Source organism: Lactuca virosa, chromosome 3 (assembly GCF_052849685.1).
Source record: "Lactuca virosa cultivar CGN04683 chromosome 3, Lactuca_virosa_CGN04683_v6, whole genome shotgun sequence".
In the NCBI taxonomy this organism is placed as follows: Eukaryota; Viridiplantae; Streptophyta; class Magnoliopsida; order Asterales; family Asteraceae; genus Lactuca; species Lactuca virosa.
Window position 1 is genome coordinate 79,332,723 of NC_136428.1, and position 72,089 is coordinate 79,404,811.

The window sequence follows — 72,089 nt, forward strand, 5'->3', positions numbered from 1 at the left end:
CTCTAAAGTCTAAAACTATGTTTCAATACCACAAATCGATTTTGGTGAGGTGTGTTATTGTCGCTACTGTCGCAGAAGTGAGAAATAACCCGCCAAAAAGGATTTTGGTGATTTTGGCACCGATCGTACAATCTTAGTCGATTAGAGGGGAAGACACGAAATTGACTGCACGATTGCCCGCCTAAACCTATTCCGAGCTTAATTGCTACGTTTCTTACCGATTTATAAAAAAAAATTGTCGGACATCGCTACACACGCTATTGCCTCGCTACAGGCATCGTAGCAACCCATCACAGCTACGCTACGCTATTCGCTATAGCGAGTGTAGTGATCGCTATTAACAACCTTGGTTGTACTGCTGCTATGGAATTAATTATCGTGGTTACTATGCAATGGACTTTGTGACGGAAACCAATTTCATAGTTGATTTGCTATGGAAGTACCATTCGTAGGTATTGGCTAGGGAATTCTGCTATGGAAATTGATTTCGTTTGCTTGTTTTGCTATGGAACAATAAGCCAAGCTAATTTGTGACAACATTTGTTACGAAATTATATTCCATAGCAACATTGATAAGGAGTAGATCAATTTCATAGATATTTACCTACGAAATTATGCTACGGAATTTTATTTTCGTTGCTTGATTGCTATGGAAAAAAAGCCTAAGTTGTTAGGAATTTTATTTAATGAGAAATTAAATGTAAATTATACGTCGAATTACGTTGTCCGTTAATGATTATATTTCATAATCATTACTTTAAGGCAATTGACCACGATTAGTATTTTTCAATTTTTTTGAAAACTTTTCTCCAGATGAATGAAATTGAAATTGTAAAATAAAGACATTTAGATTTTTAATCAATTAAACCAATAATACAAAATTTGATGTTCATAATTAAATTAGAAAAAAAAAAAAAAAAAAACCTATTAGTTGAAATATGAGTCGTATTTTATAAGCACCACTTTGTTTAAATTGCTGTGATCCTTCTTTTCAATGCTTCTAATTCACAATTTCAAAAAAACTGTTAATATTAACACCATTTAAGAAAAAATTAATTGTACAAATTTGATTGAATTGAGTGATTAATGAAGAAAAAAATATTTAGAAATGTTATCAGATTTCATAATAGGTGTAATAGATGACCAACAGAAAGGTCCCTTGGATAAGCTTCAAGACCAATATTTATGAAAACTCCAAGGAAACTTCAATAATCTATAGGTGGAACTAATCCTTTTTAGGTCGAAGCATCAATCCTCTATAGGTGGAACTAATCAAAGGAATCTTTAATCCCCTTCTTGTCTAACGTAGTTATCAATATGATCACTTTCGATTTCCATGAGCATATGTTGACCAAAAATTTCATCATGAGTTGAAAAAATCATTGGTTGCCGGCATAGACACCGCCCAAAACAAATCCTGAAGATGCTTCAAGACAAAGGCCAAACAATTATCAATGACTCTACTTCACATATCATCTGATAAACAATGCAAAAGAAAGATTTTGATGGGTACAAAAACTCATAGGCCTTTTAACGAAAACACACAAATTCTAATTGATTCATGTGTTTTGTTTCAAATCACCTGTTACAACATTATGTATGTTTTTCATTGAAGAGTTTTATCAAACACTTGGTGTTCATAAAAAACAGAGACCACATATTAAACAATCAAACTCATATTAAAAACTCCTGAAACATGTTATAATATATAAAACTATTTAATGGTTTCCACTAGTAGAAAATTAGAAATCATCGTTAAATACGCACAAAATCAGAAAGCAAGTAAAGCAACTACCCTATTTTGGTTATGCAATTGAGAACACGAGCAAGTAGAAGTCGGAAGTTTGAGTTGTAAAGTAGAGAACCATATGTTCGTGTTTCACTTCACAGCTCCTCTTTTTCATCTTCATTGTCCCCCATCTTCAACAATCTGGGCTAAGGAGTAGCATATCTTCTTCAAAAAAAAATTGCATTTCTCGGACAAACTTGAGGGGTAGCACGGGCTACCCCTGGCTATTAATTGGTTCCGCCCCTGAATCGGCTACAACTGTAACTCTGTTAACTCCTCGTTTCCACATCCCCTTTTCACCATTTTAATTTCCCGTCTCCCATGTTCTTCGATTTCGAACTGCAGCGATGATTTAAGAAGCGTGTGAAAGTTGTTATCGATTCATAGAGATGTGTTTATCTTTTGAGGAGGACCGAAAATAGATTAAAGAAGGAGCGGGAAAAGAAAATGAAAATAAAAATGGTGTATATGCTGAAGGAAATCTTTTTAATTTTTATGAAGAGGGAATGGGGGGGAATACTTTTTATGAAGAGGGAACATATGGAGGGATCTCAATTTATAAATTTGTTTGAAATTAAAAAGGACACGCATGTTATCATTTGAATATATTTATATTTAATATATAATCGAGTTTTGGGGAGTGTGTATTTATATTTTATATATGTAAATGAAATGATAATTCATAAAACTTTGATATTTAATTTGGAGGGAAAAGAATTGCGAAATATTTTGAAGCTCCGCTAATGAAAAAATTCGAACTGTGCTAATTACCGCTAAATATTTAGTAATTCAAATTTATTAAAGTAGTTTCAGATTGATAGATAGGGTATATACATCTAACGTCAAAAAATAACATACACTAACGAAGTGTTCATAGTATAATTTTAATTTAAAATTATAAACAAGGATTAAACATTAATAAACTATATATCTTTATGATATTATGTTTAAACCAAAATTTATATATAAAAGACGTATGGGTAGTTGCCTTTGGTGTCATGGTATCACCCATGGATGACATATGGGTCATTGGTCAACATGGTAGTTGCTTATGGTGTCCATGGATGACATATGGGCCATTGGTAAACATGGTAGTTGTTTATGGTGTCATGGTATCACCCATGGATGACATATGGGTCATTGGTCAACATGGTAGTTGCTTATGGTGTCATGGTATCACCCATGGATGACATATGGGTCATTGGTCAACATGGTAGATGTTTATGGTGTCCATGGATGACATATGGATCATTGGTCAATATGATAGTTGCTTATGGTGTCATGGTATCACCCATGGATGACATATGGGTCATTGGTAAACATGGTAGTTGCTTATGGTGTCCATGGATGACATATGGGTCATTGGTCAACATGGTAGTTGCTTATGGTGTCCATGGATGACATATGGGTCACTGGTCAACATGGTAGTTGCTTATGGTGACATGGTATTAGGCCTGGCAATCGTGTTGTGTTCGGGTTGGCGTGTCGCGGGTTGGCGGGTCAAAATATTTCAAACCAAACACGACCCATTTAAATATACAGGTCACGGGTTGGCGGGTTTGGAACATAAACTCATATATGACCCGCCAACCCATTTATTTATACGGGTTCATAGGTTGGCGGGTTCGTGGGTCAGATTCCATAAATAAAATTGACAATTAAATATGAATAAATTCTTGATGGTTGATGCAAACATATCCGAATTTTAGACACTTAAGTCTTAAACATCCAAATGAAGATTTCAAACATTCATAGAAACATGTTCAAACTAAACATTAATACAAACATAGATATTTCAAGTGCTAAAGTGATTTATTATATAATACTTATTATATATTAATACTTGATACATAAATACATTTAAAAATAAAATATTTTTTTTTTATTAAAAATATAAACGGGTTGGCGGGTCAACCCGTTTATTTTTTGAGAAACCCATATATGACCCGTTTAATAAACGGGTTGGCGTGTTGGCGGGTTAGCGGGTTGAAAAACTAAACCCAAACCCATTTATTTCGTGTCGTGTCGCGGGTCGTGTCGAGAATTGCCAGCCCTACATGGTATGTCACAACTGGCATTTTAGCTAGGAAATTCTATTCATGTGTAACCATTCATCTATTGTAAAACATATACTCTTAGTAAATCTCACACAATGCTCATTTAGATTCACCATTCATGTTCATCAAAGAGTCTGAAGCCCTAAGATCCATGGTTTAAGTCCATATTGGACTAGGAGTTCCTTATTAGGCCTAATGGACCAATAAGTATCCAATTCAACTTTATTGGACTTATAAGCCCTAGTTGGATCCTAATTGGACCCAATTCATAAATCTAAAAAAATTTGGACCATTTGGGTCTAGAATGATTCATTATAACCCTAATGGGCCTTATTGGGCCATAACTAATCCAATTAACCTTAGTGAGCCATAAGCCCATTCTTTTATTCTAATTGGGCCGTGAATGCTTCCAAGAGCCCAATGGGCCGAAAATTTTTACGTTTATGATCCTAATATCCTAGCTAAAGTTAATGGGCCCAATCTACTCCACCTTTTCTTCTTGCCCCAAAAATCTCGGCCCATGTATAAACAAAAAAAAAGAGAAAAGAAGAGAAATAAAGGGGGTTGACTTGGAGATGTCACATCCATATTGCCCAACATGTATCAAGGTGAAGACTTCCCATACATCCATGCTTGTCACCTCATCTCTCTCTCTCCCCTCTCTTCTTCTACTCGGCCGAACACAACACACACACACACATTTCACCAAATTCTCTCCATTTCTCTCAAGAATCATCCATCTTCTTCCTCCAAAATTCTCAAGATTTTGCTTAGTTTTCAAGAGGATTTTCATAAGATAATCATCATTCTTGGTAAGCCTTTACACATGCAAGTTTTATAACTCCATCTTCATGATAGATCACTCTTTTAAACAAAGTTTTTGGTGATCATACTCCTAGAAATCTTCTTAAGTTCGAGATCTACTCAAGGGAGTTGCTAGGGCCGAAAATCACTTCATCTTTTCCACTTCTTCTTCAAAAACCGAAACATCAAGAAAAAGGCGAGTTCATACCCCCTTGTTTTCGGTTTTTCATATGATTTTTGGGGGAGAATGCAAGTAAAAAGTGTAAATCTATGTGTTATATGCATGTTTTGTGTTACTCTTAGTTTATTTGGTAAAAATGTGTTAGATCTTAGTGAATCTCGAAATTTTAAGTATTATGTAGCAAAGATCTAAGAACCACAACACTATATACATCATATTATCAAGCCAAAAGTGAACACATGTTTAAGATGCAAAAGAATTCAACAAAAACCTTGTTAAAGGTCAAAATTGTCAAGAAAACAAAAGATAAGGGTAAAAAGTGAAAATTCTATTTTTAAAAGGGCCAAACAGGTCCTACATGTATAAAAAGGTATTTTTATGCTAAACATACTTTTAAAAGGGCCAAAAATGCAAATTAAGCTTATTGGGCCAAAACTTTTGGGCCTCACGGCCTTTGGGCCCAATTTGCGAAAAAATGAAGTTTTAAGGTTTAAAAATGTTATTTGGCCAAAGTTTGAGTCACAAATGTAAATAAACCAAATTTAGAGGTGAAAATATCATTTATTTTCAAATTTGACCAAAAATGTAAAGTTTTTCAAAAATTGGGCCGAAAGTGTAAACTTTTACAAACAAGGGGCTGAAAATGTATTTTTTCTGCGAAACATGGTTCTAAATGTGAAAATATAACATTTTGGGTTAAAACCGTAAGTTTCTAGACATTTGGGACAAAATTACAAATTTTTATAGATTATGGACTAAAGTGTCATTTTTTACAAAACTTTGAGCCTTAATTAAAAATTGGAGGATTATTGGCCAAAAATGTCATTTTTACATAAGCAAGCTTCTTATCATCCATCTAGTAAACCTTGAGCTAAAACAAACAACGGAACAAAACAAACGAACGAAATACGTCGATAACTATTAATTGGGCCTAATATTCACATTACTTGGCCATTGGGTCCTAAGGGCCCAATTAAGTGTGTATTGAGCCCAATGTTTTTCCATGACATGTTTATTGGGTTTTGTGGCCCATTTACATGCCTATTGGGCCTAATTTACCCTTTTAAATGTGATTGGGCCTTTGTGGCCAAATTTCATACTAATAGGGCTTGGAATGGAAATTTCATGTGTTAGAAAGTCGTAACGATACCCTTATGTAATCATTAAACTTCGTAAACTCATTCATGTGTCTTTCGAATACAAAAACATCTCACATATACGTACACATTAAACATAGTACAAAAAGAGGTTGAGAATCTAATGAGACTTGTCGGTTGGCACCATTGAGTGTACAATCGTAGCATGTAGTTATAATCAGAGTTTCCTTGTAGGAAAGCGGGAGTTTGTGTATAGATCTATACGGGATGACCCCCCACGCCTTAGATGTTCGCTACAGCTAGACTAGGCCAGTCTAGGGCGACAACATCCTTAGCAAGACCGACATTTGGAAAAATACCAAAACGGGCGACCTAGTCATTATCGTGCATGGTTATAACGGCTCATATAGGGATTCAATACCAAAAGTAAACTTTCGAATATAAACTCTTCGATTGTGTCAATACAAAACAAGTTATTTAACGATACAAGAATCTAGACATCGTTATAAAACAGAAAATATCAGATTTTCTGAGAGAAATTATTCATATACATTTATCATTTATTCACAATACAATGAAACTAAACTACTCTTTTATAAGCTATAACTATGAAATTCACACATGCATTTATACAGTATAAATGCATGTGTGAATTTCATAGTTATAGCTTATAAAATAGCAAAAACAGCAATAGCAACAGCAAAAAAAACAGCAATAATAACAGCAACAACAAAACAACAACAGAAATCAGCAATAGCACAAATTAGCAACAGCAGCAGCAACACATAACAACAAAAACAACATCGAAAAACAGCAACAGCAACCTGAAAATACAAATCAACAGTTGCAGGAAACAACCTGAAAATTGAAATACTTCATCAAAATACAACTCATACATAAACTTTTTAGCCCTTATTTAATGATAAGAAGAAAATGTCCATAGTATTAGTACCCAAGGGTAACAAAGTCTTTTGCCAATGCAACATAATCCTTATTTACTAGATGAAGACAAGCTTGAATTCACCCATCATGCCAAAATCTATGTTACAACATCAAGTGACATAAAAAAATATAACATAAAACGACAACCTTTTATTTATACCAATGGGGTAAATAAGTAATTTTGAAGTACCTAAATATGCTAGTTTCCCATCATATGTATGAAGTAGGTTTCCAGGGTGTGGATCAGCATGACAAAATCCATATTCTAGAAGTTGATTAAATGAGCAATACACTCTTATCTGCACTAATGAGTTCTTCTTTCTCTTTTGGTGACAATGTGTTATTTGCTACAATAGCATCCTTGTTCAGACTGACACTGGAAAGCAAAATGCATATATATGGATTATAGATGGAAAGTAATTATAAATATATAGAAGCCAATACTGACCTAAGGTACAATAGCATCCTTGTTCGGATTGACACGAGCAAATACCAACCCAAAAACAACAACAACAACTTCTACTCCATATACATTCTTCTCTTCAACTTTCTTTTAGTCCAATACTGACCTAAGGTACAATGAAACCAAATATATCTGTTTAAAAGGGAAAAATTCAAATAAAATTGAAGCATGTTTGACCATTGTTATGTAGAATATCACACTTTGAGATAATGCAAGGTTTATGCTCATTCTCTTTGTGATATTGCAAGTTTTTGGTATTGAAGTACATTAATACCAAATTCTTCTGTTTTAGAGTCATGGAGAAGAAGCTTAAAAAGAGATGAAAGAAGAATCTTACATGTCGGCCTGTGATGTAGGGCATCAATATTGCCAGAGGTCCAAAAGGAAGCAAGACATTGATCTTTTCTTTGAATAAGACAACATACACGCTGTGGATTCGTCAATTTCTGCATATGATATTTGACGGAGCAAAATAAGAGATCTTGAAGCAAAAAAGAACAGATCTTATTATGGTTGAAGTAAGACAAAATCCAAACTTAAATTGCGAAGGATGATGTGCAAATCAATAAGAGACGAAGTGGGTTGAATGCAAGATGGGTGATTCACAGATCATGGGAAGTAAGTAACCATAAATTAAGAATGAAAATCGAAAACCCTAAAAACGAATTAGGTCTAAGGTAATCAGTATAAGTTTTTTTCCCTATTTTTTTAAAACAAAAATAATAAAATATAAAAATTTAATATATAGTTATTTTTAGAAAAAGGCGGGTACCCGTCGGTACCGGTTCCGGTTAACCGCCGTTTCCGGGTACCCGGTATTGGAACCGGAACCGGCAGGTATCCAGCGGGTATCGGTTTTGTAAAAATGAGAATTGAAACCGAAACCGCTTAAGGCGGTTCCTAGACTTTAGGAACCGGAACCGAAACCGCCTAAGGCGGTTCTGGTTCCAAAACCGGCAGTTCCGAGGCGGTTTCGGTTTCGAAAGCAGGTACCCGCTTCCGCTGCTCATCCCTATTTATACTTGATTTTCACAACATTTTCAGATATTTTACAGAAAATATCGGATTTTCTGGGTTTTTATGAAAGATACAAAGACTTTTACTCAAACATACTTATGAACTCACCAACATTATATATGTTGACCGTTTTCAAAATAACTTGTATTCTTAGGTAATCGTTAAGCTGGAAGATATGCAAGTGTGTATGGTTTTGTATTATGTAACAACACTTATCGTATTTTTAACAATTTGAACTTATGTATTTTAACAATGTACTTGATGTAAACAATGGCAGTTGTATTATGTAATGTTGGTGATGATCGTGTTATGATTCATGTATATTCATTGTGATGATCATTCAATTGTTAGTCACACGAGCCCTTGACGTTTCCGCCGTCTGGTTCGGGGGTGTGACATGGTATCACCCATGGATGACATATGGGTCATTGGTCAACATGGTAGTTGCTTATGGTGTCCATGGATGACATATGGGTCATTGGTCAACATGGTAGTTGCTTATGGTGTCATTGTATCACCCATGGATGACATATGGGTCATTGGTCAACATGGTAGTTGCTTATGGTGTCATGGTATCACCCATGGATGACATATGGATCATTGGTCAACATGGTAGTTGCTTATGGTGTCCATGGATGACATATGGGTCACTGGTCAAGATGGTAGTTGTTTATGGTGTCATGGTATCACCCATGGATGACATATGGGTCATTGGTAAACATGGTAGTTGCTTATGGTGTTCATGGATGACATATGGGTCATTGGTCAACATGGTAGTTGCTTATGGTTTCATTGTATCACCCATGGATGACATATGGGTCATTGGTCAACATGGTAGTTGCTTATGGTGTCCATGGATGACATATGGGTCATTGGTCAGCATGGTAGTTGCTTATGGTTTACGACTTGTGACATATGACATATGGTTTACGGACGTAGGGTATAGGGATTATGGCTTATGGAATATGGAAATATGGCGCATGCTTTACGGATACAATCATTATGACATAAGTAAAAATCTCTAAGCCTTAAGCCTGAAGGATTAACCCTTAAAGCCATAAGTAATAAACCATAAGTCCTATATCATAAGGCTTAAGCCCTATATGACTATACCGTAAGGCATAAAGCTTAAGGCATAAGATATATGTCTTATGGTTTATGAGGTATGGATTAGGGCTTAAGGCTTATAACATTTAACTTATGAATTAGGGTTTATAAGTTAGGGCTTGAGGGTTATAGATTTGGGTCTAGGGGTTTGGATTATGGATTAGGGCTTATAACTTATGGCTTATGGATTAGGGCTTATAACTTATGGCTTATGAATTATGAACTAAGGCTTTGAATGTAGGGCCTTAGGTTTATGCCCTATAATTATATGGTTTAAGGTTTATTTCATATGGCTTAGGGCCTATTACATATAACTTATGGTATATGTCTTAGGGCTTATGGCTTATGACTTATGGATTATGACTTAGGCTTTAAGGCATATGACTTTTGGCTTATGGCTTATGGATTAAGGCTTATGGATTATGATTTATGGATTAGTGTGTAAGCTTTAAGGCTTGTACCTTCTAATGTATGACTTATAATGTATGCCTTATGGCGTACTACTTAAGGCTTAAAACTTATAGAGTGTGGTTTTAGGCGTACAATTTATGGATTATGGATTATGTTACTCACCACTAGATTGTTCTTTATTTTATGTCAAATAAATCTTAATATACCGGTATATGTTTTATTATGATCAAACATGTTCCACTTTGTACAACTATAAATAACAATAATATAATAATAATAAACAAATAAAAGTGTAATAAAATGTTTATAATTTATAAACTAAAAATATTTTTATTAAACAAAATTACAATAAACAAAATTTTAAAATTTTAAAATACAAAATACAAATATAAAGTTTTATTTTCATAAAAAAAATAATGTTAACAAAATTAAATTATGATATTAAAAAAAACTTATAAAATATTGGAATTTCATCTTCGTTTTCCCTCTCCCTCTCCGTGTCCAAAATTTCAAAGATAATTGAAGCCCAAAATTTTGAATACAGTTTTCGTCGCCAAAATTTGACCTCAGTTTATTTCAGATGCTTCCCAAAATGATATGCGTTTCTGTTTCCCAAACCCTAATTTGATTAGAGAAGGAACCCGAGTTACTTCCTGCTCCTCCCATCTCGCCGTTGAGAAGCATCGATCGGTGAAGTGTGCGTTTTAATTTGACACGCTCCCATCGAGAACCATCAGTAGAAATTGATGCGCCGACTCCACCTCTGTTTTAAGATCTGGAAGTGGAAGGCGGTTGCTACAAGGTTAATCCATTCTAGGTTTTCTTTCTACATATTCTCTTGTTGTTGTCCCTCCTATGTGTCCTCCTTTATCACCGTTGATTGATGCGCCGAATCAACCTCTGCCATTGGAGAATGGCGACCTTCGTCCTTGCCTGCCGTCCCTCAACCCCAAACGCAGCCCTCCCCCTCCCCCCCCCCCCCCCCCCCCGGGGGGGGGGGGTGCTCGTGAACCCTAACATTGGTCATAATCGCATTCAGGCCGCAAAGTATAGTGGTAAGACGTGTATCATCTAGGTGTGCTGATCTAAAGTCTTGATTTTTGCACATGTCTTGTTTTTCATATACGTTGTTATTATCTACATATGACCGTATATTACTTCCACTGTCATTGTATAGTCGATAATATGCACAACTATGCAAGTGAGAGATCTGGCACTAGAAAACAAAGGAAATGTCATGCTTATACCTTCACTATGAAAGTGATATATGTACTTTCTTACTCCATTCGGAAGATGAGATGGCTTATGGGGTTTGTTTAAAATCATATTGATCTTACAAAATACAAACAACAAATTCCATTCTTTTGTTAAATTTCAATCTTTATAAGGAATTAATAAATGTGATTAGTTATTCGATATTTGTACGTAGCATGTATTTGTTAATTTTTGTACATAAAGCTCTCTTCACTTGCAAATCATACAGGCATACATATTCATGCGAGGATATTCCAGATGGAATTCAAGGCAAGCGCTACAAGTTGTGAAGCAAGTTTTCCCACAGGTAAATTCTTCCGTATAGTTGCCAAATTTAAGACCAAAATCATATTATTATTTTCCAATATATATTTTTTTTAAATAACATTCTTCTTTTGTTTTATTTTTATTATTTTTAGGATGATGCAGTAAAACCATCTCTGGTTATTGTTTATTTTGGAGGTAACGATTCAGTCCTTCCGGATCCAGATGGCCTAAGTTCTCAATTTCTCATGTACCACTTGATGAATTTGTTCGAAACATGTGGAACATTTCTACCCATCTACAGGTCAATTTTTACCATAATATATTTTGTTATTAATATATACTAATAACTAAACCATTATAATCTTTTACTAGTTTTAGTAGAATGGCACATAGTATACATCCTTAAGTTAATTGATTTTAATACAACCTACCTTTTCTTAATTACCAGAGCCTTTCGGAGACCACACGCCTAATATTTCTTACTGCTCCTCTAGTGAACGAGGAAAAAATGAAAGAAGTTATCGGGTCATTATTACCATTCTAAGTTTTATCTTACATTTTTAATTATCATATAATTAATATTCTATCTAATTGTCAATTACAACTGTTCTTCTATAAATTCAGTATTGAGAATCGTAAAAATGAACAATGCAGAATATACTCTGATGCTTGTCTAACATTGTACAAAGCAATGAATATAAAGGCTATTGATATTTTCACCTTAATTCATTGATGGCCTGACTGGACAACCAGCTTTATGTAAATATATATGCTTTATTTGTTCCTAAGTTCTAGTTTATTTTTGGCTCTTTCTAAAAAAAAAAGTTCTAGTTTATCTTTTCATTTATGAGTGTATATATGTTTAGACAAGTAAGTTACTACTTCTTTTTGTATCTGATGGACTTCATAGGGACATGGCGTAATAGATGGAAGTTGTAGGTAAAAAAGTTGCGGATGACCAAATATTTTATGATGTTGGTGGTCATGACAAGAAAAGAAGACTATGGATTTGCTCATATTCAAAGGCGATTCCCATGATTAACGGTACAACGGAAGTATCTAATTACAATTTGAATTTTTTTTTGAACAAGAAGAATTGAGGGAGCTTGTTCATCAGCAAAAAGAGCAAAATGAAGAACTTAAGGATATAATAAAGGCCAACCATAACCAACACAGCAAAAGAATCGAGCAATTTAATAAACAACTATAATCGACAGTGACTGTTGTTATTGCTTTTAAAGACCTACAAAACTAGTAGATCATAAAATGTTAATTTGTTTATTGCAAAGTATTTATTAGAGATTAGCCACTTTTCATTTTCGATGTAATAAATATTTATTGTTTTATTTTATGATATAAATGTTATTTGATTTTTTGTTATTTTTATTTTTATATATTAGTACAAAATAATTTGAATTTAATGATCCATTCGTAGCTATCTAGCTTTGCAACGAAAATATTCATACGTAATTTGCTATGGAATCTGTTGTAGAATATAGACAACAGATTTTGTTAGAGATTCATCATAACGATTTTATTTAGGGATTCATGATCACAAAAGTTGCTAGGAAGTAATCAAACGGAAGTTGCTAGAGATTCATCACGACGAAATTTGCCAGGGAATCACCACAACGGAATTTACTAGGGAATGACCACCACAAATTTTACTAGGGATTCACCACCACAGAATTTGCTATGGAATCATCACAACGGATTTTGCTAGGGATTAACTACAACGGAATTTGTGATGGAATAACTACCACGGATTTTGTGATAGAATCCTACTACGGAATACACGACCAAATACCATCTACCACGGATTTCATTCCGTTGTCACAATTGCGACGAAATGATTGTTTCCCTAGCAAACGCTCGCTACGAAGTTTTTTGGGACGGAACTCGGTCGTCGCAAATTCCGTCGCTATTCGTCATTTGCAACGGAATTTCATCTTTTCACAACGGAATCCTTCCCTAGCAAAATCGCGTTTTTCTTGTAGTGCGTGAGGAAGGGTTGCTTGCCGGCTTGACACGTGTCGCACGCCTCGTGGTGTCACGTGTCTGTTTCTTAGTTGTCCATTTCATCAATTTTGCTGCTAAATTTCAAATCTTCAAAAATCATATCTTTCGCATACGAGCTATGTTTTCGACGTTCTTTATATTCTCGTTTTCGTATTGACGAGTACTACAATTTCATTTAGACTTCGCTAACTAATTCACATTCTATTTTTAATTTTACAATCCGTGAAGGTTACACTGTAAAATACTCTGCGAAATTCATAACATTTTCATACGAACTCCATTCTCGACGTTCTCTATATCGATGGATTCATATTTACATAGACATCAACTTTCGTTTAGATTGTTTTGGCTAATGAGCAACCTATTTTCATTTCATATTTTATGACACATCGTTGTATTGGGTTGAAATAGAAACTTCGAAAATCATGATTTCTTCATATAAAGTCAGGTTTGGGGGCTTTTTATATTCACAGGTTCGTAATCACGACTACTACGATTTTCATTAAGACTATTTATCCTAAATAATCTTTCATTTAAAAATGTTACTTTATCGTTTAACGATAATAAAATTTTCTACAAATATTATATATCCATAATATTTGTACACATAACATATGTACAATGATATATAGTTTGTAACGCGTACGACGAACAATTATCCTATTTGAGAATTTTATTAGTCAATAAAATGGATAATCATATAATCATTATCACTTAAACATCTATTTGATTTGTTTACAGCCCTATGTTTCGCACAACTTTTACAATTTTGTGTATTTAAGTGATTGATTTGGCTTTAAATCGATCACTCATGATACCTTTTGGTTGAAGACGAATTTGTCGATAAAGTTTGAAGAAGAACAAAAATGGCTGAGGAACAAGAATCACACGAAGCAATTAATCACGTCCTACGACACTTAATCTCTGAAGACGAAATTGAAAAGTGGTGGTTTCAGGATGACTGTTTGGATCTCGATATCTTGTTCGTTGCCATTCTTCATCTTTTTTTGCGGCGTCTCAGATGGAGTTGAAGGAGGTTGAAGACGGAGCTGCACCCCAACAACTACCCAAAACCCTACCCATTGTTGGCTTTCCTCTCCACTTCCTCACTAGTACTCCTCATCATTCTTCTTTCTCCAGCAACACCAACTACTGCCCTAGCCACCATACACGTTGATCAAAATCCGACCTGACCTCCCCTATTGACAAACACACTCGCACCTTCCTCCTTCTCATGCTCTCTTTTCCGATCTCTGTTAACCCACCACCGATCTCCTCCCAGAAAACCCATCCAAAACCACCACCACTTATCTACAACATGCGTGTTTTATGTTTCTTGTTTTCTTGATCAATAACATAGTGAAAGGGGTTGGGAAGGTTCATTAGAGGGTAGAGACGGTGATGGTGGTCGGTGACTGACCAATGAGTTAAAAGTCTCCTTTTTCTCTCATCGGTCAGCATGTTTGTGTTTCTCTCTTTATGTGTATGGATTAGGGAAAATAAAGGGGAAGGGGCCTTTATTATTTATTTTTTAATTTAAATTGATAATAAAACCATTAAATTAATTGAAAAAAATACAATGGTATTATGATAATTTCAAATTGGCACGAACTATTTTATCTTTCAAGGATAAAGGATGCAAGGTTAAATCAAACAATAAATAATCTAAATTAATTTTTGAGAATAAAGACCGAATATGCTTTTTAACAACCACACAAAAAACAATTCGTATAATTTATTTTGTTATTTCAAAATTAAGAAACAAATATAATATTTATTCAATTTTAAAATAACTAATAAATAACTAAAAATAAAATTAATCATTATTTAAAAATAAAAAAAGTGATTAGTTAATCATTAGTGTTTTACTTTAATGTTATACCAAAAATAATGATTGAGAAAGTCAAGTTAAATATACTAAAAAATTCGGGGTCTAATTAGTTGCATGTTGGACACCATAACAATGAAAGTCCAATCGTATCAACTTCCTACCCTGTTAGTCGAATATATTTATTTCTAGTAATCTTAACTGTCCATATCAAGCTACATCATATCATTATATATTTATATAAATGATATATTTTTTATATCATTACAATTATTTGAAACTTGCATGTCTTTTCATATTTTATTTATAATAATGATTTCATAATATCTATTAAAACCTACATAACTTTTCACTAGCATCTAATTAACAACTACCACTCAGTAGTTTTTTAACTTATGATATTTAATGGTTCTTATGACAACAATTGATTAACAATGATATATATATATATATATATATATATATATATATACACACACACACACACACACACACACACACACACACACACATACATACTAGATGTGTGCCCGCGTAAAGCAGCGACGATAAATTACTTTTTTGGCGAATAGTTTTTTTATGAGAAAATAATTATTAGATTTTATTATAAATTATTATGTAATAATAAAAATTACCACTTTTAATTAAAATATTTGTGTTTAGAACTTATATTTATATTGTATATTTATACATATGATGTAAATTAATTATTATCGGTATCTAGTATAAGAAATATAAATTAACTTATATTGATGGATTTAATATTTTAAAATTGTTATTTTGCTCCAAATTAATTTTTAATAACCTTCCTTAATTTAAGTCTTCAAAATTTTGGCAAGTATTAATGGTTTTGTCATACATAATTGGTTTGTACAAAAAGCTTTGTATCTTCTACCTCTTAAAATTCAAGATATTAACTAATATGTTATATATATATATATATATATATATATATATATATATATATATATATATATATATATATATATATATATCACAATGATAGATTTGTATTAGAATAGTTTAAAGAGTTGTGTGAGTGGTTGAGAGGTAGATTAGAAACTTCATACAAAAAGATTGTCAATGGAAAACATAAATAATAATAAAGAGGAAGATGACGATGAGAAGGAAATATGAAAGTTTATGGTAAGAAATATTGTTTCATTTTCTTCTTTCTTATTATCCAAATTTATATTGTATAATTATAATTTTGGTTGGAATGAAAAATATTATATATGAAGATGCTCTAATCATTGCCTCTAAATTCACATGAGCAACAAAACTACTTCACAACAATACAAAACAAGAATGGATACAACTAACGTAGTGCATGCTTATTAATTTTAAAATTTTGGTGTTTCAGTTTATTTTAAAGTTTTGCATTTTCTTTTAATGAAAGTTATAATCATGTTCAGCAGAGTCCCAAAGGAAGCTATGCAACTAACCATTTGAAGTCTAAACCCAACGGTCCATGTCATATAAATTGTAATGGAGTTTGCAAGATGGTGCAGGTTAATGTTCATTCCACTTCAAATTGTATAACTAGACTTTTAAAAAAATTCATTGGGTGTAATTTCTAGGATGATGTAATAAAGTAGGGATGAACTTTAGAACCGAACCGGTTCGGAACCGGAACCGGTTTTCCTATATTATAAGAATCGGGAACCGGATCGCCGGCTCTAACGCCGGTTCCGGTTCTGGTCCTGATTTTTCGGTTATTTTTCAAACTAGAACCGGTTGAAATATTATACATAATATGTTATCTTCCGGAGCTTATAATGATTCAATATTTAACCAAATTGTGATTTTTTACATTCTAAATTGAAGTACAAACACTAAATTACATGATGAAAAATAAATCAAGTAATTCCGACTTCATATGAGTGAATTATGAACATTTTAAAAGCGGAACAGATTTAAAAAAAAATACTGAAACGGAAAATACGCAACATTGATATGTTGTCTTCCGAAGTCTATAACTGATTCAATATCTAACCAAAATATGTGTTTTTATAGTCTAAAATGAACTACAAACACCAAATTAGATGGTGGAAAAAAAATTAATAATTCCGATATTATATGAATGAGTTATGCTCATTTAAAGAAAATGTGACAGATTCAAAAAAACAAACAAAAAAAATTCTGAAATAGAAAAAACGCAGCATCGATATTCTTTCTTTCAGGGCATGTATCTGATTCAATATCTAACCAAAACATATGTTTGTACAGTCAAAAATGAATTACAAACTCTAAATTACATGTTGGAAAAAAAAAATCAAATAATTCTGACTTCATATGAATGGGTTATGCGTATTTTTAAAAACGAGAAAAATTTCAAACCGGTTCCGGTTTTTAGAACCAGGACCGGTTTTCATTAAAATGGAGAACCGGTAACCGGACCTTGTTACCAAGTCCGGTTCCGACGGTTCTAATGCTCATCCCTATAATAGAATACATGTCGACGTTTAATTACTAGAATGATGCAACAGAATGCATGTCGAAATAACATGTTTCAAGACCTGTTTCAATATTTTAAGGTCTTCGGTTCCAATTTTAATAGGCTTATATATAAAAAATTGACAAAAACCATGGATAAAATTATAAATTTCAACATATTCTAACCATAATACGCCTAGTTTATTTCAATAAAATCCGTGATTCCAACAAAATCCAAAATAATTGAAGTCTTAAATGCTATTCCACAACATTTTTTATTTGGTTGTCAAAACTCAAAACCAACCAAATTTCATTTGGAGAGATTTTCTTTATGGATTCCAACCAAAACCACATAAAATGATAAAAACCAAGCCATCCACATCCATGTCATGTGCAAAATTAAACCCACTATGTAGACATAGAAAAACCCCAACTCTGGACCACTTCCATTATTACAAAATTCAACAAAATCCATCACAACATCCATAAAAAAAAACCAAAACACAAACATTCTACATAACACATAAAACTAGAACCATACCTTGATATGAAATATATGAACCATATGCGGGCCCACCTTCACCTAGTTGCTTGCTTGTCGCAACTCGGGTCTAACAAAATCAGCATCAACAGGCACCGATATGTCAATTGTTGGTCTCAACTCAGCACACACCTTAACCGCTTCATGAACCGGGTCCTCAAAGAAGTTGCTAATCAGATCCTGGTTAAGTGGGCTCCCATTGTCAACAGCCACCAAAGCCTGTTGGGTCAAAATATAGTCAAACCGTGGGGCCCACTTCCTCGACCCCAACCTTGCAGTTGTCGAACAGTTGTCCACCATAAACGACACACCTCGTGCATGCATAAACGGGTTCAAAGAATCCACAGACTCGATCAAACTTTCATTGATAATCTCAGAGTACGAATGCCCCTTCTTCCTCAACACCTCAATCTGTTATTTTTTTAATCAAACATTACAATTTTTAATTTTATTTAAAAAGAGAACTTTTTTGTAGAATTTTATAAAGATTACCTGTGCCATCATTAGTGCTACATAAACACCTGCTGTGAAGGGATACAACGGACCCAAATCACCCGCGGGTCGGCTAGCACGGACCCGCTCACCGACCTTCCACATTCGGGTCTGGTCGATTTTCCCCATGGGGAAAGCTGGTAATCCCTCCTTTTCCTAAAAAAGAAAAAGAAAATTAAAAATCCAATAGTTTAGGGAAAAAGGAAAATGTAAAAGAAAGATCAAGAAAAATATAAAATTACATAAAATCGACGACCCGCTAACACAACACTTCTTATCTCACTGCCACTTGCTACATCTTCATAGCACTCGTATAAAATGTCCATGCAAGGGTAGTATGAGGCACTGTATGCTGTTAAGAATTCTTTTTTGCCTTCTTCTGTTAATGACTCATACACAGCTTTCATTCCCTGTTTAATAAAAAGAATTAAGAATTTGGGAAAGCTTAACTTAAGTGAAAAGAAACAGACTTTAATCTTTAAGAAAGGTCATGGGGTAAACCTGAGTTGAGATTGTCTTTGATATGTTTCCAGTGATGCATTCGACTGTATTTTTGTAAGCCAAATCTTCACTCATACCACCTTCTGTATACCTTCTAAACAAAGACTCCACAATACCATGCACAGCACCAAGTAAAATACCTAATATTTTTCAAGAAATTCAAATTGAAATTTATCATAAATGAATATGTTTTGCAAAATTTGAATTTTGAAATGAAGGGCTGACCTCTTTCCCCAAATATGTCACTCTTGTACTCCTGTTCAAGTGTAGTGGCGAATGTAAAAGGAGAACCAAGGGCAACAGACCATGCGAGTGCAACATCAGTGGCTCTTCCATCAACATCCTGATGAACTGCAAAACTGGCATTGATTCCAGCTCCATTGATCTCTTTTCCTTGAACATACAGTCTCCTTACTGATGGACCCATGCCCTTGGGGCAAACAGCAACCACGCTTATGTTCTTGGGGAAATCAAGTCCAGCTGATTGAAGGTGTCCAAGAAGGAATCCATGGGAAAGCCCAAGGATGCTGTTTGGTTTCATGTGCGAGAAAATTTTTTCATAGTTATCAGCCTGAGCTGAATCGGATATCAAGAGCAGAACCAGGTCACTGCCGGAGATGGTTTCATAAATGTCTCCGAGAGTTCCGTTTTCTTCAGAGAAACCAGCACCACGAGCTTCGTTGAATGAGCTTGAACCCTTTCGTAATCCAATCTGTTTAAAAAAGTGAAACCCTGGAATCGTAAGCACCCAGATTATGAAGTAACAATAGAAGAAGAAAACAAATTCGGGGAAATCACCTTCACTACGATGTCAGATTTTGCTTCGACAAGGGAATCCCTAAGATTCTGAGCTTGTGCAGGACCCTGCAGAAAGAAAAAAAAACAGCATCATTTTTAGGCCGTTGACTTTCTATCTGACAAAGAGGGCGGGATATTCTTCATGTCCATAAACCCTAGGGTACTTGGCGCTTTATAGCTTCAACAGGATTTAAGTTTTAATCCGTTCCAATTAATTTGGTACATGAAACTTTAATTGTTCGTGATATATTTATGCAAGAGTCGCTAATCGGAGCGTAACTTTTCATTCGCCAATCAAAGCCAGTCTAGTATCCAAAACAACGAATCTAATCAATCGAAGGAATAAGATGACAAACCTGAGAGCCCCAACCAATAACCCCAATCTGTTTGATACCTTTAAAGGCATCAGGCAACAAATGGAACAAATCTCTTCCTCCTCTCACGATATACTGCAAAAACATCAGATAAAGCGTTAAAATAAACCGAGGATGCGTAGAAATGGATACATACGCATATATATACAGCTAGAGGAAGAAACCTCGTCATAACCAGCAAGGTTAATCTTCTCCTTATTGAAAACAGAGGTTTCAAAATCAAGCAGCGTCGGAGGCTTAGTTATCGCTGGGGCAGAAACCATCCGAGCCCCGAGAGCAGATCCAGAACTGCCATTAGAGCGAGCTTTGAGGGATTTGGAGGAAGTTTTGGAAGACAGAAAGCCGACATTAAACCCTAGGGTTTGGGGGGCGAGCTTGAGAGAAGCCGATGCTGCCGACGACGAAGCGGTAGGTGCCAAGGTTGAGAAAGAGGTTGTTGCCGCCGCCGCCATTATCGTGTAATAGACGAGGAGAAACGGCTGAAGAGGTAAGCTGGAGATGTGCTGTAGCCCTACTTATATGCGATGAGGGCTAATATACGCCGCAACGTGCTGTGGGTGTTTGAAACTTTGAATGGGTTACTGCAAAGTAGGTGTGGAAAATATATTTTATTAAAATGCAAGTAGTGTTGAATATGTTTAGAATATGTTTAACATGTACTACCTCCGTCCCAAATTAATTGTCCATATTTGACTTTTAAGTCTTTATTCTTGACCTTAAATATTTTTCTTTTTGATAGATAATACTTGATGTAAAATATATGAATTGATTGTATTTAAAATATCTTTTCATTATTATAAGTTTCATCAAGTAATATATAACACAAATAAAAATATTTAAGGTAAAAGTTGAAGAAAAAAGACTTCAAAAATCAAAAGTGGACAATTAATTTGGGACGGAGGGAGTAATAAAATTTTCATTTGAAAAAAAAATCTATATTAGTTTTAATACGTGAAATGGTCTCCATTTTCTTTTTTTATCTAATTCTCAAACTTATCATTTTAAGGGTGTGTTCGGCAAAACTAGCTGGTAGCGGGTAGCTTGTAGCAGGTAGCGGGTAGCTTGTAGCTTGTAGCGTTTTGTTAAACGCTACATGAAGTAGCTTTTGGATTTGGAGCGTTTTGTTTAAACTAAACGCTAGAAGCTTGTAGTGCCAAACAGTAATTTGAATAAAGAAATAAAAATGCATTGCTATTTTGAGTAATAAAATGAAATTACATTGTTATGAATAACATATAAATCGAAGGTGTAATGTTGCAATTCAAATAAATGAAAAGTATGATGCCATAATACCAAAAAGACAACAGTATGTTGTTATTTCTTATATTCAGTTTATATTTATACTTACTCTTTCGTTCCAAGTCCATCCTGATTATGCTTGAGTTCTATCTCCTTGGTTTACGTAAACCGGATTCAGGTTCATACCAAACACTAGAATAGAATCATATTGAATTTCAATTCCCTGTCAGACCTAAGCAGCTTTCCAAATCAGTATTGTCCGATGTAAAGATTGGCGGTTTTCCTTTTCTGAAAAATTAACAGCTTCCGAACAAAGTTATCATTTCCAGATAACAATTATAGTACACATTTAAAAATAATATATAAAATTCCAAAACAAAAGCACAACCAACGATATCTTACTTGCCTAAGCACATGTCGCTATGAACATATACACAAAAATGATAAGATTTCAAATAATAGATGTCTTTAGTTTTATAACTGAATTTTTTTTCTAGATGACTGTATGTTCCCGATTTCCCAATAATACCACGAGAATAAAAAATATATATATAAATACAAGAATGTAGTAGTAAAAAAGGATGTTTTTATGGTTATTGATTATTCACTTGAAGATATTATTCACTTAGGTGCTGTTTGTTTTTTGGAAAAAACCTCTTCAGACATCTTATTGTTGCGCGGTGCAGCACACGCGCAACATTTTTCATCTCGCAACTGTTTGTTTTTTAGAAGTCTTCGGATTAAAAAATCTTTGCACATGTTCTTCTTGGCGTAACACTTGTTTTGCCTCTTCCTACCTCTTCCAGCCTCTTCCAGCCTCTTCTTCTTCTTTTTTTCTTGCTAAAATATTGATTATATATTGCTGAAATCTTATTTCACATTTTTTTTCGTTTTTTTTGTTTATTCTTGTTGATTTTTTTTTCTTTTTTTAATATTGAATAATAATAATAATTTGTTGATGAAATATCATTATTTTATTCAAAAATATATTTATTTTTTGTTAAAATATCATTATTTTTTGTTGAAATATCATAAATTTTTGTCGAAATGTCATACATTATTACATTTTCGGTATTAAAAAATAATTTTCGGATTATAAAATCAGTTAATATCTGCAGCAACATGCAGATGTTAAAAAAACAAGCACGCTTCTTATTACAGTCTGTAGCCGTTTGGTCCACCTCTTCTAATGCAGAGGGTTGCAGAGGTGGTCCGCAGACTTTATGATTTTTGCTTCAAAAAAACAAACAACACCTTAGTTATCCAACCAAACACATCATATATACACATTTTGCACCACAAAAATTTCTTTTTCACATTATATAAAACACTTGAAGGTCTCTTTAAGATCGTCAAACTAAGGAATCAAACCAACAAAAAATCTCTTCCTCTTGTGTGGTCATCAATTTCAATTCTTTCTAAAGGAACCAAGACAATCCTTTACTTATGATCGATGCTTACCTATTTACCTGATTAGCAATAACAGTACTTAGCAATAGTTGTACTTCAAGAGCCAGGAGTGTTATTATGTAATCGATTAATCCCCCTTCGGCCCTCGCTTGAACTTGAATGATAGTTGATATTCGCTTCTGTTATCTTCCTTCTGCCTTGCGTTTGTGTGTCAACTCATACGACTAATCGAATCGGCGGACTCTGGACGACTGGACTTCTTTCATTCCTTTATATTTGGCCGATTACTGATTGTTGAATATAGTAAAAAAAATTGGGCCTACTTGAAAAGTAGGCCCTGTGCACATGCCCCATTTTCCCCTGCTTAAAATCGAGCCTGACAATAGCTTCCAGTCCGCTTCTCTTAATCAAAGAAAGATTAAGAGAATCAATCCAAGTGACAATGTCTTCAATCTGTATAAATACAGACGAAGGGCAAGAAATGTCGCACCATTTACTAAGAAACTTCCAAAGATCAACTGCCACGTTACAATGTATAAAGAATTGGTTGTTGTCTTCCATATCAGCATAGTCTTGGTGAGGATATAGACAACTCTATTCCATAATTCTAGGTGTTAGGTGTTTGATGATGATACAATGTCATTTCCCCCACAAGTGTGTCACGTCAGCATTCCCCACTTCCACTTCGCTTTGCAATAGACTTTGTCATGGTTGAGGTGTGGAAAATGACAAGCAATAAGAGATGGAGAAGAAAGAGAGTAACAATAATAAGAAGAGAAGAGAAGATAGAGGTCTGGCATCTTCTTGTCGATGAAGGTGTCGACAAAATCCATGGGTTAGTGTTGTCGAGGCCACCTCCCAGCCTAGATGGAAAGAGTTTTGGGAGTATATTTTTTTAGGGAGGGGGTTCGGTAAGTTATCGTGTTTTTGCCCCATCATTACATAAAAAATACTAGCAAGAAATATGTCCAAAAAACAAAACTATTTAGAAAGTTATAGTTGGGTTGTAAGGCAAGCTAATCAATTAATCTATTATTTTCTTAATCTACTAAATACAAAAAAAAAATGCATTGTGATGTTATGAAAAATAATGTATCATATTTGTTTAGTAACGAAGATAATGTGGTTACCAAAACTCTATAACACCTAACGAACGCAATAATGGTTGCATTCATAGTCCATACATTGTTTTACTACCTTATTATCATGAACTTGATCTAAATCTTAAATCTCGTGTAAATCGGAGTTCAAGTTTCGGTTGTCAATTTTAATCTCTCTCATTTTTGTTTTATACATTTTTAGTTTATTTTTATCTATTAATTATAATTTAAATGCAATATTTAATATTTGTAATATCATGTTATATACTAATTTATATTAATTAATCGTAAATATAGAGTTTAATATTTATTTATCGAATCCATATAAAAAAAATAAATATATATTAAAGACTTAAACACGATAATATAATTTATAAAATATAGTAATCACATATGCTCGTGATCTTGATATAATTATTATAAATATAATCTTATTTATTTAATTATTATTTATAATAAAGTATCAATTAATTTATTATATACAAACATTTTATTTATGATAATATAATTTGTAATATTTTTGTAATGAAAAAATATTATATATATATATATATATATATATATATATATATATATATATATATATATATATTTGTTAAAAATTAGTTAATAGAGGGTGTATTTGACAATATATATAAGTTATAAAAATGGAATATTCTAGGAATATACTTTTGGGAATAAAAAATGGGATAGAAAATAGAGTGGAGTAGGGTTGGAGATGAAAATCTTAGCGTTATTTACAGTCTGAGCCTCCTCGAACCGAATCACGAAAAATAAAGTGAAAATTAGTCGAAGAAGTCTAAATGAAAGTTATAGTATTCGTTGTTAGCTATGCATGGATATAAAATCATCAAAAATGAAGCTCGTATACGAAAGGTGTAAATTTTAAAAATTATTAAAAATCGGCTAATCGGAAGCCGACATGTGGCACCACCAGAGGGTGACACGTGTCACCATCTTAAGTAGTCCATGCCCTCCACAGAAATGAACGAGGTTTCGACACGTACGCAGGACGCGGCGCGCCCTATAAAATTTTGTATAAATAGAGCTCGATTCTTGCATGTTTAGGTGCTTGATTCTTCCACAAACTCTCCCCAAATTATTCTGATTTCTCGAGGACCTATTCTAGTACTTTTTAGGCATTAGCAGAGAAGTTTTGGAGCATTGGAGGGTGTGAAGAAATAGAGTTTTTGATTTCAAAGTTCTGCCCGCGCATTGTCCGGTTTTCCGCTAAACAACCTGTAAGTTGAGTTATGCTTTCTATGCTTCAAGTATAACTTATATTTATGTTAAATCGTTATTATGAACTTATAAATAATATTTATCAGTAATACCAGTCGGTATACTGATCGGTCTACTTACGTGAATGGTGAGAAGGCAAGATCAGTGAGGTGTTTAAAGTGAATTTTCTAAACTGTATATATTTATATGCCAAACAGATCCTACATCCGTGACGATTTTACATGGTTGTTTCTTATCAACTATAACTAAGTGTTTCATTTGGGATTATTGATAAATCTGAGAAACTATAACTATTACCGCGAAACGTATTTTGAGCGCAGAATTAACTAAAATACTTACATCTTAAAACAAAATGAGTGCATAGTTAATTTCATCTTACACATAGATATAAAGTATTTAGATAATTACCTACTATATGTGTTTATTATTTGTGTTCAAGATATTTGTGTTAGATGAAATTAACATGATATGGTTTTACTTAAGTATCTTATTGTACTTTTACTATATTGGGTAGGAAAGGTTGAGAAAGGTGAAATAATAAAGGTGAGTTTGTGACTATTAAGGTACTTTTGTACCGAGGGTGACTAGTCATCTAAGAGAGTATAGATGACGACCACAAGCTATTCTAGACTGTCACACCCCCGGCCGATCGACGGAAACGCCATGTGGCACGACGGTAGGATGTTGGTTCATAGTTAAAGAATCCAAGTAATTTAACACATAACTAAATATCACTTCCATTTATCGGCTCTTTGTGTTACATGAGGATCTGATTTTTAAAACATAGTGGTTTATCTTGATAATTATACTTCTTGGTGGACTGCTAGTCACCTCTTTAGCTAGTGTTGTAAGATCTCATGTTCCCATTAGTGACCTAGGAATACATGTGGTTTGAAAGGTCAACATAATATTGGTGAGTTCATAGGTTATGTATAATTTAAAATACTTTTTGAGTTTGTTCAGTCAGTGTAACATTCCGTTTAAAATAAATAAATAAATAAATAAATAAATAATCCTAAAAACCTCGAGATGTATTTTATATTTTATTTTATTTTATCCATAAATCCATAATATTTTATCAGTGTTAGCCATAAGGAGTTAGATGATATAATTTCTAGAATTTGGGGTCTATATTGTAACATTGGGACTTGAATTTTAATGAATTTTGGAAGTCGGGGACTGTTTGATAATTAGTGGGCTTAGTTTGAAAGGAATTGTAGAGGCAGGGACCAATCTCGTTATAATGCATCCAAGTTTGGTAAAACATGGGGCTTGCATTCGTGTTCCTTACCCCTCACGTTTTAAGAATGCAACACCCAAACCCTAACCCTAAAAACCTTGCAACCGCCACCCTTGTTCCTCCACCCCTCCAGCCGCCACTACCTCCACCGTCGAGATCGTAACCACCAAGTCGATACCACTGCTGTTGTTGTCGACGTAAGCAGAGACCGACGAGTCAACATCGTGGCAGTAAGAAGTCAGAAGAGCAGAGCTCGTTGCCGCTGATGTCTCTCTCCGATAAAGGCACACTCCCCTTTCACCGTCTTCACCTCTTCTGTCGTCCTCTGCGTTGCAGTCGCTGCCATGCGACTGTTCCCTTTCACTGTTTCTCTCCGACCACCGCTTGCCACCACGAGGATGGTTGATTGGTGTGTTTCAGTGGGTGTTCGTGCCTATATGTGGGTGTGTGTGTCACTTCTGCAATTCAGAATGTGTATGTGTGTGTTGTTGGCCAGAAACCGAAGAGGCACCCACCATGGCAGCCAACCATGGTGGTTGTCGCCGATCCACCACCACTAGTCGCCACTTCGGGTGGTTGTGTGTGTGTGTATGTGTGTGTTATGATGAGATGTTGTATGGGTGTTCTCCGCCGGAGAAAAATCAAAGAAAAACCCATCACCACCACCGTGAGGTGGTGGATGCCACCTTTTGTCATCGTTCTACCACCACCAGCCGCCACTTCGGGTGGTTGTGTGCGTGTGTGGATGTTGGATTAACGTCATGTGTAAACCGAGAGGCTTTGGATGGTGTTTAGACCAAAAATTCAAAACTCCCGCCTTTGAAATGGTGGTTGTCGCCTCCTGCCGCCATGGACCGCCGCCGACCACCAGTGCCCGAGGTGGCAAGGGTGGTGCCCAAATTATTAAACATATATATTTAAATAATTAACTAATCATCTAGCTTAAGGAGTTAGAAAACTCTAATATCAAGAAACCCTAATATTGGAGTTGGTCGGGACCCGCATTAAAACTACTAATTAAACCTAAAATAATACTTTATAATTCTCTACAATTAACTTAACGCAATATTGGGCTTAATGGATTAAGTCCTTAAGGGGTTAGGTGTGGAACACTAACCCTAGTTATCATTTTATGTGAAAAACCCTAGAATTGGGGAGCTCTATTTGGGCGATGTTCGGGCGCGTATTTGGGCCATTGATTGGATTATTATTTCACCCGATAATGACTAAGGTGTTGTTTGTTTTTTGTCTGCAGATCTTCTTGGCCTCTTCCGTATGCGCCGCGCAGACCACACGCAGACATTAGGCTTCGCAGATTGTTTGTTTTTTTGAAGATTGCAAACCTAAAAAGGTATGCGCGTCCTCTTCTTGGCGCAGATGTGAATCAGAGTCTTCAAACTTCTTCAGACATCTTCTAGCCTAAAAAAACATATACCTTTGTTTTTTTTTTTTTTTTTTAAAAAAAAAAACTTAGATTTATTCCAACTTTATCTATGATAAATAATTTGGAAAAAAAATTACAATCCTTAAAGAAAAAAGGTTTGACGACACAATCATGACCTTTGTGACAGATTTATAAATAAAGATTTAATTACAATAATGGTTGTTGGAACTATCTATATAGATATGAAAAAAAATCTTAATATTGTCTTATATTTTTTGTGCCAAATTTTATAAAACATTATTTAATGCATTATCATTTATTTTTTAAGAAAAATATTTATGGCCATTTTTTAACTGATTTAATTGAAAAAGTAAAATGAAAATTTTAAAAATATTCATTTAAAATCAAAGTTTATTTTCATCCATTTTATATGTTAAATTCTTTTATCCGTAATTATAATGTTTAGGTATAACTTTGCAACCAAAATTTGTTGGTTTTTATCAAATGTATACATTAATTCTTACCACTTTATTTTCACTTTTTATATAATAATACATAAAAGTTGATCTACATATGTTAATTATCTATAATAAAGTAATAAACTTATTAAAAAACTATTTTAAGTTTTTTAAATAATCAGTTTAATTAGATTTTAGTCTATTTTAACAGCCTGCAGATGTTAAAAAACAAACAGTCTTCTTATTTTAGGCTGTAGACGTTTGGTCCACCTCTTCTACTGTAGATGTCTATAGATATGGTCCGCAGACTGCAAACATTTTGACTCAGAAAAAAAAACATCACCTAAGTCAAGCCTTAATCAGTCATACCCTTAAGTGATTAAGTCCTTAATGGGTTAAGTGTTCTTACTTAACCCTAATCGTCATTTTATGTGAAACCCTAATTGTCATTTTATGTGAAACCCTAATCGCTATTTCATGTGAAACCTTACTCGTTATTTCATGTGAGGCGGTCACTGTTGCAAGTGACTATGACCCGTGATCGGGTATTGACTCAAGTATCTTCATGTAGGTGTCTGGAAGTGAGTTGAAGCTGGTAGAATCCTTCATTGCTATAGTGTTAGCTACGTGCATATCGAGGTGAGTTTCGCCTCACTATACCCGTAGGTCGAAGGCACCAATGTCAACCTACTAGTTTTGGTTATTTGCTAGTATAGGGATGCCCTATGGATTGTATATAGTCATGTAGGATAGACTGAGGAGTATTGATCTAAGCTCTCTTACATGTTCCTTGTTTGGTTGTGGTTCTAGAGTAGGATCACATGTCCGGGTGACTATCTCACCTTTGAGTATATACGACCATGCATTCCTTAGATTGTTGATATTTAGTATGTTGCTATGTTGTAGTGATCTATTAGACCCGTGTTCTGGTATTGAGTATGCTACTATGTTGTATTAATCAGTTAGATATGTCTCCTGGTATTGAGTATGTTGCTTTGTGGTAATAACCTGTAGAGTTGTATGTTATATGTGCTTGTTGGTTATCATCTATGGAGTGCCCTTAGGGACTGTCGGTAGTCATGTAGGATAGCCTGAGAACTCTTGGTCTAGGTTCTCTTGCATGTTCCTTGTTTGGTTGTGGATCTAGAGTAGGACCATCTATTCGGGTGGCTATCTCACCTCTGGTTACTTATGGTTACGCACTCTATGGGGGGTAGTTGGTAGTGGGACTGTATGTGTGAGAGGATTAGTAGGCAGTAGTGAGTTGTATGATTTTTGTTTGCATGTATTATGTGCCTACTTGATCCTGATTGTTTATATGTCGGCATAGTGTGTTTAGTTGGGTTGAGGCGGTCCTGCTTTGTGTGGTAGGCCAAGATACCCGGTGTGGGCCGGCTGTAAGCCGTAGGCACAGAGGCTGGGGAAGAGCGGTAGCGTTGAGGCGATAGGCCAACAAACCCTGGTTATTCCAGCCCGATGGATGACTGGACCTGTTGTATATTGGCATTCCAACCTGGGGTATTCCATCCTAAGGAGGACTGGTCCCGGAGGTTGATTGGGCATGGGTATTCCAACTCGATGGTTGACTGTACCCGACATGTTTGATTGTATATGTGATCTGTTTATATGGTGGTATTTTAGGGGAAATTCACTAAGTTTTATGCTTACCCAGTTGTTTATGGTTTCATGTATCATCGATTATTGTTGGAAGGCGAAGGCGGGACTGTACACACTCATCAACAACATTGAAGATTTTGCGTTTCTACAATACTCTAAATTTTAATAAATGTAATTTGGAATAAATTGTTTTCTTAATTAATGGATTAATAAACTGGAAAGTTTTTATCTTAATAAAAATGAAAAACTTTTGTTGTGAAACTGGGACGTTACATTAAGGCGGGCAGGTTAGCTGCACCTGATCCCACATCAGCTGGGAAGGAGAAGTAAGCATTCCTTAAAGGGGGTGTGGATACCTTCTCTGTCACAACGCGTTTTAAAGCCGCGAGGGAAGAAGATCCCATAAGAACTCTGCAGTTAACCGTGGCCGGGCAAGAGCAATCCAGGGATGGGTAACTGTTGGGTTTTGAGCATTCTAACACTCCTATGGTATACATGTAACCCTATAAACCTTGGATCTATGTTTTCTCTATTATACATACAAATATTAAATATTCCAAGGTTTCATCCTAACTAGCATATTATGAAGCACCTATACTACAAAGTTCTAGTTAGATGACATACCTTTTGATGTAGCTTGATGTCTTCAAGCTTTAAGAGCTTAGCCCCAATAGTGTGGAAGCCTCAAATGGAATCAGAAATCACCAAAACACCTTGGAAGAACTTGAGAGAATATGTATGCACACTAAAATCGGCTCACTATTATTTTCACACACTTGTCACAATTTTGTGAGCCAAGGACCCCTTTATATATTATGGAGGATTAGGGTTACATCCATGTAAACCCTAATACCCATGACCTTTCATTTACATAGGATCCATGGGTTAAAAGCTCCATGGACCATCCATGAAAGCTTAGCCCAACCTAAATGAACTTGGCCCATTCCATATATATAAGAGTCCATATTTAATTAGTTCTTTTTGATCACTTAATTAATTCTAAATTAATTCTTGATCAATACTAATTAAATAATATGATTCCATATTAATATATTAGAACTTATAATATATTAATATAAATCATAAATATACTATTCTCAAAAGACTATCCATATAAATTGTGCCGGTGAAGTGCAACCCAAATGGACCATGCCGGGTCGGGTCAAGTACATACCAAATATAGTTATGGACTTAGACATTAATCCAACAGTCTCCCACTTGGATAAGTCTAAAACTATTATTGAGTATGACTTCAAAACCTAACTGGCAATCGTAGCTCTTAAAGCCGCTGTCGAACTCTGACCTTGCCGATGAACTCTGACCTTTGTCAATGACTTGTCCATTAGATAAGGGATCATATATTCCTCCATTCTAGATATCATATGGACTGAGACATGGATTATCAATCATTCTCTCTGTCCATTTGTTGTTTCCTGATTTTCGATTTATGATGATTGACTGATTGAACAAATCAAATCAGTCCTGGCTTGGCCAAGCACTCACATGTGTCATCGCTAAATCATCGAAGGGCCCACAGATATCGCTTTTATCCCGAAGGTAAAAGGAATGGATAAACTTCGACTCATATGGCTTGTTCTACTACTTGTTGAATCATACACAAAGGCACGTTTTATAACATCGAGTTACCAAATGCGTTTTCGTGCAATCAATGTATAACCAACTCATAGTAACAACTCATATCTCTAGGTTTTAAGAATATAAGATATTATCGTCTCATGATCACTCGTGATAAAATCCATGAAGTGATTCAAATGAGCGCGGGTTGAATCCAATACTTAGAACTTATGAGCACTCATGAGTGTTGTAGCACCGCTTTGTCCACCAACTTGGACCTCTACAAACCAACCCATGACAGTCTTGATTCATATCTACTTCCAACATATGACCGACTGTGGATGGTTTGAATAACTTAATCATTCAGGAAGAGCGACTTAGTTATTCTGGAAGTCAAAACATGCAAAGTGAAACACAAGAATAAATGAATCAAATATGGTATCAAACCCTATGAATATAAATAAACACTTTTATTTATCACCATACTGATTACTCATTATTCATTGTTTCGGTTTTATCAACTTTATACTTGAATTAAAAACACTAGTTGTCCCATGCTCCAAGCATGTACACTATGTTTTTCTTAAACAATAGCTTTGCCATACACCAAGTATGCACTCTATGTTTGTCTATGATCCTTACTTTGTGAAATAAACCAATTGAACATAATTTCAATGATTCTAATTTCACACTCCCAAATCCTTATCGAAAAATGTGAGAATTTCAAATTCCTATCATTTATCGAAATCTGTTTAGATTTTAAACTTATATGCACTGACCCTCCTGTAATGAATATGTACAAAGTCACAAAGACTTGTCAACAGTCATTATAAGGTATTCCAATGGAGATCAACTCCATGGAAACTAAGTCTCATATTCAAAGTACATTGCTTTGGACATGCTTCTTGCATTAAGTTTTCTAATCTTACACAGATAACTTCCACCTATGGAGACAACTCCATATTCTCATTTTGACTATCACTTCTGAATAAGAGATGCCTCTTTTCAGAATATGTCAATATGGTCCTTCCAAAATTAGCACTATACTTTCAACTGTCCCTGAGCAACCAATCTTTGGTAAACCTCAGATTGTCCTCGACAATTGCTTAATCATTTTAGTCATATCCAATTCTAGACCTTTTCCCTTCTTAATGCCTCTGGGCATTTGGAAAAATTTAGAAATGACAATATTATAGCACATGCAATCGATCCTGTACCCAAAGCAAATGGTACACGATTCATGATGTCTCACATAAAGACATGATTCTAGACCAGTCTTTTGCTACAATATTTTTATTTGCCATGTTTTCAAAATTTGACTATGAAGAGGGATGCCGTAATCATAATCGAATTTTGAGAACGCAATATATAGAATTTCCTTAAGTTGAACCAATCCAACATGAAATTCATATATATATTCTTGACTAAAGATGATTAAGGTCTCAATCTAAGCCTTTAGAACTGAAATGAAGTATATCCTCTCCCTTAATTATAGCAAAACAACTTTTTCAATCCCTGCAGCCTCACGAATTGAAACTTTTGTTTTCTATAATTAACATTGCTAACTTGCAACACTAACAATAATTATCATGCTCCCACTAACATGATGATTATTAGCATAACACTTATGCTCCCACTAGCTTTGACATGTACTCAGAAATCAGCTGGACTTCTAGAAATCAATACTTTATTGACTTTCTTACCAAAGTTCAGATTTCTGATACGAGATGCTTTGATAAAACTTTATCAAAATCATACACCTTTCCTTAGATAGCATGCATGTGTGTCTAAACAATTTCAAAACTATGAAAAGGGATGCCGTAATCATAGTCTCAATTGTTTAGACCTTTTGCCATTTGCTTCAAATCTACTTGGTGGAAGTGTTTCCTCACCATCATTTTCATGAATCGGAGAGAAACCTTATGACCCTTAGATTTTATGGTGTATGTGTTCTTATCCATGTGAATCGTCAAAACCATAGTCACAAGACAAGGATAATGACAAATCCAAACTCATATGGACTGAACTTATGCAATCTTAACTTCTTGCCACCTGGCAGTACAGGGCCTGCCATTGCTTCCAAGTTGTTATGCAACCAATTGAGAACTTTCAGAACTCCTATGCAAAGCCAACTTTAACTGGAATGGGCACATAATATGTCAACACGATAGGTTATAAACCTCAAGTCGTATGCTAGTGAAGAACCTCAGGTTTTATTCTTGATTAGTTCTTGAAATTCTTTTTAGGATCTTTAAGACTCCCACTATCCTCTTGACATATAAGACTATCTTGCCAAATATTCAAGAGATAGTTTGGATTCTTTATCAAGACAAACACTTCACACAATTGGCCTTAGTTGGTCTTTGTTTTATCCAAAACATCACAACTTACCAATTTCAAATGTACAAGAGTAGGACACTTTTACTCTTACATTTGACAAGTGTTTTAAACCTTTCTTTAAGATATGTCACTCAAGTTACAATCTTGGAGTATGACTCTAAGAATTGTTTTGGAACGAAGTATGACTCATCTTCCTGATGTAACTGTTTCAACAATTCATGACTCCTCTTCTTAGTCATAAGAATGCACTAAGATGACCTTTAGAGGACTAATTGTGATATGATTTCTAAATCATTAAGATGATCACAAACATGATACTAAAGTACTCTCCCATCTTTTCAGATTTGAGAAACTTTTATCTTTCTGCCTAATTTGATTCTTCCCATTCGTTCTGCCATACATTGAGACTTTTCCAATGTTTCAAAATTATACTTAAACTTGTAAGTATAACCATATTTACTAAACTTTAGTAAATCAAATAGTCTTAACGAGCTTTGTGGTGGACATGACCAGTACACAAGAATGTGTACTCGATCCCTTTAGTCCTTCACTTGACTCACACATCCATGTGAACAAGTAATTAGTCTTGATTTTCCAATGCTTGAAAGTTCTCATTCATCATACTATTCAACTTGCATGATTCCAAGTTTCGGTCCAATTGAAACTTGGGTGATGAGGAACTTTCCTGATTTGGTAAATTTAGACACTACCACAAATGAAAGAATCAAATCCATTTTCCAATATTGCTGTCAGTGGAATCATATAAGCAACAATTTTCCACAAATGCCATTGTAAGGATACTTCAAATAAATAAAATTAAACAATTTTCTTTTATTTTAAAACTTTGCGGAAAAACTTATCCTTACAATCCACATGGAAAATTGTTGTTATCTATTCCTTAGCAATATATCATAACTTCTTAAGCAACTGCTCAAAATTCTGATGCGATCGAAATCCACCTTCGCGATCAGAATCAACATATACTTCCTTTAAGATTTCTCTCTATTCTTTGATTCTTAAAACATCAACATGTGACCCAGTCACATCATGTAATGAGGATCTCAGAATAGAACTTAACGGAGTTAGATAATGGGCTCTACCTGATGTAGAGTCAAACTTATTGACTTTAACATCCTTAGGTAAATTTGGCAGCTTTGCAATCAACGCCCATTCCTTTGGCAAAATAAACATATGGACCCTTTGGTAATGAGACTATCTCAGACTTAGCCTTTCTCTTTACCATTTGGTCAACCGGGTTGACTATGGCCAATCCCTTTCCATTGGGAAGAGAATGCTTTTTCTGGATTTCCAGTGTCACCATTGTCACTGTCCATAAAGTTTTTGGGAACTTGATCTTCTAATCAAATTTGCTTCACTATCGTTCCAAATCATTGCTGATTCAGCAGCACCAAGCAAATAGATATGATCATTAAGGTTCATGTCATAGTCTGTATCATAGTAGTCCCAAAGGAACTCACTATGTGACTTAGAAAGTGATTGAACATCCAACTTTCTCAAGACTTTGAAACCCAACTCTCCCGGCTTGTCAATATGTGACTTCATCTCTAAGATGTGATCACACATAGACCTTGGTTGCCATTAGGGCTTGAGTGACCTTGAACTTGTGGGTTAGGGAGAATAATTGGAGGAGGTGGAGGAAGTAAAGTTCCAAGAGATTTGGGAAGATCATAGATGTCTGAACTTGACATCTTTTGGGAGATATTTAAGATAGTTGATCTAAAGTCCTTAATATAACACCCAATATGAAATATTAAGGCTAGGACCCAACAAACTATTTTATAACTTGGAAGAGGGATGCCGTAATCCAAGCTATAAAATATTTGAAGGTAGGTGAATGACGATTCACCAATTTCCACCAAGATAAACGAAATGTATTATTAGGTTTTAATTGGTTTTGAAACTCCTAGATTCTTTTGAGATTCATTGAACTTTTCAAAGGCATGTTTCAATCTCGAGTGTGCCCTTCAGGTTTTGTGACTGGGATGCCGAGGATCACAAAACAAGGTGTGAATAACCATGCAAATATACTTGGTACCCTTAATATTTACCCCTCAATCGATGTGCCGGTTAACCACAGACACTCCACCGATACTATGATAAACATTAAGTTACCCTTTGCCTACCTTGTTAAATCAAGCTAGTGTGCCGGTTAACCACACACGCTCCACTAACTGACTTAAGCAAAGTGCAAAGTGTAATTTCATGGGTTAACACTAAATTCACATTTTCCTAAGTAACTAAGATTGGGTATTATTAAGAGTTTAGTTACTTAGTATTTATCAGTAATACTTTTAATGAAAGGAGAATTATAGTCCTTGTCCTACCCGTTCGGCTAACGACCCTCCACCGGTCAAGGAAGCGGTGGGTGAGAGTAGACACCCATTAAACTGCCATTTTATAGGCAGTAACCTTATACCCCCCTTATAGACCGGCTTCGTGAATGAGGCCTACTATTGGTAAGACGACTTGCTCTTATACATATAATATATTAAACTTTTAATATTATAATAGTATAAGGGTGTATTTTAGACATTTAAAATACTTGGTGGTTTAATCTATTAATTAAACTAAACTTTTAATTTAATTAAACTCAAACCATATCTTTATTTATGGATTTAATAATACTCTTTTAATTAAACGCTTTAATTAACTATTAATAAAGTCCATAAGAGTTAATTTGAATTATTCAATAAAACATCATAATTCCAATTATTAAATTCAAAATTAAAACCATTTAATTAATTGTTTAAGTTATGAACCCAAGAGTTTTAGAATTCAATTCTTTTTTTTTTATCATAAAAAACTTTTTCCAAATTCCAAAACTTGAGGGCAAGTTTTGTAACTCTTGAAAACTTTTGGATTCCATAACTTATGGAGTTAAATACTTGTTTTATGATGAAACTTTTCATGTTCCATAACTTAAGAACAAGTTATGGAATTCTTTAAAACATTAAGACCAAGTTTTGTAACTCCATAAAAAACTTTGAATCAATTTTTTTTAAAAACCTTTTCATATCCATAACTTATGGAGGTTTCAAAAAATTCTTTAGATCAAACTTTTAAAACTAATAAAATAATCATATCATTTTATCTTTTACTAAATTTGACCTAATTCAACTCATATAGCAAATGATTCAAATTTTACAAATAATTAGTTTTTCACAAAAACAAGTATTATCTTAAAATTTGGCAAACGTCATGTTTTTTTTTCCTTTTTTTTCCAACTTGAAAATAAAACATTTGCATCAATATAACAGAAAACAACCCATGGCTCTGATACCACTGTTGGGTTTTGAGCATTCTAACACTCCTATGGTGTACATGTAACCCTATAAACCTTGGATCTATGTTTTCTCTATTATACATACAAATATTAAATATTCCAAGGTTTCATCCTAACTAGCATATTATGAAGCACCTATACTACAAAGTTCTAGTTAGATGACATACCTTTTGATGTAGCTTGATGTCTTCAAGCTTTAAGAGCTTAGCCCCAATAGTGTGGAAGCCTCAAATGGAATCAGAAATCACCAAAACACCTTGGAAGAACTTGAGAGAATATGTATGCACACTAAAATCGGCTCACTATTATTTTCACACACTTGTCACAATTTTGTGAGCCAAGGACCCCTTTATATATTATGGAGGATTAGGGTTACATCCATGTAAACCCTAATACCCATGACCTTTCATTTACATAGGATCCATGGGTTAAAAGCTCCATGGACCATCCATGAAAGCTTAGCCCAACCTAAATGAACTTGGCCCATTCCATATATATAAGAGTCCATATTTAATTAATTCTTTTTGATCACTTAATTAATTCTAAATTAATTCTTGATCAATACTAATTAAATAATATGATTCCATATTAATATATTAGAACTTATAATATATTAATATAAATCATAAATATACTATTCTCAAAAGACTATCCATATAAATTGTGCCGGTGAAGTGCAACCCAAATGGACCATGCCAGGTCAGGTCAAGTACATACCAAATATAGTTATGGACTTAGACATTAATCCAACAGTAACCTCCTGGGAAGTTTTCACGCCGGGAGCCCAAAGCGGATATTATTGTGATACGTGCCAGAGAGAGATGTTACAAAATGGTATCAGAGCCAGGACACGAGTCGATATGTTCGATGGGGACGTCAAAATCTATCATGGGGGTGAAGGCGGGCAGGTTAGCTGCACCTGATCCCACATCAGATGGGAATAAGAACAAAGCATTCCTTAAAGGGGGTGTGGATACCTTCTCTGTCACAATGCGTTTTAAAGCCGTGAAGGCAGCAGATCCCATAAGAACTCTGCAATTAAGCGTGCTCGGGCGAGAGCAATCCTGGGATGGGTGACCCCCTAGGAAGTTTTCGCGTCGGGAGCCCAAAGTGGACAATATTATGATACGTGCCAGAGAGGGATGTTATAGTCATTGCTTATTGCATCCTCAGCTTATGTTAGTAATCACGTGTATACCTAACTCTTCTCTTAGTGCTTCTATTAGTGGGTCTAGATAGTTTAGTAACTATATCTGAATCCGGATCTTTGTTTATGAATATACAAATCTAGACTATTACTTTCTTTAATTCTTGATCAAATTTCTAGAATCTTGTGTTGTTACCAGGTAATACTATCCCAGTGTTCTTTCGTTGTGTTGTGTGTAATACTACTCCTTTCGATGCTTCCTTTAAATAGCAGTAACTTAATTTTAACAGTGTTAGAATGAGTTCATATAGTCGAGATATGACTGTTGAGTTCCCCAAAAACCACGACGCTTCGTCGGACGTCGAAAATGTGTTTAGAAAGTTATGCCTACTTCGACCTACCGGTGGGTTGTAGCTAGCAACCACAAGTGGGAGTGTCAATCCAACATAGATCTATACATATCTTTCCCGGTCACTTAAGATTTAACGATTATAGGTTGGGGCTAGCTGAACGTTATTCAACATGTTAATGAATCGTGTCTCATCTAACCACTTGTTGTGTGAAGCCTCCACTGGTCTGTCGTGTTGTTTTTCTCGTTGTATCTTGTTATATATACTTATTATGTATATTTTAATTATCTCATACATATATATAATTAAGTGAGAGCGCTTTGTGTAGTCGTATATTTTTGGAAGAGTAAGCACTAGGTACTCAGCTTATCCAAAGGGTGGCTATAATAATGACTAGAGTATTCGTGTTTCTTGGCAACTGACCAGCGTAACAACTAGGTATGAAGTTTTCTATCGGTGTGAGTCAGTATAACAACTAGGCATAATATTATCTTTAAAATATTAGGCGGAGTATCTACCGAGCATAATCACATCCTAATGTTATGAGCATAATTATCTAACTAACATTATACAATTAGTAATAATTATGAATATTTGTATTTTAACATGTATACCCCACCCCAACCGCCACCCCCCAAAAAAGGTTTAGAAGATGGGGCCGTGAACTCACCTGTGAAGCATGAAACCGTTGATGTAGGGTAGAATTCGAGTTTCTAGAACTTGAGAGGCACTCAGAAGTCAGTGGCACGGAAAATCGAGAGAGAGTGAGGTGTGTGTTGAGGTGTGAGAAAGGATCAGTCAGAGCTTGCTACTTATAGACGATTTTTAGGGTGCACGCCGCACAATTACGCATGAGCCAACCTGGGGGTTAACACGTGTCCTCTTCTCAATGTGCCACGTCATCTGTATCATGTCGAATCAAGATATCAGGTGCACGCTGCGCGTTGTGCGCGGGTGCATGCGAGGATGTTTTATAAACTTTGAAAACTCGTAACTCTCGCATACGAACTCCGTTTTTAACGAATCTTATATATCTGTGTAGGTCTCAACGTATACTACAACTTTCTCTTTGGTTGTTTTGGCTAATAATGAATTTCGTTTTTCGACTATATTTTATACCTGTTATGGTTTTATAAAATTCATAACTATTTCATACAATTTCAAGTTTAGGCGTTATTTGTATCATAAACCCTACTTTGTGTACTTCTACAATTGTCCCTTTGGCGACTTTTGCCAAAAGTCGACTGTTCTCTTCATAGTTTTTGACGTTGTAACTTTTAGTATGCGGTAGATTTTTATTTACCATTTTATTCATATCTCTTCCATACTAAGTCAGATTTTTACGCAATTTATATTTTTGGGCTCAGGGTAATACATCGTTTTTAAAAATGTAAACATGTGACACAGTTTTTATGTGCACAAATTTTTAAGTCTAATTGTTGTCGTAATTAAGGACAAAAATCGAACATGTTTATTTATATGTCGAATGATTATCGAGTTGTACGTGTCGTCGGTAGTGTTAGATCCTAAAGGCGGTTCATGACGTATTTTCTGGGTTGTCACATAGACAGTCGAGTGTTCCACTGGTAGGACCATAACCTGTAGTTATTAATGAACTATACGTTCATTAGTGTACTCTATCCCCCCATGGTTGCATTATTGACATATATTGCTACGGAACCCCCAAAGTGATATTGTTTACTCGTTGCTTACAATGATCTTTTAGGATAGGTCCATTGAGATCATCATATTAGGATCAGGAAGTGTGAATAACGGAATGGGTAATCAGGTTAATTATTTGGTGATATATATATATATATATATATATATATATATATATATATATATATATAAACAAATTTAATTATATTATTGTGGGTTTAAAACCTTATGTGCTCACCAATCTCTCAAGCCTGACGCACTCAATTTATCTGTATCACATGTAGCTGTAAGGAGGCTATGGGGTCAGTGATTGTATCTACCAAATGTTAAAGGAGATTTAGGTCATTAATATAATAAAGCGTTGTAAGGCCTGTAATGTCTAGTTTACGTTTATGATTTTTGTATCGGTTATGACATCCGAGGTTTTTAAATATTAATGAAAAATGTTTCTTCAAAAATGTTTGATGTTGATTTTATCTTACAATAAAAATGTTTTGGGACAATTCTGCACTATTATATTTTTCAAAAGGATACTCTGTTTTAAATAAGCATAAAGAAAAAGCTTTATTTGGCCGTGAAAATTAGGGATGTCACAAGTAACCTCTCTATTTTTAAATTGGAAAATAAACACTTTCTTCAAAAATAGTCATTCAGTACTACTTATGTTGTTATGAAGTTGATGGTTGGTTGGTGAGATGTGACGTTGTGGCTTATGGAGGAGAGGTCAATGGTATTTGTCGATTAATCGAGGAAGAAGAGGGGGGAGGGAGATGGTGGATAATGGGTAATAAAAGGAAATGATATAGTTGAGGGAGAGGCATTGGAGGGTTCATCACAAACGAAAATGAAGGGATAATATGGTTTTTACGACGAGGGTTTATCGATAGCGGTTGGTTTTGTTGTTGATGGGTGTTAGGGGTAGGGTTTGGTTTTATAGATAATATTGATAAAAAAATCAATTCATCATATAATAGTAATTTTTGATTAAAAGTGAGACAAAATGAAAAGTACACACCAACCACACAAGTTATTGTATCACAAATGATAGCAATCTGTAACATCCTAATCTTCAGGTATGAATTTAAAGCTTTATATGTATATATTTTCAGGGCAACTCGACGAGTTGGGAGGCACCAACTCGTCGTGTTGAGTTAATGATGGCCACGTATTTTCAAGGCCTACTCGACGAGTTGGCAACTGGATGAAAAACCCTAAATTTTAGAGTTTGCACCCTATATAATCTCTTTAAGCCTTTGAGGCTGATCTCCTATCAACCTCCAAACCCTAATATCGACCTTGTGAGCCCTAACCTTCATTTCCTCTCATATTATGAGTTAGTGTGGTCCTTTTTGGAGCAAAAGAGGAGAAGTTTGTGTGAAGAAAGCAAGGATCTAGCAAGCAAAGCCTTTAGTCTCCAGTTTGGCACTCTTGTGGACTGTGGTGAGCATTCAAGATCCGATCTTTATCTATATATGTAGATAGATCTTAATTTTTGCCCTTTTCCCTCCTTATTCTTAGTTGTTGCATTCATGGACTTCATAAAGCTTGCAACTTTATGAATCTCCAGGGCAAGAGGGCCTCACAGTGGGTTAGATCTGGCTTTTTGTCAAGCTTTGATGCCATGCATGGATTTTAGGGCATATTTCTTCTTTTTGGCCCATTTTGGCTTCAAGACATGCATTGGACATGCATGTCTATAAAGCACCAACCTTTGAGACGTTCTTGAGGTTAGAACCTCTTCTGGAAAGGATGGGTTACAGATCTTTAGGGTTTTGGGCTTAATGGTTAAGACTTTGAGTTTTCTAGCCTTGATTAAGAGCTTTTGAGCATTTAGGGTGGTCCCAAAGGATAAAGTTGGAAACTTTATCATTTTAGACACATTTGGAGTTCAGATCTAAGCCTTAGAGTCCCTGGAATCGAAGAATCATCCGAATGTGTTTAGCAGGGGAAAACTCGACGAGTTGGCCGGGGTTTTCCCAACTTTTCGAGTACTGAAGAAACTCGACGAGTTGCCAGGTGTACTCAACGAGTTGGGTCAACATGGACTGTTGAATTTGACTTTGACCATGGTTGACCAAGTTTGACCTTGAGAGTATTTTGGGTATTTCGGGATTTTGATGGAATTAGCCTCATGGTGGTTGTAGGCAGTTGAGTTCCGAGCTTTTATTTGAGAGATGGATCTTGTCAGTAAGTGTTGCTTGTGAGGTGAGTTTTCCTCACTATACTTAGGGGTCGACGGCACCAAGACCGGCCCATTGGATTGGTATCCTAGTAGTTGTTGATATGCTGAGTATGAATTAGATATGCATGCTAGTTTTGATATGCTAGTCTAGTAGATCTGTAGGACTACCTGTGATACTATCTGATTATATGTATGTGTATTTATCTGTTACATGTCGACATGTTGTGTGAGTTGGGTTGAGGTCGTACTGTTCCGTGTTGTAGCCAACAAACCCTGGAGTATGCCATATATGAGTTGAGGGCCAGGGAGGACATGCCAGACTCATACTAAGGACTCATGAACATTCCAGATGCGAGCTGAGGGTCGGACAGGGCATGCCAGACTCATACTGAGGGCTAATCATTTGTATTCCAGTCCGACGACTGAGGGAGCAAGCCAGACATAAGTTCTAGGCCGAGGGGAAAGCCAAACTTATGTTGTGGGCTCGAGAGCAAGCCATATATGAGTTGCGGGCCTGAGGGAAAGCCAGACTTGTACTGTAGGCTCAGGGGTAATCCAGTCTGTAAAGCTGTGGACCCATTACATGTTGTTACTATGTGTGTATTATTTTGTTATGTATCGGTATTTTGGGGGAACTCACTAAGCTTTGGCTTACAGTTTTGGATTATGTTTTAGGTACTTCAGATGATCGCGGGAAGGCGAAGGCGTGATCGTGCACCTCCTCGTTTTTCATGTTATGATTTCTGGGAAAACTCTGATATGAAACATGTTTTGAAAACAATTTGTAAACAATGAATGGTTTTTGGGATGTTTAAAAAGTTTGAAATTTTTATGAATTTTATGGATGTACACGATCCATTAAGTGACCTTGAAAGGGTCATATCCAACATTTGTTGTCTACCAAGTACCTATGAATGTGGTTATAACGTTTTGTAAACCAATCCAATTTTTAGTGGATGGGTCAACATTGTTTTATTATTATTATTATTTTTTTTAAACTTAAACTAATTTTTTTATAAAAAACAAACACTTCATTAAAATAAAATAAAAAGTTACAATACTCAAAAGAAATACATAATACCACAATTATAAGTTAAAAACACAAAGATTCAAACATAAACTTAAATCCTAAAGAAAACCGTCTTCCAAAAATTGGTCGTCCAATTCATCTACGATTGACATATTAAGATCAATATTATTAATCGTCCAAAAATGATCGGTCAAATCGCGGTGAAGATCGTGATGGATTTCCGAATTGTGTATTACTGTGCGTCTTTTCATGTTTTCATCACCACCAATTTCTAGTTGTTGTGTCTCCGAAATGACTTCATGTTCGTTGTAGTCACATGTCGTGTTGTCTTCATCTTCTAATATGATATTATGTAATATGATTCAAGTGTAAATCACTCTCGTCGTCTTAATCTTATCATAAAAAAATTTATGGGTTTCTAAGTATATGTCAATGCTTTTTAAGACCTCCAAACGCTTGTTCCACATATGTCCTCACTATTTCTTGCGTTCTCTTGAATCTCATCCTTCTAGTTGTTGGGTTTTAGTATACTACAACATCCTATGGTGCACATACAACCCTAAATACCTTGGATCTATGTTTTCTCTATTATACATGCAAATGGTTTCCAAGGCATTAAACCTATAACTAGCATGCATTTGACATAAACCATATAATATACTAGTTAGGGAAACATACCTTTTATGTGGCTTGAAGTCTTGATGTATTTGGCCTTAAGAGCTTAGCACCAATAGTATGAAATGCCTCAAATGGAATCACAACACACCTAGGACAAAGGTGGCTCTTGAGAGAGAATTTCATGCACCAAAACACCTCCATATTTCTCTAAGAAAAGAAGTGGTGATTTTGGCTATGGAGTAACCTATTTATATGTAGGATTCCAAGGGTCATGGGTATAACCCATAATCCATACCCATGAGTTTTATGATCCATGGTTCATGTGGCCCAACTCTTTATGTATCCATACATAAACTTGGTCCAACATGGATCATAAGCCCAACACATATAAATATAACTAATTATCATAATTAGTCCCCATAGATTTAATTAGTCTCTTTTGATCACTAAATTAATTCCAAATTAATTCTTGATCGATACTAATTAAAACATATGATTTCATATTAATATATTATAACTTATAATATATTAATAAACCATAAATAACCTTCTCTCAAAAGTCCATCCTAACAAATTGTCTTGATGATATGCAACCCAAATGGACCATGCTACTCTCGGGTCAAGTACATACCAATAATAGTTATGGGCTTAGACATCTAATCCAACAGTCTCCCACTTGGATAAGTCTAAAACTATAATTGCAAGTACGACTTCATAACCCGACTAGCAATCGTAGCTCTTAAAGCCGCTGTCGAACTCTGAACAAATCAATGACGCGTCCATTAGATAAGGGATCATATATTCCTCCATTCTAGATATCATATGGACTGAGACATGGATTATAATCATTCTCTCTGTCCATTTGTTGTTTCCCGATTTTCGATTTATGATGACTGACTGATTGAACAAATCAAATCAGTCCTGGCTTGGCCAAGCACTCACATGTGTCATCGCTAAATCATCGAGGGGCCCACATATATCGCTTTTATCCCGAAGGTAAAAGGAATGGATAAACTTCAACTCATATGGCTTGTTGTACTACTTGTTGAATCATACACAAAGGCACGTTTTATAACATCGAGTTACCAAATGCGTTTTCGTGCAATCAATGTATAACCAACTCATAGTAACAACTCATATCTCTAGGTTTGAAGAATATAAGATATTATGGTCTCATGATCACTCGTGATAAAATCCATGAAGTGATTCAAATGAGCGCGGGTTGAATCCAATACTCAGAACTTATGAGCACTCATGAGTGTTGTAGCACCACTTTGTCCACCAACTTGGACCTCTACAAACCAACCCATGACAGTCTTGATTCATATCTACTTCCAACATATGACCGACTGTGGATGGTTTGAATAACTTAATCATTCAGGAAGAGCGACTTAGTTATTCTGGAAGACAAAACATGCAAAGTGAAACACAAGAATAAATGAATCAAATATGGTATCAAACCCTATGAATATAAATAAACACTTTTATTTATCACCATACTGATTACTCATTATTCATTGTTTCGGTTTTATCAACTTTATACTTGAATTAAAAACACTAGTTGTCCCATGCTCCAAGCATGTACACTATGTTTTTCTTAAACAATAGTTTTGCCATACACCAAGTATGCACTCTATGTTTGTCTATGATCCTTACTTTGTGAAATAAACCAATTGAACATAATTTCAATGATTCTAATTTCACACTCCCAAATCCTTATCAAAAAATGTGAGAATTTCAAATTCCTATCATTTATCGAAATTTGTTTAGATTTTAAACTTATATGCACTGACCCTCCTGTAATGAATATGTACAAAGTCACAAAGACTTGTCAACAGTCATTATAAGGTATTCCAATGGAGATCAACTCCATGGAAACTAAGTCTCATATTCAAAGTACATTGCTTTGGACATGCTTCTTGCATTAAGTTTTCTAATCTTACACAGATAACTTCCACCTATGGAGACAACTCCATATTCTCATTTTGACTATCACTTCTGAATAAGAGATGCCTCTTTTCAGAATATGTCAATATGGTCCTTCCAAAATTAGCACTATACTTCCAACTGTCCCTGAGCAACCAATCTTTGGTAAACCTCAGATTGTCCTCGACAATTGCTTAATCATTTTAGTCATATCCAATTCTAGACCTTTTCCCTTCTTAATGCCTCTGTGCATTTGGAAAAATTTAGAAATGACAATATTATAGCACATGCAATCGATCCTGTACCCAAAGCAAATGGTACACGATTCATGATGTCTCACATAAAGACATGATTCTAGACCAGTCTTTTGCTACAATATTTTTATTTGCCATGTTTTCAAAATTTGACTATGAAGAGGGATGCCGTAATCATAATCGAATTTTGAGAACGCAATATATAGAATTTCCTTAAGTTGAACCAATCCAACATGAAATTCATATATATATTCTTGACTAAAGATGATTAAGGTCTCAATCTAAGCCTTTAGAACTGAAATGAAGTATATCCTCTCCCTTAATTATAGCAAAACAACTTTTTCAATCCCTGCAGCCTCACGAATTGAAACTTTTGTTTTCTATAATTAACATTGCTAACTTGCAACACTAACAATAATTATCATGCTCCCACTAACATGATGATTATTAGCATAACACTTATGCTCCCACTAGCTTTGACATGTACTCAGAAATCAGCTGGACTTCTAGAAATCAATACTTTATTGACTTTCTTACCAAAGTTCAGATTTCTGATACGAGATGCTTTGATAAAACTTTATCAAAATCATACACCTTTCCTTAGATAGCATGCATGTGTGTCTAAACAATTTTAGAACTATGAAAAGGGATGCCGTAATCATAGTCTCAATTGTTTAGACCTTTTGCCATTTGCTTCAAATCTACTTGGTGGAAGTGTTTCCTCACCATCATTTTCATGAATCGGAGAGAAACCTTATGACCCTTAGATTTTATGGTGTATGTGTTCTTATCCATGTGAATCGTCAAAACCATAGTCACAAGACAAGGATAATGACAAATCCAAACTCATATGGACTGAACTTATGCAATCTTAACTTCTTGCCACCTGGCAGTACAGGGCCTGCCATTGCTTCCAAGTTGTTATGCAACCAATTGAGAACTTTCAGAACTCCTATGCAAAGCCAACTTTAACTGGAATGGGCACAGAATATGTAAACATGATAGGTTATAAACCTCAAGCCGTGTGCTAGTGAAGAACCTCAGGTTTTATTCTTGATTGGTTCTTGAAATTCTTTTTAGGATCTTTAAGACTCCCACTATCCTCTTGACATATAAGACTATCTTGCCAAATATTCAAGAGATAGTGCGGATTCTTTATCAAGACAAACACTTCACACAATTGGCCTTAGTTGGTCTTTGTTTTATCCAAAACATCACAACTTACCAATTTCAAATGTACAAGAGTAGGACACTTTTACTCTTACATTTGACAAGTGTTTTAAACCTTTCTTTAAGATATGTCACTCAAGTTACAATCTTGGAGTATGACTCTAAGAATTGTTTTGGAACGAAGTATGACTCATCTTCCTGATCTAACCATTTCAACAATTCATGACTCCTCTTCTTAGTCATAAGAATGCACTAAGATGACCTTTAGAGGACTAATTGTGATATGATTTCTAAATCATTAAGATGATCACAAACATGATACTAAAGTACTCTCCCATCTTTTCAGATTTGAGAAACTTTTATCTTTCTGCCTAATTTGATTCTTCCCATTCGTTCTGCCATACATTGAGACTTTTCCAATGTTTCAGAATTATACTTAAACTTGTAAGTATAACCATATTTACTAAACTTTAGTAAATCAAATAGTCTTAATGAGCTTTGTGGTGGACATGACCAGTGCACAAGAATGTGTACTCGATCCCTTTAGTCCTTCACTTGACTCACACATCCATGTGAACAAGTAATTAGTCTTGATTTTCCAATGCTTGAAAGTTCTCATTCATCATACTATTCAACTTGCATGATTCCAAGTTTCGGTCCAATTGAAACTTGGGTGATGAGGAACTTTCCTGATTTGGTAAATTTAGACACTACCACAAATGAAAGAATCAAATCCATTTTCCAATATTGCTGTCAGTGGAATCATATAAGCAACAATTTTCCACAAATGCCATTGTAAGGATACTTCAAATAAATAAAATTAAACAATTTTCTTTTATTTTAAAACTTTGCGGAAAAACTTATCCTTACAATCCACATGGAAAATTGTTGTTATCTATTCCTTAGCAATATATCATAACTTCTTAAGCAACTGCTCAAAATTCTGATGCGATCGAAATCCACCTTCGCGATCAGAATCAGCATATACTTCCTTTAAGATTTCTCTCTATTCTTTGATTCTTAAAACATCAACATGTGACCCAGTCACATCATGTAATGAGGATCTCAGAATAGAACTTAACGGAGTTAGATAATGGGCTCTACCTGATGTAGAGTCAAACTTATTGACTTTAACATCCTTAGGTAAATTTGGCAGCTTTGCAATCAACGCCCATTCCTTTGGAAAAATAAACATATGGACCCTTTGGTAATGAGACTATCTCAGACTTAGACTTTCTCTTTACCATTTGGTCAACCGGGTTGACTATGGCCAATCCCTTTCCATTGGGAAGAGAATGCTTTTTCTGGATTTCCAGTGTCACCATTGTCACTGCCCATAAATTTTTTTGGAAGTTGATCTTCTAATCAAATTTGCTTTACTATCGTTCCAAATCATTGCTGATTCAGCAGCACAAAGCAAATAGATATGATCATTAAGGTTCATGTCATAGTCTGTTTCATAGTAGTCCCACAGGAACTCACTATGTGACTTAGAAAGTGATTGAACATCCAACTTTCTCAAGACTTTGACACCCAACTCTCCCGGCTTGTCAATATGTGACTTCATCTCTAAGATGTGATCACACATAGACCTTGCTTGCCATTAGGGCTTGAGTGGCCTTGAACTTGTGGGTTAGGGAGAATAATTGGAGGAGGTGGAGGAAGAGAAGTATGACTTCCATGAGCCAAACTCGGGAAGTAATATTCATTAGGAAAACTTGGTTTGGGAAGATCATTGTTGTCTAAACCAGACATCAATGGGAGAAATTCACGTAAAGTTCATTTAAGTCCTAGGACCCAATATGATATATTAAGGCTAGGACCCAACAAACTATTTTATAACTTGGAAGAGGGATGCCGTAATCCAATCTATAAAATATTTGAAGGTAGGTGAATGACGATTCACCAATTTCCACCAAGATAAACGAAATATATTATTAGGTTTTAATTGGTTTTGAAACTCCTAGATTCTTTCGAGATTCATTGAACTTTTCAATGGCATGTTTCAATCTCGAGTGTGCCCTTCAGGTTTTGTGACTGGGATGCCGAGGATCACAAAACAAGGTGTGAAGTAACCATGCAAATATACTTGGTACCCTTAATATTTACCCCTCAATCGATGTGCCGGTTAACCACACACGCTCCAACGATACTATGATAAACATTAAGTTACCTTTTTCCTACCTTGTTAAGTCCAGGTTAGTGTGCCGGTTAACCATACACGCTCCACTAACAGCTTAAACAAAGTGCAAAGCGCAATTTCATGGATTAGCACCTTATTCACATTTTCCTAAGTAACTAAGATTGGGAATTTATAAGTGTTTAGTTACTTAGTATTTATCATTATACTTATAATGAAGGGAGAATTATAGTCCTTGTCCTACCTGTTCGGCTAACGACCCTCCACCGGTCAAGGAAGCGGTGAGTGAGAGTGGACACCCATTAAACTGCCATTTTATAGGTAGTAACCTTATACCCCCCTTATAGACCGGCTTCGTGAATGAGGCCTACTAATGGTAAGACGACTTTATCTTATACATATCTATATAATTAAAATTATAATAATAGTATAAGGGTTGAATTTTAAACTTTTAAAATTCTAAGGTCTAGTTTGGAATTAAAGTATACATGGGGGGTAACTTTACAAATTCCAAAACTTGAGGACAAGTTTTGAAACCTTTCAAAACTCTTGGATTTTTCATAACTTATGAGTTTAATTAAGGTTTAATGAAAAAAAAAATTCAAGTTCCATAACTTGAGGACAAGTTATGGAAGACATTAAATCATTTAATGATGACATTAAAAATAGTGACTCTTCTATTTTCATAACCTATGAGACTTAATGACACTTTAAAAAGAAAAACTCTTCACTTTCCATAACTTGAGGACAAGTTATGGAGTTCATAAAAAACCATTAAGATCAAATATTCCAATTAACACAATAATCAAATAATTTTTCTATGATCTAGATTAAACTCATAAGTAAAGATAATTCACATCAACAATTTTCAAGAAATTAGATAACCATATAAACTAATACAAATCTTGAAACTTTGACAATTATCCTTTGAAGACTCTTGGAATTCATAACCTAAAGAGTTAATAAATGAGACATTTCACATCCATAACTTATGGAAGTTTCAAAACTCTTAAGATCATAACTATAAAAAAAACTTTTGAGTTCCAAAATTTTATGACAAAATTTGTAACTCCTTAAAACCATTTAGATCAAACTTTTAAAACAAATAAAATAATCATATCATTCTATCTTTTAATAAATTGACCTAATTCAACTCTTGTAGTAAAGTGACTCAAATTTTATAAATAATTAGTTTTTCATAAAATCAAGTAATTATCATAAAATTTGACAAACTTCATGTTTTTTTTCTTTTTTTTTTCCTTCAACTTGAAAAAAAAATTCATTTGCATCAAATATAATAGAAAATAACCCATGGCTCTGATACCACTGTTGGATTTTAGTATACTACAACATCCTATGATGCACATACAACCCTAAATACCTTGGATCTATGTTTTCTCTATTATACATGCAAATGGTTTCCAAGGCATTAAACCTATAACTAGCATGCATTTGACATAAACCATATAATATACTAGTTAGGGAAACATACCTTTTATGTGGCTTGAAGTCTTGATGTATTTGGCCTTAAGAGCTTAGCACCAATAGTATGAAATGCCTCAAATGGAATCACAACACACCTAGGACAAAGGTGGCTCTTGAGAGAGAATTCCATGCACCAAAACACCTCCATATTTCTCTAAGAAAAGAAGTGGTGATTTTGGCTATGGAGTAACCTATTTATATGTAGGATTCCAAGGGTCATGGGTATAACCCATAATCCATACCCATGAGTTTTATGATCCATGGTTCATGTGGCCCAACTCTTTATGTATCCATACATAAACTTGGTCCAACATGGATCATAAGCCCAACACATATAAATATAACTAATTATCATAATTAGTCCCCATAGATTTAATTAGTCTCTTTTGATCACTAAATTAATTCCAAATTAATTCTTGATCGATACTAATTAAAACATATGATTTCATATTAATATATTATAACTTATAATATATTAATAAACCATAAATAACCTTCTCTCAAAAGTCCATCCTAACAAATTGTCTTGATGATATGCAACCCAAATGGACCATGCTACTCTCGGGTCAAGTACATACCAATAATAGTTATGGGCTTAGACATCTAATCCAACACTAGTATCATCCGGAAACGACAAAGTTTTAACAAACACTGAACGCACATGATAGATCCCATTGACAAGGTAGTAATCGAATCTATAATGCCTTCCTTGTAAATCAAATCAAGAATTTGTGCAACACCGTCATACATCTTGTTGAATATTGGTGAGTTATTCAGAACATTAATGTCATTAAGAGACCTGACACTACCAAAGAAGGCATGCTAAATCCACATATCATGTGAGGCTACAACTTCAAGTATAACCGACGGATAGCCATAATCACCACATGTATATTGTCCATGATGTGCAACTGGACAATTTGCATATTTCAAGTGCATGCAGTCTAAGCTATGCACGTTTTCATGATGATCATACAACTGTTTTATGTCATTTGAAGTAGGGTAACGCAAATAACATGGATCGTACAACCTCATCATATACTTGCAAAACTTGTGAAGACTTTCACGTACGGTGCGTGCGGACATCCTAATACTCTCATCTAGAGCATCTAGTGGGGTGCATATGCTAACATACAAATTATAGTTATCGATTTTTGTAAATGAAGAAATTCGACCATACCTCTTGCATTTGAATGTTGAAAAATGTGCACGCTTCTATTACGTCATGTACTATACGCTGAAAGAAATGGTTGTGTATTCGGAACCGACGTCGAAAATAGTAACCTTGAAAAATGCCACACTCATTGAAGGCAGGCATAGGGTGGAGTTTTATAGACAGAAGTGACAGACAGAAATGACGGACAGAAGTGGCGGACAGAAATGACGGGCATAAATGACGGACATAAGTGACAGACATAAGTGATGGACAAAAATGACGGAGATAAGTGGCAGACAGAAATGACGGACAAAAATGACTGATAGAAGTGACGGACACAAGTGACGGACATAAATACATGGCCTAACGAGCATGGACCATACCTAAAATGCATTACTTCTATATTTAACTGTGTCATACTCATACACACCCATACAATATGAATATATATATATATATATATATATATATATATATATATATATATATATAATTATATATATATATATATAATTATATTGTTACTTGTTGATCAGAACGTGTTGGGTGAGCATATCAGAATATCTTGAGATAAAAGATGAGCATGATTCAAATTGATGAACAAATTTTCCACTTAATTCGGATGACAAGTAACTATATCTTATAAATAGCCAACGTTTGCAGTCCGAAAAAAAGGCAAAAAAAACTATAATACCCTACTTTTAGCTTTAATCAATTTCTCTCGTTGAAAACTGACTTTACCATCGGAGTGTCATCTCGGGTCCCCACCTGAGATTGTTTCAGGTATCAACAGAGTCAAGGCTGAACGAAGGACAGAGCGAAGATTCATGGAAAGTCTCTTTATCTCAACTGTCTCGTGAACCTAGGTATTCATCATTGGCGTCATCTGTGGGACCTTAAACAAAAACCACAAAGGAGAACATGGCTTTTGGATCAGGGAATTCCTCTCACAGGCATATCCCATCGTTTCCTAACTTGGGAGAACGATTGGTTGTAACCAACAACACTTCCGGGGAAATTGGATTCTTCTCGTCGATAACTGAAGCATCCAGTGTAACACCCACCACACCCATCATGACCTCCACGATACCGATTGTAACACCCACAACCACGACGATGCCTATAGTAATGCCTGTAATGCCTACACCCACGACGATGACAATAGTAACTCCCATAATGCCCACGTCCACGATTCCAATAGTAACGCTCGCACCCACGATGGTGATCCTCGGAAGTAGAGAAAAACAAAATCTTGGAACAACCCAAGGTATGATGACCCCTGGAGCACAACACATGATATCCTCAAACATAACAAACACGATCCAAGGTATGGACAGACAAACTCCATTCCATCCATATGGCACGTCAACTCCAATGACGTTCTTCACACCATGCATGTCTGCTCTGGTAACTATGCCTTTTTCAATAAATGAAAGTGCAATCCATATCCTGAACCAATATCCTATGTATAATGCAAACTTCACGTCTCTAAGAATGAACTTTCCTATGTTGAGACCTAATATGGCAACGAGCTAACCACCACACATGTCCTATCCTTCCCATGCCAATCACTTTGGAGGGGTGCCATATATCAGCAACCTCCCGTTCGACAACATGCCCTCGGGTCAAATTGACCAATCAGTGACAACCGCCTTCCTCGTTCAAGCCCAGTTTTTCGGTTTCGCCTACCCGAATCACCCTCAATACTAGTATTATGCTATGCCTCCACTTACTCAATCTCAATCGGGACACCTATATCAACCCTTCCATCCTCCCTTCCTAGGCATGGATGACACCAACCAACATTACTACCAATACCAATACAAAAGAGCCTCAACTTCCCCGTTTGTAGCAGAGATCGAGCAATATCAATTCCCTGCTGGTACCCATTTGCCAACTATGAAATCATATGACGGTTCTACGGATCCGGATGACCATATCGAGAACTATAGATGGATGACGTGACATCCCCAATTCCATGGCCAGAAAAGACCGATTTGTTTATGCTTATTTAAAAATCAGAGTATCCTTTTTGAAGAATAATATTGCAAAATTTGTTCCAAAAAACATGATAATGTTATTATCAAAGAATTTCCAAAGAAATGTATTTTATTTATATTAAAACATTGGGATGTCTTCTTCAATACGGAAACATAAGCATAACGAAATATTACAAGCCTTACGATAATTAAACTAGTGACCTAATACTCCTTGAATCTCTCAGCAGAATGCATCTTTCATACCGCTACCTGTAATATAATAAATTGAGTGGGTCGAGTTGGGAAACCTGGTGAGTACATAGGGATTTAAATCCCACAATGTGATAATAATCTATATCTCAAACCTATAAAACCAACTATTATCATTAATACAAATATATCATATCTCTAAAACAATTTATCCCATCCCGTCGATTCCCACGTGCCGATCCTATACAATGATATTACAATATCTAGCCTAAAGGATCAATATGAACAACAAACTAACAACATTGCTTCGGAAATTCCCTGACAGCAAACGAGGATCAATAAATACATCAAATGATGGGAATGGAATAAGTTTCACCACGAACCTCCGTTTGTAAAAAAACCACAGGACTGTTGGATTAGGTGTCTAAGCCCATAACTATAATTGGTATATACTTGAATTGATAGTAGCACTGTCTTTTTGGGTTGCCCTCAAAACTAGCAACCGGACAGGATGACTTTTGAAGAGAGAGAGGTTGAATTTATTATTTGATTAATAAATTGGAATAATTGATTTGTTAATATATTATGAGAATAATATATTACTTTTATAGAGTAATATTTAATTAATATTTAATCGGAAGTTAGTTGGAATTAATTTTGGTATTAAAGGAATTAATTAAAAGTGCAGGGGCTAAAATGCAATTGTTCAATAGTTAAGCAAGAGGTTCCAGGAACCTTCCTAAGGAAGGCTTGGACGAAATTTATATAAGTAATCTAGGGTTTGTAAATTATCCCATGTGGATAATTAAGGAGGTGGATAATTACCAGATTTGAATTAATAATATTATATTCAAATTAGGGTTATCCATGACATCATGTCTGCACTATATATTGTAGTGGTGTTGATTATGATGACATGTGTGGAATAAGAAAAGATCTAGTGAATCATCATACAAACTCAAGAACACAAGGAGTAAATAAATCTTTTAAGCTCTCATTAGTTGAATCAGAAAGAGTACAAATGGGTTTGTTAGTTTCTCTCTCTAAAACTAATGCTCTCCAAAACAAGATCTTACTTAATGGGAGTCACTCACTTCCTATTTATAGGAAAGACTCAACCCATTTACACATACAAGAGGGTAAGCCTAACAATCCACATCCAAACGTGACTTTGCACCCTAACATTCTCCCCCTCAAAGTTAGGATTGGATGTCCCGACTTCAATATCCAACGAGCTCGCGGGATCAAGACCAAACTCCCTCTCGAAGTAACACCGGTCTTCAAATCCGCAAATGAATACCGAAAAACCCGCTTCGAATACCCACTCTTCATTCTCCCCCTTCTTATAATCAAAAAATGATTATAAAACCCATTAAGGGTGAGAAACGCTCGACGATTAATCTTCACAATACTCCCCCTTAATGTGTACCAAAAATGAAACACCCGAAAAACTTGCACGGAAAAATAATCACGAAAAAGCCTCAAAAAATTTCCAAAATTTAAATTTTTTTGACTTTTGTGTGAGAGTTGCAAGATTTTCCAAAATTCTGGCAAAATTGTCACTTTTTGAATTCTGCAGGAACCCGTTGCGCCAAAAACAACTTAATATGCAAAACTATACCCCATTTGCGAAAGTGGGCATAAAGTGTAAATTCGCACAAACTGCAGGGATTGAACATGAAACTTCTTCAATTTCTCAGCTTTATTACCCCAATTTCGAAATTGGATATTTTCTGCCAACATTTCGAAACTGCAGGGACTTATTTCGAAACTTCTGTATTCTTCACAGTTTTTGTCACCATTTCGAAACTGGACAATTCTGCAATGTCTTCGAAACTTCAGGGACCAATTTCGAAAATTTGTGTTTTCTTCTTCCCGCTTCGTTATACAGGTAACGAAGGCTACACAAACAACCTTCGCAAACTTTTTCAACCCTTCGAAACAAAATCAACTAACCCTTCGCTTTTAGCTGCAAGAATTCGACTAACAAAGCGACAATAAATAAGTCTTCGCTAGCAATTGTCATTCACGCTTCGACTATTGACAAATCCAAGTCTTCGATCAACAAATCCAAAAACAAATCCCAACAACCCATGGCTTCGCTTTTTTCATTGACACCAAAACACCAAAACATAAATCGACATCAACAACCACTTCGACTGTCGACTCACCAAAATCTCATAGATGCGAAAGTCGACTCCATAAACCCCACAACGAACTCCAATTTAGACATCGACACTTAAGCATCTAAATTCAATTAAGTCTTAACTCGTATCAACAATACTTGTCGAAATAAATTTCGATTCCAATACACAGTCAATTTAACCCCCATTCCAAATCGTTTCCAGTTAACATATAAATTCTTAACCAAAATCATCCTGCTTAGCTTTTTAGTTTAACCTTTTGAACATCCAACCTTCCAGATGCGAACGTCTCCAACACAAACTTTCGTTTTCCAGTTCATCGACCTCAAACCAAATACGATTTCAATTCAATTCCAAATTTCGACTAGGCACCCACAATCCTTCGAACCTTCTATCATTCCCAAATCAAGTCCAAGAACAAAAGACATAGGTCGATTCAGTTTCAGTATTAGCCATCGACACCGACTTCAATAATTCACAGTTATATTCGAAATTGATTCTAAAGAAAATCGACATCAAAATCGTCAACTTGAGACCTTCGCTTTTCGAAATCAAAATCCAAAATCACCAACAATATCAATTTTGAAATCCAGATGCGAATAACTTCATCAGGACATTGCAATCAACTACACCAAAAGAACACAAGAACCCCACGATGATGATCCAATGGTACAACTTATTGAAGCGTGCGTACAAATTGAACCACGAACAACAACTTTGACTTTTTGTTTTGACGCAAATTAGTACCATCGAAATCAGTTTTACTCAGCCATCGAACCAAGCACTAAGCAAGAAACTCAAATCAATTTCAATTATCAACATATTAGATTCGAATTGAATCAGAAAGATACGATCACGAAAAAGAAAAGAAAAATTGAATTGAATCATTAATTGGTCGATTCTTGATGTTATATGAGGAGTACAAATCAATTTTGAGATTTGATTTTAACACTAGTTAAAATCAAACATCGATTCGTGATCAACGGCTTCTTGACTCATCTTTCGACTCCAACATCGTTTCCAGTGTTCTTATTTTGACCATCGACTTGGGCTTCCATTGTATCAAATGAACAATAAAAGATTTTAGGTTGGGCTTCAATTACATGAACATTAATCAATTTCAAAAATGGATCGAACTGAATATTGGGCTCAATCATGGATATGAACAGTGATTTCGAAAGATAAAAAAAAATTTGGAATTTGATTTTTATTTTTGGACTTTTGATCTAAAAAAAATAATTGGATCAAACAAAGTGGTTGAAACAGATATGATCCAATGAAGCAAATCGATCAAAAATGAAAAACGAAAAACACGAATCGAAATCATGGACGTTTTGGAATCCATTTGAGAATTTGTGATACTTTTTTGACGAATCGAGTTCCATTTTCAACAAACGAATCGAATTTATAAGATCTTGGTTCTTTTGTTGGAACGAGAAAATCTCCAATTTGAACATTGTACCACCTATTATGCGTGATGTACAACTCGTTCTTCGTGTTCTTCAACGATCCAATAACATCTTCAAAAGAACCACCAACACATTTGAGTTTTGACTTCAAATTCAATGCAACATTTGGAGATTGTTGCTTTGGAACCCAAATTTGTTTCACGAATTTCGGCTTCACACCAACATTTGAATAAACCCGCTTGTTTTTGCGTTTGATCCTTTTTTTTCATCTTTTTGCATCTTGAAGACTTGATTTCATGAACAAACCCACTTTCCACAACTTCAACTTTGCGAGTTTGAATCAAATCTTTTAGAGTTTGATACCTGTGAATTTCTTGGATCACCGACTTCCGATAAGGAATCATTCCTTCAAACGAATCACAAGAACACAAAATATCATCGGTTTGAATTCCAATCGAGCAAAAAACTTTTTCATCATAAGAATCAACTTGAACTCCTTTTTCTTGAACATCAAGAACATCAAGAACACGATGATCACCATCAAGAACATGTTCCCGAGCTTCACGACAATCTGCATAATATTCAAGTTTATTGCTTCTATATTTACATTGAACAAGAGGAATTCCTTTTATGACTTCACCTTCTTTCTTATTTCTTCGTCTCTCTTGATACGTTTGTAACCAATCGATCAAACAAATCTTTGGTTTGATAAATTGGACAACTAATTAATTCTCCAACTTCATTCTTTTCTCCATTTAAAACGAGTTCATCTTCATTTTTCAATCCAACAGTCAAGCAATAAAGAAGAGATTCAAAAGTGTATTCACCTTGAAAAGTTTTATTATGTATCAACCATTTCTCCATAATTGTTTCTTTCCTTTCGAATCAAACGATATGAACTTGGGTTTTCTAGAGAGATAAAGTGATAATCAAGGAGATCTAGAGATAGAAAGTGAATATAAACCAAATTATAGTGAGAGAAAGTGGTACAAACAAGTATTGTAGAGATAGAAAATCGAATTTTGGATCAAATCAAGGAAAAATTCGATTTGTAGAACACAAAACACTCTCTAAACACGAAGATCAATAAGAACATGAAGAATCACCAAATCAAGAAATCTATCATGGATCAATTCTTGATCCAATCAAGAACACCTGCTCTGATACATATTGTAGTGGTGTTGATTATGATGACATGTGCGGAATAAGAAAAGATCTAGTGAATTATCATACAAACTCAAGAACACAAGGAGTAAATAATTCTTTTAAGCTCTCATTAGTTGAATCAGAAAGAGTACAAATGAGTTTGCTAGTTTCTCTCTCTAAAACTAATACTTTCCAAAACAAGATCTTACTTATTGAGAGTCACTCACTTCCTATTTATATGAAAGACTCAACCCACTTACACATACAAGAGGGTAAGCCTAACAATCCACATCCAAGCGTGACTTTGCACCCTAACATATATGAACCCCTATCCCTTAGGAATTTCGGTCATTCTCTTCCCTCAAGAGATAGCCAAAATTCTTAAGCTCCTTCTCTTATCTCCTCTCTCATCCTATTGCTAGTGTGGGGTGTGGACCATTAGAGGCACGACACTTGTGGTGCTTGCTCTCAAAGTTCAAGAAGACTAAGATTTCATTATTATTGCTATATAACAATTAATGTATATTTTCCTAACCCTATTAGTGATTTTGAAATTATACTACTAGTATTAGGTTTTCCTAATTGATGTTCAAATGTTGTATGTTCAATTAGAAAAAACATAGATCGGGAAATTAGGGTTGCATGCACACATAGGTTTTTGTTTGTTACGCTCAAAACCCATCAAGGACAACTAAGTCAGGGGTGGTTATCTAGATAATCGTGTCTAACATTGGTCTGGCACCGTGAGGTATTTTACCCCCAGACTCACCCTGTCTAGCAATATAACATCAAACATACCTAGTAGTGGTCTATTAATGACACACTCTATAAGGCAGTCTACGAAGTTCCCTCAATCACTTTGTAGAAACGCCGACACACAAAGCTCATCAAAAAAAAAGTATGGGGAAATACTAATAAAGTACTCCTGTACGCTCCCGTACTCCGACACATAATAGTGTCAAAAAGGAGTTTGTACACGACAGTACTTCTGGCACATTATAGTACCCTGGTATGAGTAGGACTCGTATCTCATAACATAATAATACCCCGACACAAGCAGCACCCGAGATACAGAGCTTTGAAAAAGACTTGGTACATAGAAAGTACTTTTGTACATGGGACATACTCCATCGATCATCAATCTCCTCGAACAGAGTTTCTACTATATATTCTGATCACACATGTACCCTTAATAAGATACTACCCAATATCCAAACTTAATTGAACTAAGCATCTCTTTTAAGTCTTATTTCATTACTAGGCAAGCCTACAATGCTTATAATCAACTTTCAATACCAACTCTGTATCGACAACACTATCCCGATTTAGTGTAATATTTTATACAGAGTATTAAGTATTAACATACATTTATCTTTTCATTTATAATATTCTATTATTATTATCATGTAAATACATCTTTAACACGTATAGAACCATGTCTGGTTCGCATAACGTATATCATCAAATATACATATAACACATATTTCTAGATAATAAGCATATAACTCACATATACACTTTCAAAATATATTTAATACTTTTATTAATACTTGTATTAAAATCATGTTCATGAATGAGACTATGCACTCACCTGTTGAAGTGATGATTCGTAATTTGGACAGCGCTTTGCTTCTATCAATTGTCTTTTCCGTTGACGTAACTTAGTATTATTATTATTAAGTTTTAGTCTAATATTTATTGCGACTAATTATTAGTCTAGATTCATCATTAATTCAAAGTCTACTTCACGATCTATCAAGTAACGAACAATCATGTAGGATCATATCGTAGGTAGGGTCCATTTGGTATACGAAGTATATTGTTTGGAAATCTCATTTTAAACACCTCATTAAATCCAACCTAGACATCATCCCCCTAAGTAGATCAATCAGTATAACGACTTGGAATCACTGATATATCCTGTTTATAGCTTCATAATAATGATAATGAACTTAAACATAAGTTATACTTAAAGTACGGAAAGCATAACTCACTTAGAGGGGGTCTAGCGAGGAATCGGGCTCTGCGCGGGCAGAACTTCTGAGCCGAAAGCTTTTCTTCTCGAGGCCTTCTGGCGCTCTGGGGCTTCGCTACTAACACCTAGTAAGGGCTATAGGATAGCATTGAAGCTTTGGGGGTGTTTGGGAGAGAATTGGATGAGAATATGTGAGAAAAAAGAGTGAAAAACATCGTCTATTTATAGGATGCCAGCAGCCGTGTACGCGGGGCGTACTCAAGAAGTACGCTAGGCGTACTCAGTATGCTAGTCGTACACGAGCTACGTTGGGTGTATCCATGCCATGTGTGGCGATCTTGTGCAAATCCGTAGGGAAGAAGGTGTGGTCTAGATATTGCCACGTGTCACTCACTGGTTAATCCCCAAAATTAATTATCTTATAAAATTTGCAACTTTCACATACGAGCTCCATTTTTGACGTTCTTTATATCTACGCGTAGGTATCGATGAGATCTATAACTTTCGTTTAGACTCCGCCGACTAATTTTGAATTTATTTCTAAAGTTATATTTTAACAGGCTTAGACAGTTAGAGTGCACTAAAAATTCATAACTTTGTCATCCGAAGTCCGTTTTTGACTGTCTTTGTATCATTGAGCTCCTATTAACGAGATTTTCAATTCTCGTTTAGATTGTGTCAGCTAATAATCGATCAATCTAAAATTCGATTTTCGAGCTGAATACTGTTACGCTAAATCTTAGAAAAATCATAACTTCCTCTAACGAAGTCAGATTTGGACATTCTCTATATGCACGCTCTCGGTTTAACAAATACTACGGATTTCATTTAGATCGCTAAGACTAAAAATTATATTGTCAAAAATTTACATTTTACGATACGCGAAGCCAGGCCGGTTTAATCACGAAACTTCAACGGGTCATAACATCTTCGTTATAAGTCGTACTTCAATGTTCTTTATATGTACATAATCCTTGTGACACATACTATAACTTTGGTTAAGATTATTATCCTAAATAATCTTCTATAAAAAAATCATTTTTAGCGTTTGTTATCTCTAAATTGACTAGCCCAAATCTGCAGACGTTACAAATGATGAAAGCCGATTACCTTCACCCACACTTTTGGTGCACATACTTTTTCACCAAATTATCCAGACCAACGAGATATTGGTTCAAAAGTCTGTCCCCGAGGAGCATTAGAGATTTTGAGCACCTGGAAGAAGAATTTTTGGCCAACTTTATTAAACAACGAAAGCTTACTTATGACCCTCAGACTCTTCTCGGGTGTCGACAACGTGTAGATGTGTAACATCCCAACCGTCAGGTATCCTTATTATTCCATTTAGATTTCATGTTTTAAGGTCTACTCGATGAGTTGACGCTATGACTCGTCGAGTAGCAGCGGGCCAGGACACGTCAATTAATGAGTGACTCGTCGAGTCGGCATGGGGGACTCGACGAGTAGGAGCTGGCAGTGGAAACCCTAATTCTCAGGGTTTTTGCACCCTATATATTGGACCATTAGCGCCTCCCACTGTCCTTTATCACTCCTTGAGAGCCAGAAACCCTAATTTCCGTGAGTGTGAGCTTGGAGAGTGTTTTTGAGCTTTGAGAAGTGATTTTGTGAAGGGAACTTGTAGATCAAGAGGCTAGCATCAAGGGTTTTGTGTGGATCCAGAGTCTACTTCAGCTTGGGCACGTTTTAGAGGTAACCAACTGTCACCTTAACCTCTTTTCTCCTAGAATCATTCATAGGTGAAGACTAGGGTTTTCTTTAGCTATTTACGAAGGGATTATGGTTTGGGAGTTAGATCTGAAGTTGAAACTTCAGATATGAACCTCTTTTGAGTCCTAAGTCCATAAAGTTTCCAGCTCTTGCAAGGATAAGACTCTCATAAGGTGTAAAGTTCCATTAGAAGCTTAGATTGGTCATTTAGAGCCTTTAGGGCCTTGCATGTGTGTAAAGTTTGCAACTTTACATGTTAATCATGCCTTAGAAGCTTGGATATGTAATCTGGAACCTTGGCATGGCTTAATAAGTGTCTGCATGGATGAAGGTCTGCAAGGACTCGGCGAGTCTTATGAAGATGGTCATGAACTCGTCGAGTTGATGAACAAACTCGGCGAGTCCGTTGAAGATTTCCTTGAACTCAGCGAGTCGTTCGAAGACTCGGCGAGTCGGCTAGGGTTTCCCCCAACTTTTGGACACGTATGAACTCGGCGAGTAAAAGGGGAACTCGATGAGCCAATCAAGGATTTCACGACTTCTCGAGTTCAGGAAGGACTCGACGAGTCGGTAAACTACACTCGACGAGTCGAGTCAACATGGACTATTGACTTTGACTTTGACCAAGAATTTACCAGTTGACTTCTGAGGGTATTATGGTAATTTGGAAATTTATGAAAAAGGGTTTTATGGTAACTATAGGTGGTGGAGTTCGTGTTGGTGATCCGGGAGTTGAGCTTTCTAGTTTCGGACGTCAGTTGCGAGGTGAGTTATCCTCACTATATCAACAGGGTCTAAGGCACCAAGGCCGACCCTTATGGATTTGTATTTGGATTATTACAAGATATGTGCATTGTTTCGCATCCTGTTAGTTAGGATGGTGATATGCTTACGCTTAGTGACCGGGTTCGGTGGATATCCTAGTTACAGGGTTATGCTATGATATGACCTGGGTAGGTCGGTGTCCTGGTTTTAGGACGTTGCTATGCTATTTGGTTTGTTAGATCGGTTTGTCTGTTATTATGATAGCCTATGAATGTATATGCACATGTTGTTTGATTTGGGTGTTGGGTTGAGGCGGTCCTGCTTTGTGCTGAAGGCCAACATACCCAGGGCGGTCTGGATAGACTACAAAAACCAAGAGGGTATGATAGTCAGACCAAAGGCCCGGCAAGCGGTCCGGATAGGCCGAAGGCCCTGCGAGGCGGTCCAGTTGTACCGAAGGCTCGGAGAGCGGTCCAGATAGACTGAAGGCCTGCGAGGCGGTCCAGTCAGGCTGAAGGCTCATTATGCTTGCTGTTTGGTTATATGTTTATATGACATGGTTATGTGGTTGGTATTTTGGGGGATAGCTCACTAAGCTTTCAGGCTTACAGTTTCAGTTGTTGTTTCAGGTACCTCTGGCGATCGCGGGAAGGCGAAGGCATGATCGTACCGTTCCTCTCGCTGTTATGACTTTTATGATTTGATACTGGGATACTCTGATAACTGTATTTTGAAAAAAAATCATGTAATGACGTAACGGATTAAAATGTTTTTAAAAGTTTAAATTGGCTTGAATTTTTGGGTGTTACAAGATGAAACAACGGAGGCATATTTTAAAAGATTTAACAAACTACTTTGCAGGGCCCTGGCAGGGCCGACAACATGATCGTGGCGGCGTTTACTTATAGTCTTAAAGAGGGTCTTCTATTTCGAAAACTGGTAGGAAAAGCATCAAGTACACGGAAAGAGTTGATGGAAAGAGTAAGTAGATATCTAAGACAAGAAGAAACGGTGGTCGAAAAATCCAGGATAGAAAATGGGGCCAAGAATACTAGACCCAATGTAATGGAGAGGTCACAAAGTGGTAGCAAGGGGAATCACCTCTACTGGAGCCGCGCACCCAATCACAAATTCTAACCCTTCAATAGAGATAAACATGGGGAATCAAAGAAAGAATTGTTAGCGATCACCGATGGGAAAGACACATTAGAAGATAAGGTACCAGAGAAATATCCTCCAAAAGACAATAACAAATATTGTGAGTATCACTCGAGTCGTGGTCATGATACAATGGAGTGCAACGTCTTGAAGAAAGAAATTGAACGCCGCCTGAAGTTCCGACAATTGAACAGTTACATCAGGGATATGAGAAATAAAAGTTATAAAGATTAACAACCAAAAGACAAAGAAGAAACTAACAAGCATAATGAGATGGAGATTTTAATGATCAAGTCAAGAGATTTTAACGGAAGAGATGAACCTAGTCGTCCCAACAGGAGTGACATTACATTTACCGAAAATGACCTATCCCTAAAGACCATAGGGGAGACGATCCCCTCATCATCCAAGGAGTTGTAGATAGATTTTGGGTCCACATGATATATGTCGATGGAGACAGATCATCGGAGGTGATATTCGAACATTGTTTCCAACATTTCCCAGTAAGTACAAAAGCAAAACTCAAAGATCCTTCATCTCTTCTCATTAGCTTCGACGGACACTCATTTTGGCCTCTTGGCACCATTACTCTCCCCCTCACAGTGGATGACTATAAGGGAAGCGTAAAGAAAACAATTGATGCTGAATTTGTTGTGGTTCGGGCACCTTCCACATACAACATCATCCTCAGTCGAGCAGGTTTAAGGAAACTCAAAGCCGTTCCTTCTACGTTGCATGGGTTACTCAAAATTTCCACCCTTAACACGGTTGGGATCATGGTCAACGTTCAATTTATCATACCACGTTGCAACCAAATAATGGACTCTAAACAGTTTGACCTCGGACATAAACGACAACGAGATCATGAGAACGATGAATTCATATATAAGAAGTACCTGGATCAACCGATAAAGATAGGAGTTTCACTTACCCCATCACTTAAGAAGGAACTCCGAGAACTCCTTCGAGACAACATGGATATTTTTGCTTAGACACATTCTGATATGGTAGGAATATCCCAAAACTTGGTTGAACACAATCTTAGCCTTATCCCAGAGGCTCGTCCCATCAGGAAAAAGAAACACACGTTGGCATGTGAAAGTAGCAAGGCAGTGAATGAAGAGATCGATAAATTATAAATTGGTAAAGGCGAAGATCTTAAGAGAATCCCTATTCCCTGTGTGAATATCCAACCCGATATTGGTTAAGAAAGGAGACGGATCATAGTGTATGTGTGTGGAATATACAAGTCTCAATAAGTCTTGTCCTAAGGATTGCTACCCCTTCCCTAAAATCGACCAAAAAATGGAATCTCTAGAAGGATTCCGATGGAAGAGTTTCCTAGATTCGTACAAGGGGTATCATCAAATTCACATGGCAAAATATGATGAGGATAAAACATCTTTCTATATAGATCGAGGCACCTTTTGTTACACCAAAATGCAATTCGGTCTAAAGAATGCAGGAGCCACTTACTATAGCATGGTGGATAATGTTTTCAAATATCACATAGGATGCAATGTGGAGGTTTATGTAGATGACATGGTTTTGAAAAGCAAGGGGAGGAAACCTTTATTAGCAACATCAATGAAACATTTTGTAAACTAAGGGAAGTAAAGATGAAGCTAAACCCATATAAAAGCACGTTTGGTGTGGAAGAGGGAAAGTTTTTAAGGTACATAGTCTCTAACAAGGGAATCCAAGCAAATCCAGACAAAGTGGAGGCCCTAGCCACCATGCGACCCCCGAGAACTTTGAAAGAGATACAAGGTCTCAATTGAAAACTGGCAGCGCTAGCCGGTTCCTTGCTAAGTCGGCAGAGAAGTCATTACCTTTCTTCAAGACCCTCAAGGGATGCATAGATAAGAAAGATTTCCATTGGACACAAGAAGCCGATGAAGCCTTCACCAAGTTAAAAGAGAGTCTCAAACAGCTCCCAACGTTGGGTTGTCTAATTCCTGGGGAAACTCTAATGATCTACCTTTCTACCGCGTCAGAAGCCGTTAGTGCAGTGTTGGTCACCGAAAGAAACAAAAAGTAGGTCCCTATATACTTCGTCAGCCGAGCATTGCAAGGCCCAGAGATAAAATACCTCCCCAATGGAGAAGATGACATTTGATCTTGTTCATGCGGCAAGATAACTTAGACATTATTTTCATGCACATCTTATACTGATGGAGCCTCGAACAATGATGGAGCAAGGCCAAGTCTTGTACTCACTAGCCCTAGTGTAGAAACAATCACGTACGCATTACGTTTTGACTTCGAAGCTTCCAACAATGAGGTTGAGTACGAAGCCCTTATTGCAGGGCTGAAGTTGGCACAACACCTTGGAGTAGAACACTTAAAGGCATTTGGTGATTCCATGTTGGTGGCAAACCAGGTAAACGGATCATATGAAGTATGCGAGCCACATCTACAAAAGTATTTGAATAAGGTAAACAAAATTATTAGAAGGTTTAAAACATTTATGATTGAGCAAGTTCCCCGATCAAAAAACAAGCAAGCAGATGCGCTGAGTAAAATGGCAGCTACAACTTTCCCCCATCTCACAAAGGAAGTGCTCGTAGAAATACTTCGAGAACGTATAACATAAGAAAAAGAAGTCAACGGCATTGGCTCCACCACTCAGAAAGACTGTTGGATGACTCATATCCAAAATTACATAGTCCACGAAATCCTACCCAACGGTGATGGAGAAGCCAGGAAGATCAGAACCAAATCCCCAAGCTTTGTCATGAGGCAAGGAGTGCTTTACAAGAAGGGATATTTAATGTCATGGTTATGATTTGTTGAACTTGACGAAGCCAACTATGTCCTAAGAGAAAATCGTGAGGGGATATGTGGATCTCACTCGGGGGCGAGGACACTTGCTAAGAAGATAATGTGCTTGGGGTATTTTTTCCCGAAAATATACAAAGATGTTGAGGCTCTAGTTAGAAAATGTTTGGAATGTCAGCAACACGCTCCAATACCCCACCTTCACGCAACAACAATGGTCAACATCTCTAGACCTTGGTCATTTCATCAATGGGGAGTGGAATTGGTTGGATCCTTTCCAGAAGCGCTTGGAAAGGTGAAATTTGTTATAGTAGAAGTGAAGCCATTAGCAGTAATAGATGGGAAAAATGTTATCAAGTTCTTCTAGTAAAATATAATTAGCAGGTTCGGCGTGCGAAATACGATATTAAGCGATAATGGTAAGCAGTTTGTAGAAAATCCTTTCTAGCAATGGTGCATCGATATGAAAATAGAACAACAGTTCACCTCAGTAGCACACCCAAAGGCTAATGGTCAAACTGAAGTTACTAACAGAACCATTGTCAAAGGGCTAAAAGCAAGTCTATCCAACGCTACGGGACGGTGGGTTAACGACCTCCCTAGTGTTCTATGGTCATACCGAACGACTTGCGGGCAAACCTAGATCTTCTTTAAGAAAGGCGGGAGGTGGCAACTCTGATATAAGCAACTTATTAGTCCCAGACAGAGAAGTACTACAACAGTCGTGTTAAGGAAAGAGCATGCAAGGTAGGGGCTTAGTGCTTAGAAGAAACGAAGCGAGTATAGATGCAAATAAAGGGAAGCCAAGCCAGAATTGAGAAGGCCCTTACAAAGTGATAGATGCTCACTAAAATAGTATTATGTGATCGAAACACTCTAAGGCACCCCATTTCCTCACACGTGGAACATCATAAACCTAAGGAAATATAACTTGTAGAAGGAAGAGTATTCTCCTTCATTCACAAGTTTCGGTATTTACATTATTTTTTGTTTCTTACACGTCTGCATTTGAACTCTCGTACTTATGTCCTACATTTACATTTGGTACTTCACAAGTTTGAATCGTAACATTTGAGTGCTTTGAGGAATTTCAAATGTGAACTTTTGGATGTGGTCAATTTTAGCAATTTCTCTTATTATCTTGCATATGATTGCTCACATGAGACATATTCTGGATGACCTTCACACCTTGCAAAGACAAACTTCCCTGGGTTATCCAAATAACCTAGAAGTCACTCTCGACGACATGAGAGAGTTTGAACATTATACATTACACAATTCACCCTTTACGGGAGGAAAACATGTCCTATACTCTCCCCCCATGCGCTGAAGAGTATACAATCATCATTTTTCCAACTTAAAAAATACCCAAAGACATTCAATAAAAATGAAAAATGTACATTCATTACAAATGAAAAAAGTACAAACATTCATTACAAGGGTACATAACAAGACATCTTATAAGAAGCATAGATCATTCTTCTTCTTCAACCAAAGAGGCCTTAAATGCCTTAAAACTCGATCGGTCCAGTCCATATGATGCGACATAATCTTCGTTGCAAAAGGCTGCTAGAGCATGTTGCAATTCTTCGGGACGCTCACTCGACATCTCATGTTCCTGGATCTGAAATCCATACTTTTCTTTCTTTAATTTGCATCCTTGATCTATGCCATAATCATTATATGCTTTGTAAAGTATTTTGGAGTTACTCACAAATGTCTCGGAACACATGGCTTTATCAAAAGATTTGAAAATACCTTCTTGTAGCATCCAATCCATATCATTCTTTGATTGGGTGAGTCGACCATTTAACTCACTATCGTTAGCATGCTGGTTGGATACTTCGAGTTCTAGGTTGGAAACCTGACAAACCAAACGATCATGTTCCTCTTGTTGGTTTTTCTTGGTAAGCTCATATTTGGTCTTATACTCGGATGATTCAGTGGAGGCCACGACTGCTAGACCTCGAGCCTCTTCAAGTTCAGTTTTGTACCGTCTATCAAACCCCACATTATAGGCCATGGACTGCACAATTTCGGATTGACGTCTCTTGGTGAGTTCTTCGGTGCTCGTCTTGTCCATTTGGGATAAAGTTACTTGTGGAAATACATTGGATATGAAGTCAGAGCTATATGTCGAGTCGAACACATCGATTTCACAAGTGATATTCCAAGATGGATGAAAAATTCCAGTAGGATCAGCCATGCAGCCTGTTTGAGGTGTCTACGACCCAAAATTAGAGCCCGAATCTTCACCCAAAATAACAGGTGAGCTTGTTGTACCAAAGGTGGTACCTCTTTGAATGAGGGGAACCTCCATGGCTACTTCTTGCATGACATTCATAAAATCAACTTTGCTTTTACCACCAGAACATTGATAGTGCTCCACGTCTGTGATGTTGGTAGTAGAAACCAATTAAGCATAGTCTTTTCTCTTCTTTCTGGATAGTGTATTAGCAAACTGGACAAAGCCTGCCATAAAAGTGGTCTGTCTTACAGGGCTAACAGATTGACATGCATCATCATTGTCACTATGGTCATCGACATCGTCTTCATTAACATCCAATATTGCTCTTGTTGTCTTCATTACAGGCTCTTCCCCCTCATTACCCTGGTAGAAATATAGGGATACAACATATGCCTCTAGTTTGCATTCCTTTGGGTAATCATGCAGAAGATGCTTTAACATATTCAAATATACTTTTTTTTTTCCAAAACACAACTCTTTTCCACCAGCAGCAAGAATGAGTTTGTCGATCTCATCTCCTGGTACACAATACCCTTCTATTTTGCTTAAGTCCTAACGAAGTTGAGGGTTGATAATTTTTATGGTCGGGTCATTGACCATCCTTGATGTGTCACCAAAGACCATCCATTGGGGTACGAGGTTTTGGCTCACCCAAAAGAACTATTGTTTCCATTTTCTAGATAGTATTTTTGGATTTGCTGCAATTTGTCTCTCTTTATCGTGGTTGTAGAAAATATACCAATCTTCACTAGAAGATAACCTGTAGAAAATACGGAATAAGGGAACAGAAGGCTCAACCATTTTTTGCCTTACATAGGAGTTCAAATGCCACGATTTTGAACATCACATTTGGCTTTAGTTGGCTTATGTGTATAAAATAGTGAGATAATAAATCTTCAATAAACTTGGAGATTGGGAAACGAAGGCCTGCCTCCATCGTTTTGACGTAAATACCCACTTTATCTAGAGGTGGATCCTTGATATGCCGAGTAGGACTAGGTAGAAGAACTCTATCCGACGGACACAATCCATATTGGCTAGCCACCCTTTCCAAACCTGCTTGGGAAAGAGTTGAGAATATGTCTTTTATACCCAGTTCACGAACCATCTTCTCATTACTCATGTTTTGCTAGATATTTGGTAAGTTTGGTATTTGATTTTAATTCAGGCTCTTTGCTCTTTTTATAGATGTTATATATGTGTGGTATGTGATTATCTACAGTTGCATGCAAATATTCCTTCTCCCACTTGACGCATCGACCTATGCATGCCACTCTTTCCAATGACAATATTGTCTATATTATTGATATTGACACATGCATGCGAATATTCCTTCTCCCAATTGACATCGACCTATGCATGTCACTTCTTCCAATTGACATTGACCTATGCATGTCAAGATTCTTTTATCACATATACCTCTTGGCTTTATATAACACACTTCACTAGGTTATATGTATACTGGCTTCTTGTTGAAATTAAACGTACATGGTTTGTTTTTCTCAAATACATATGGATGTTGGAGTGACAATGCGGGCATATTATTAAGTATGAACTGAAATTTGTACTACCCATATCACTTCATACGGGGGGGGGGGGGGGGGTGACGACAAGCATAGGGTGGAGTCTTACGGACAGAAGTGACGGACAGAAGTGACAAACATAAATGATGAACATAAATGACGGAGAAAAGTGACAGACAGAAGTGACGAATAGAAGTGACAGACAGAAATGACGGAAAGTGGCAGACATAAATGACGGACAAAAGTGACGGATAGAAGTGAAATACATGGTCCAATGAGCATGACTCAACGTGCATGGCCTAGGTCCAAAATGCATTACTTTTATAATTAATTGTGTCATACTCATACACACGCATACAATTTGAATATATAAATATATATATATATATATATATATATATATATATATATATATATATAGACAATATTATATTATATTGTTACTAACGTGTTGGTTGAGCATATCAGAATATCTTGAGCTAAAAGATGATCACGATTCAAATTGATGAACATATTCCCTTCCTTAATTCGGATGACAAGTAATTATATGTTATAAATAGCCAATGTTTGCAGTCCGGAAAAAAGGCAGAAAAACTCTAATACCCTACTTTCAACT

The 72,089-nt window shown here is 35.7% G+C and overlaps 2 protein-coding genes across 4 annotated transcripts; one reads left to right on the forward strand and one right to left on the reverse strand.

Annotated features, from left to right (window-relative positions):
- The first annotated feature begins 10,359 nt into the window (after positions 1–10,359).
- LOC145162416 (GDSL esterase/lipase CPRD49-like) lies at positions 10,360–12,759 on the forward strand. Of its 3 annotated transcripts, none has more exons than XR_013739095.1 (4): positions 10,856–10,923; positions 11,352–11,429; positions 11,542–11,690; positions 11,838–12,759. XR_013739095.1 is itself a non-coding variant. In XM_079081565.1 (4 exons), exons 2-4 carry the CDS (start codon positions 11,364–11,366, stop codon positions 12,310–12,312), a joined length of 228 nt encoding a protein of 75 aa, XP_078937691.1. In that variant the 5' UTR covers positions 10,856–10,923; positions 11,352–11,363; the 3' UTR covers positions 12,313–12,759. The 3 variants fall into 3 exon arrangements, 1 of the variants encoding a protein (XP_078937691.1); XM_079081565.1 differs by having other exon boundaries at positions 12,300–12,759; XR_013739094.1 differs by lacking the exon at positions 10,856–10,923 and adding an exon at positions 10,360–10,670 and having other exon boundaries at positions 11,542–12,759.
- A 5,332-nt stretch (positions 12,760–18,091) lies between these two features.
- LOC145166070 (ketol-acid reductoisomerase) lies at positions 18,092–20,917 on the reverse strand. The gene is made up of 8 exons (XM_079084997.1): positions 20,543–20,917; positions 20,361–20,453; positions 20,005–20,070; positions 19,432–19,918; positions 19,207–19,346; positions 18,948–19,115; positions 18,706–18,861; positions 18,092–18,624 (listed from the first exon to the last, which is right to left on the reverse strand). Exons 1-8 carry the CDS (start codon positions 20,828–20,830, stop codon positions 18,256–18,258), a joined length of 1,767 nt encoding a protein of 588 aa, XP_078941123.1. The 5' UTR covers positions 20,831–20,917; the 3' UTR covers positions 18,092–18,255.
- Between the last annotated feature and the right edge of the window lie 51,172 nt (positions 20,918–72,089).

Bases quoted from the DNA above. Each gene is read 5' to 3' on its own strand.
- LOC145166070 (XM_079084997.1), bottom strand. From the start codon at position 20,830: ATGGCGGCGGCGGCAACAACCTCTTTCTCAACCTTGGCACCTACCGCT. The intron at 20,071-20,360 runs GTTTGTCATCTT...TTCTTTCTGCAG, and splicing joins TTATTGGTTGGGGCTCTCAG to GGTCCTGCACAAGCTCAGAA. The intron at 19,347-19,431 runs GTCAGCCCTTCA...GAAAAATATTAG, and splicing joins TGACATATTTGGGGAAAGAG to GTATTTTACTTGGTGCTGTG.
- LOC145162416 (XM_079081565.1), top strand. From the start codon at position 11,364: ATGCGAGGATATTCCAGATGGAATTCAAGGCAAGCGCTACAAGTTGTG. The intron at 11,430-11,541 runs GTAAATTCTTCC...TATTATTTTTAG, and splicing joins TGAAGCAAGTTTTCCCACAG to GATGATGCAGTAAAACCATC.